Below are 72,089 nucleotides of genomic sequence, written 5' to 3'. Positions count from 1 at the left end.
AGTACTCGTTATGCAGAATGGACCAACTCAGATTCTTATTTATATTCCAAATACACTCATTCATTCTCCTTAACCGCTTATCCACACTTGTGTCGTGGAGGGCTGGCACTGGGCGAGAGGGTACACTCTCATTCACTCCTACGGGCAATTTAGAGTCACCTTTTAACCCTCTGGAGTCTCCAAAAGCTCCAAATCCAGACTTCTTCATCACATCCAGACTAGAAAACAAAGCAGCGTGGAGCCCTACTGTAAATTTACCTCTAAAGTTCTGGTTGTAAACTCCATGAGGCCAGTTTCAGTTTGATGACGATATACCAAGTAAAACTGGACACAAGCTCAAATATATTTAGTATAAAATGATAGAACTGGATGGAACCCTCTTATATGTTATATTTGACACCTTTGTTCACATTTGTAACATTTAAAATTCTTTATTGAGCATGTTTTGAAAGTTAAAAAAAATATTCAAAATTACATTTTATGTTGGACTAAAGGACTAAAAAAGACACAAAATGACCAAAAAATACACAAAATGACAAAGAAAAGACACAGAAGACACAAAATGACCAAAAAAGACACAAAATGACCAAAAAAAAAATACACAAAATGACAAAAAAAGACACAGATGACGGAATCACTCAAATTTTCGTGAAACTGACACGGATTTCGCTACAATGCAAGATCTTTTTGTTGGTAATTTTGTGTCTTTTTTTGGTAATTTTGTGTCTTTTTCTAGTAATTTTGTGTCTTTTTTCAGTCAGTTTCACGGAAATTTGAGTTATTCTGTGGCTATTCCACGGATTTTGAGTTAAGCGAATCCGTGGCTATTTCACGGATTCCTGTGAGACCATGTTGTTGACATCTTGGCTGCCATGGTCAGGGATCGAACCGCCAACCTTCCGACCACTGGAAGAACACTCTACCAACTGAGCCATAGACACCCTATATTAGTAAAACATTTGCCTCTAAAATGTAGTGGAGTAGAAGTATAAAGTTACATAAAATGGAAGAACTCAAGTAAAGTTCCTCAAAATTGTACTCAGATCAAACTGGCAAACAAGGCAGTGCTGATGGACTATAAATCTGTCCTGTTACTGCATTTGCTATTTCTTTCTTTGCTCGGATTGTTCGGGGGTCATGTTCTTTAAATTGATTTTCAAGGAACTTAGATTTTCACAAAGAGTTGAACCCCAAAGGAAAGGACATCCTGTGGGTGCTCTTCAAATCAAATAAATGGAACCAAAAGAGGACTCTTAAAAATAACAGCAGCAGCCAACCGAAGAGAATGCGGAGGAGAAGTATAAAGTTACATAAAATGAAGATGAAAAACTCAAGGAAAGTTCCTCTAAATCATGGGTCTCAAACTTGCGGACCTCGTGACGATATTTTGTGGCCCTCACCTTGATATGAAAGTTTAATGTGAGTTTTACACTTTACCGTGTTGTGTGTGGAAGGTCCCTTTAATTACTTTTTTTTGGCAATTTTGTGTCTTTTTTAATAATTTTGTGTCTTTTTTGGTATTTATGTGTCTTTTTTGGGTCATTTTGTGTCTTTTTTTTGGGTCATTTTGTGTCTTTTTTGGAATTTTGTGTCTTTTTTTAAGGTCATTATGTGTCTTTTTTGGTCATTTTGTGTCTTTTTTTAGTCATTTTGTGTCTTTTTTTAGTCATTTTGATACTGCCTCCAGTGGCCCCCAGGTAATTTGAGTTTGCTCTAAGTTATACTTAAGTACAGAACTTGATTTAATGTACTTAGCTACATTCCACCACTGACATTAACTATTTTAATTTCTCTTTGACGTATAAGATCAAGTCTCAAGTCAGTCAAGAGAAACCTGAGACAAGTCTTAGGGGCAAAATAAAAGACAGGAGGCTGAAGTGTGATGTCTCCAGACAGCCTGATGAGTGATGAGTGATCAGCAGCAGAATGATTCATTCATCCGTTCACTCACTGTTAAAGAAGAGACCACATGACACAGAGACGATTTTGTGTCTATTTTGGTCATTTTGTGTCTTTTTGGGTCATTTTGTGTCTTTTTTTAGTCATTTAGTGTGGTTTTTTTGGTAATTATGTGTCATTTTTGGTCATTTTGTGCCGTTTTTGGTCATTTTGTGTCTTTTTTTTGTGTCATTTTGTGTCTTTTTAGTCATTTTGTGTCTTTTTTGGTAATTATGTGTCTTTTTTTGGTCATTTTGTGTCTCTTTTGGGTCAGTTTGTATCTTTTATTTTCGTAATTTTGTGTCTTTCTTGTGTCTTTTTTGGTCATTTTATGTCCTTTTTGGTCATTTTGTGTCTTTTTCGGTAATTCTATGTCTTTTTTTGGTAATTTTGTGTCTTTTTTGGTAATTTTGTGTCTTTTTTTGGTCATTTTGTTATTGACTCCAGCGACCCCCAGGTAATTTTAGTTTGAGACCCCTGCTGTAAATTGTACTTAAGTACAGAACTTGATTTAATGTACTTAGCTACATTCCACCAGCCTGATGAGTGATGAGTGATCAGCAGCAGAATGATTCATTCATCCGTTCACTCACTGTTACTGGGGATTTCCACCGGACGCGTTACAGCAGCAGCACGTCAGCTTAGCGAGCCGGCCGTATACACACGAGATCACGCGATAATCCTGACCATACGGGAGACCGCAAGATCCTGTGATAAACTTTAAACTCTATTTATACAGTCTATGGATAAACTGTGTGTATAAAGTAAACAACAACAACATAAACCAACTTACTTTGCTTCTCTGAGGTGAAAGATATGTTGATCTGACCATCTATCTTTATAAAAACAATATGTTATGTCATAAATGATTGTATGATGTTCCACTTCAACAATCAGTCTCTTGTCTTCCGTGTCGCCGATCCTCTGAGACCCTTTGATTGATTGATTGCTGATCTGGTGCCCCGGTCATAACATAATGTTGATGTGAAGTAGTTTTAGGCTGCATGAACTGCGTATTGTGTTTTATTTTGAAAGGGGCGGAAGTGTTTTACGCTGATTCTGAGTCTGACTTCCTGTCTGGTGCGATCTGCTCTGTTGAGATTCACGCGATTTGGCAGCGTCTCGCGGAGAAATAGAAGTCCTACCTAATGCTCGCGTAGAGACGCTGACATGACGCTGCTGTAACGTTACGCTACGTAATTTTGTGTCTTTTTTTGGTAATTATGTGTCTTTTTTGGTCATTTTGTGTCTTTTTTCGGTAATTTTTTGTCTTTCTTTGGAATTATATGTCTTTTTTGGTCATTTTGTGTCTTTTTCGGTAATTCTATGTCTTTTTTGGGTCATTTTGTGTCTTTTTTTAGTCATTTTGTGTCTTTTTTTTTGGTCATTTTGTTATTGCCTCCAGCGACCCCCAGGTAATTTTGCTGCTCTAAATTATACTTAAGTACAGAACTTGATTTAATGTACTTAGCTACATTCCACCACTGACATTAGTCTTAAGGGCAAAATAAAAGACAGGAGGCTGAAGTGTGATGTCATCAGACAGCCTGATGAGTGATGAGTGATCAGCAGCAGAATGATGCATCCATCCGTTCACTCACTGTTAAAGAAGAGACCACATGACACAGAGACGATGTCACTTCCACACATCGTGCCACTCATCTGTGCCGATCATTGTCAGCAGTCTGCACTCACTGATGACTGCAGCACTGCAGGCTCCACTCCGCATGTCAACCCAACATTCACATGCTGATAATGAGTGTGTTATGTGGCGGTGTACTGCTCATGTACTGTAGGATGAGCATTACATTATAATTATATTTTTTCACAAAGAGTTGAACTCCAAAGGAAAGGACATCCTGTGGCTGCTCTTCAAATCAAATAAATGGAACCAAAAAAGGACGCTTAAAAATAAGAGCAACAACCAACCTAAGAGAATGTGGAGGAGAAGTAGAAAGTTACATCAAATGAAAATGAAAAACTCAAGTAAAGCTCCTCTTAATCATGGGTCTCAAACTCTTTTTCTCTATTTTTTTGGTAATTTTGTGGGTTTTTGTAATAATTTTGTGTCTTTTTTTCAGTAATTTTGTGTCTTTTCTTGGTAATTATGTGTCTTTTTGGGTCATTTTGTGTCTTTTTTTAGTACTTTTGTGTCTTTTTTTTGGTAATTATGTGTCTTCTTTGGTCATTTTGTGTCTTTTTTGGTCATTTTGTGTCTTTTTTGGGTCATTTTGTGTCTTTTTTGGTCATTTTGTGTCTTTTTTGGTAATTATGTGTCTTCTTTGGTCATTTTGTGTTTTTTTGGTCATTTTGTGTCTTTTTTGGTAATTATCTGTCTTCTTTGGTCATTTTGTGTTTTTTGGGTCATTTTGAGTCTTTTTTTTAGTAATTTTGTGTCTTTTTTGGTAATTATGTGTCTTCTTTGGTCATTTTGTGTCTTTTTTTGGTCATTTTGTGTCTTTTTCTTCTAATTACCACGACCCCTTGCCATTGGCAGATTTCTGTATCTCTTTTTTGCCTTTTTTCCCTTTCTGAGGCTATAATTGTCTCAAGATACACTGTGAACCCAGATAAATTGATTGTACTTAAACCATTTGTGTCAATTGATTGCCTCAAATGGTTTGTTTATTATTAATTAATTATTAATTATTAATAAACAAACACTTTAAATGTACTAGAATCTCCCATTTACAGCTTTATGCTTCACCTTAACTCATTAAGTCCCTAAGCAAGACTGTTTGACTGTGACAGGAAGTGACTTCTCCAAAATGTGGCTGTGACTGGAGACAGAAATATGAAGAAAGTAGCTAATTCCAAAAAGCTTATTTTTTGTTACTAGGCTAAGTTTAAAGCAATTTAACAATTCTGACCCGTTAATGTCCTGTATTGCATTTAACCTGTTTTTGATCATATTTCCTGAACAAATTAATATAAAACAGGTAACAAAAATATCGATGAGACGTAATTGTCACAATAACAAAAATGGTAATAGGCCACTCAATTATTTTTTCAGTTTAAATTATTTTAAATTAGTATATGCTCTGCTGTTCAATTTAAAGTACATTTGACCAAATATAAACAAAAATAATCCTGTCCTATCCTGTCACAATTTTGATAAATGTTGTGGAGATGCAAAGAAAAAGGAAAGTGTGTGTTTCTGTAAGCAGAAAAGGTGTCTAGTTTATTTATTTTAAAATAAGAAATATCATAAACATAAATTCCTTAAACGCCCAATGTAACGTATATGTCACATCACAGATCTTTGACATTTAGGGGTAGTATTTTTTTTTAAACTTCATAAATGTGTTCTAAGTGTAGTCAACTTAAATGTACAATAGTCTAAAATTAACATTTTAAAGGTACATACACTTAAATGGTTTAAGTAATCACAATAGAAAAGTATAGAGGAGTCTACTTAAAAGAACAATAGTCAAAATGTAATATTATAAGTCAAATACACTAAAAATTTTAGTTTTATTAAAAATATGAATATATTAAATTTCAAAATATTATATTTGGAATAAGAAAATTCCTATTAAATTATCATTTTGTCAATGACCACACAATTTCCATACATTTTATTTATTATATTTAGACACACACCAGCAAAAATACAGTACAGGCCAAAAGATTGGACACACACCTTCTCATTCAATGCGTTTTTCTTTATTTTCATGACTATTTACATTGTCGATTCTTACTGAAGCCATCAAAACTATGAATAAAGACATATGGAATTATGTACTTAACAAAAAAAAGTGTGAAACAACTGAAAACATGTCTTGTATTTTAGATTCCTCAAAGTAACCACCCTTTGCTTACTAGAATATAAGACATGTTTTCAGTCATTTCACACTTTTTTGTTAAGTACATAATTCCACATGTGTTCATTAATAGTTTTGATGAATTTACAATGTAAATAGTCATGAAAATAAAGGAAACGCATTGAATGAGAAGGTGTGTCCAAACTTTTGGCCTGTACTGTATGTATTAACAATGATGCTGTGTGAAATACCAGATGCAAATCCAAAATAGCAGTAAAATTGTTTTCATAAAATTATCAAAATGGGTCTTTGCGAACATTTAAAACAGTATATTGTTATTTTTTGCTGCAGATATTACCTTACAGTGCATTGCTATTATGCAGCAAACACAACATGTGAATTGAATTAGGAAGCAATTTCCTTCCAACTACAATCACAGAAGGTCTATAATTTTTTTTGCTCAGTGAACAATTTTCAAGTAGGAAGGCAAATGTGTTTTTAACCCTTTGATGCACAACATATGGACACCCCTTCTAATGCACAACATGGGTTTAAAACATTCATTTCCCATGTTATTTCAGTCTGGCTGTGTGTTTCTGTGCTCTATCTTTTGAAATCAATTTATTTTATGATTGAATATTCCAAGTTGAAAAGCTTGTTTTTGATTAAAACACATCATTATGTAGAAAAAAATGTTGATTTGTGCTGAACAAAGACAAGATATTTACTGAATACTTGGAAAAACAAATGATAAAATACATTTATTTCAAAGATGTATAAAAGAAACACTCAGCCATACATGAAATAACATTGAAAATGGATACGGGACATTTTTGACCAATGTTGTGCATTAGAAGCGTAGTGATACAAAAAGGGTTTTTATTCAAAAAGTAAGAAATGAAAACAAAAAAATAGGATGTATAATGATCAAAAACAGCAATTTGTCTTCAATCAGCTGTGTGGTCTTCAGAAATATTATGATTATTATGAGTGTTTTACTTTTGTGTGCATTGAAACTGGAGTATTCACTGCTCTGAAACTTGTCACTTGATTTATTACCTCAGGATTTAACCCTTAATAGGGCACTCATTGAAATACTTGCAAATTCCAAATTTCAACCCTAAAAAATATTGGAGGATATTACAGACTGTCAGAATGTGGACTGTGGAATGTGTAAAAAAATTCATACAGACCCGGGGGAGGGGGGTAATATTTTGAGAAAAAAAGTTTACGAGATTAAAGTGGCAAATCTACAAGAAAAAAAGTGCAGATTTATGAGATTTAAAGTGGTGAATCTGCGAGAAAAAAGTTGCTTTTTCCCCCACTTTTTTCTCGTAAATCTGCAACTTTTTTCGCGCAGATTTGCCACATTAAATCTCTTAAATCTGCAACTTTTTTTCTTGTAGATTTGCAACTTTAAATCTCTTAAATCTGCAACCTTTTTTTCTTGTAGATTTGCCACTTTAAATCTCTTAAATCTGCACCTTTTTTCTTGTAGATTTGCCACTTTAAATCTCTTAAATATGCAACTTTTTCTCTTGTAGATTTGCCACTTTAAATCTCTTAAATCTGCAACTTTTTTTCTTGTAGATTTGCCACTTTAAATCTCTTAAATCTGCAACTTTTTTTCTTGTAGATTTGCAACTTTAAATCTCTTAAATCTGCAACTTTTTTTCTTGTAGATTTGCCACTTTAAATCTCTTAAATCTGCAACTTATTTTCTTGTAGATTTGGCACTTTAAATCTCTTAAATATGCAACTTATTCTCTTGTAGATTTGGCACTTTAAATCTCTTAAATATGCAACTTTTTTTTGTAGATTTGCCACTTTAAATCTCATAAATCTGCGCTTTTTTTCGTGCAGATTTGCCACTTTAAATCTCTTAAATCTGCAACTTTACAGAATGATTGTTGCTTATGACATGATACGAATAAGTGGGATAGTATTCCCTCTTCACTTCGACACCTAATACATTGGGTTGACACATCCGGCAATATTTTCTGCAATCTGGAGGGAGAATAATGTTGTCTATGTACTACCTGGAATTGTATCAAATTATGTCTTGCATTGATTGAGCTACCATGGATATTCTTGATCCAATTCTCCCATACCTCAACTGAAATTTCCCTATCCAAATCTCTCCCCCAAGCCTCTTTAAATTTGTCTGACAATTCTGTATGATTCCTGATGTGTTTTAACCCTTTATCAGGCAAAGAACCATATTTGGTAACTTGAGCGGACATTTTATTTTATTTTTTTACTTGAGCCGAAATCTATAACAGGTCTCCTCGCTCTGCGTGAGCTCATAGAACCTCATGGATTCTACATCACAGATAGTGACACTGTGGCATCTGGCCAATCAGTAAATCACACAAGATTCAAGCTTTCCTTTATTGTCATTGTATTAAAAAAGTATACAACTAAATTTACGTGTGCTTCTCATAGATAAGGTGCTTTAAAAAAAGACATTCTGACATTACGCATATGTAATAAGTAGTCTAAAAATATAATAAATAGTTTAAAGGTAAAAGATAAAGTGGTGATGTATGCAGATGATGTGTTATTGTCTATTTAGGGTTGGTGGGAAAGAGACTATGGTAACACTTTACAATAACCATCATTTATAGATGGTAAATAGGTAGTTTATTAATGTTTAATCATCATTTATAAACCGTATATAGGCCATTTAGAATGGTGAATAGAAAATGTAATAATGTTGAACTATAATTTATAAATGCCAAATAGATTACTTTACCATAAACAAGCATAATTATTAGTTTATTAATAGCTTTACACTCATAACATTTTTAACACCATATTAAGTATGTAAATGATTTCAAAATGATTCTTATGCCTTTAAGAAATTGCTTGAAAACATTTAAAGATTAAATATGTATAGAATTTTGTAAATGGTTAATAATAATTGGTTTATAAACCATCTATAAACATCACTTAGATGGTTATTGTAAAGTGTTACCGAGACTATAATAAATATAATAATAATAATAATGACTCAATTGACCTTGATTTGCAATATAAAAATGAAACATTTTGCAAAAAGTCTTGTAATATCCTCCAATAACACTTCAGGGTTGACATTTTCAATTTCCAGGAGTGCCCTATAATGGGTTAATGGCAACAGATCATACAACAGGCTGTGAGACACTTGGTAATAGGTACATTCAGTGAAGGTTTTGGTCTCTGAAAAATCTCAACTTTTTATCAAAGACGTTTCTAACACAGCTGACCGTCTTTTGCACTGATGATGCTGTGAGGCCCAAAATAACTCCTCTCTGAGCAATTCCCCACAGACTCGCTGTCTAAACAACTTTATTTTCCACTATGATCAAAGCAGGTTGGAAACAGACACATCACTACTGAGATTAGGTAAACTAAACTGTTATTCTCCTCTTCCACTTGATGTTAAAGTCCCCATTTAAAATGTCTAACCTCTCTAAACAACACCAGTATGAGCCACCAAACAGGAGACATGATCTGCTTGGTCTTGTCAGAATAAAAGATGATAAAATGCCGCCATGGCGAGCTCTTCAAATATTTACAACACATTACTGTTTCTGTTCTGTTCCTATTTAAGCAGAATGGATTAAATTTATCATTTACAAAACAAAACATGATGAATAACCGGTCTCTTAATCTCCTACACACTCAATAAATAAATTAATTCCTTTAAAAAGCCTGCATTTTTATTTATTTATCAAAAGCATTTCATTTGCAGATTATGCCATGCCTCCTTTGTAAAATAATAATAGTATTATAACACTTAATACCTCAAGTGTGTCTGAAAACATTTCATTAAGTCGTAATTGCCCTGAAATACAAGATGTCCTTGGAAATTGTTGTGTCGGTGTATAATAGTTGCAAGGTATTATTAAAAAATATGTTAATGAGTTGAAATTTCTGAGGATGAAAACACAATTAAAATATTACTAAAATGGAGTTCTTTGCTTTTTGGTGTGTGTGTTAGGTATTATTAGGCCTACAGTTTTTTCAGTCGCTAAGAAGTGCTTACCCATACTTCAGATACTTTTTCTAAACTCTTCACACAATTAGCACAGCATGGTATTTTGTAGCCGTACCATTCACACATTTCATGTCGTTTCCACACAATATGCCAGGGGTGGGCAACCTTTACTAACTAAAGAGCCACTGTTGGCCAAAAAAAAGAGAAATTGCAGAATGGAGCCGCAAACCTTATATTGAGCCTAAAATGAAAATTAAACAGCCTAATAAGTCTAAATAAGCCTACCAACATTATTTATAGTCATATTGATTATTTATTAATATGATTTTGAAAACTAGTCTATCTCGGGGAACTCAAAATTAAACTCAAAGTTGGCAAAACTTAAAGGTTTAGGTGCCGGTACAGAGACTTTCATAAGCTCTGAAGCACATTTTAGTTGACTTAAATGTCAAAACTTTTTTAATATGCTGTAAAAAGGCTATACAATTTTACAATCGAGGAATACAAATAGCTTTTGGTCTACACCATTGATAAATGAACATTTTAATGTAAAAATATGTATATAATTTTTTATGTCTCAGCCACGGGGAGCCCCTGCAGACGGCCTAAAGAGCCACATGAGGCTCTGGAGCCACAGGTTGGCCACCCCTGCAATATGCAGTCAAACACATTTCCTTAACAGACAAGCTATACCTCGCAACAAAATTATGGATTGTTTTTGTATTATTTAAGAATGTTAACACACAACATCCCACAATAGCAAAAACAATATTCCAAACCTTAGATACAGTATAAAAACCTCTTCTTCTGCAATGATATCAGTTCAAAAACAATATCAGATGCGATGTTGATGAAAACATGTGCACTGTAAAAAATGTTTGTAGAAATAACAGTAAAATTCTGTCAAATACATCAGAAATAGGGCGTAAAATTAAAAATTGTATATCTCCGTATTAGACACTTTTAATTACCGTAAATCAAGGAATAGCACAAAACTTTTACTTTTTTCTGTCATAAACTGGAAGAAACACAGTTTCGCTGTAAAAATATAACATTTTCATGCAAAATTTATGGAGAAATACCATGGTGTGGGAATGAATGACACAATTACCCTAAAAATAACAGGATTATTCAGTCTAAATGACAGTTTTGATATGTATCTGATATTTACATTTAAATTGAGAATAGAAAATCCACTCACTGTGTTTTTTACGGTGAAGTTCTGGTAACCACAGCTGCCGGTCATTTTCCGTAAATTAAACAGATTATTTTTTACAGTGTGGCCTAACCCTGAAGATTACAGAGATTAGATACAGTCATTTTGTGTTTTTTTTTTTTTTTTAGTTCCCCCCCTTTTTATCTGGGTTTTTTGCTGTTGTTTTTTTTTTTCCCCAGAATGCTCACGTGTGTTTCATGGATATTTTGTTCACTGTAAGCAACACTGTAAACAGTATTTCTAATGTACCTCCTGTTATACAGTTTTTCTCAATGGCTAAAACACATTTTTCAAATCCTCCTGTCCTTTTCTCAGAATTCTTATTGCAGGAGAATTGTGTTAAGAGTTTTGCAAAAGGAATGACTGAGATCTGCAAATAGTGTTTTACTAGATGAAGATAGTTTATGGTTTTATCAAAAGGATGTTTGATTCGGGGAGTTTAGACAACTGAGCAATCGATTCACACAACAGGAATTATTGTTTTAGCAATTGAGAAAAACTGTAAACAGTAAAGGAAAATACAAACTGATTTGCTTTTTACTGGAATGCTTTTGAATGTGAACATTACATGTGGACACACAGTTCCCAACCAAGAAATTTAGTGTAAAAACGGTGGATTGCATGTTTTGCATGCAAATATCTGTAAAACTGAAACATACAAGTCTATGCACTTTTTGTAATGTCAACAATAGCCAGTATTTTGAAACCTGGTGTACTTTGATTGAGTGCATGTAGCTTGTGAAGTGAAAACAAGTGTTATTCTTTGACAGAATAATTTCATTTTGAGTCAGATTTTCAGTGTTTTGGTAAAGTTAGTGTGTGCAGAGAAAGATGTGTTCTATTTTGAAATGAAGAGTTAGTATATATTTAACAAAATGTGTTTTTGAGAAAAAAATTTACCATTTGGTCAATTGTGTTTTGTAGGTGTGAGTCTGTGTTAAGAGTTTAGAAAAAGTATCTGAAGTATGGGTCAGCGCTTGTTAGCGATTGAAAAAAACTGAAAAAAATATGTTAATGAGGTGAAATCTGAGGATGAAAACACAATTAAAATATTACTAAAATGGAGTTCTTTGGTTTTTGGTATGTGTTTGTGTGTGTGTGTGTGTGTGTGTGTGTGTGTGTGTGTTTGTTTGTTTGTGTGTGTGTGTGTGTGTGTGTGTCTGTTTGTACTTCCTACATAGTGAGGACCGGTACACAATTTTTAACCAACAGAGTGAGGACATTTTTGTGTAGTGAGGACATTTCGGCCAGTCAATCAATCAATTAATCAGACTTTATTTGTATAGCACTTTTCATACAAGGGAGATGCAACACAGAGTACTTTACAAAAAAAGGAGAAAGTAATTATAATAATAATGATAATAATAATTATAATAATAATAGCAAAACATAAAAACAAGCAAACATCCTCCATCCCATTATAAACAAAGCACAAACTGAGGAAGCTCAACGTGGAGCAATGAGGAAACACTGGAGGCAGGTTAGAAATTAATTAGATAAAATAAATAAAAAATAAAGTAAGGTAAGATGAAATAAAATAAAAGTAAATAATAGTAACAATAAAAAGTTTTTTAAAAAAGCTAGATGAAAAAGATAAAAACAATGAATAAATAATTAAGAAGTAGAGCATGATAAGTATGCATGATGCATGAGCAAAATCTCTAAAAATTCAGTTCAGGTAAAAGCCAAATTAAAAAGATGAGTCTTCAGTTTGCTCTTAAAACTATGAACAGGCTCTGATGACCTCAGGTCTTCAGATCTGTTCCACAAACGAGGACCACAGGGACAAAAACGTGGACCCACTCACCGTGGGTATTTGTTCTAACTTTTGGTTTTATTAAAAGGCCAGAAGACCTGAGGGTCCTCCAGGGTTCATAGGATAAAAGTCAATCAGATAAATAGGCTGGACTAAGACAATAAGAGATTTATAAACCAGTAAAAGAATGTTAAAATCGATTCTGAAGCGCACAGGCCGCCAATGCAGAGACTTTAAAATAGGTCTAATATGAGCTCTCTTTCTGGTGTTTGTCAACAGGCGAGCAGCTTAATTAATAATAAAGTAATAACTTATCACTTCTTTAAACACTGTAATAAATTATTCTGTAGTCATTTCATTTTACTTAATATACTTGATAAATGTATTAAATATAAATGCGTCCTTGATTTTGACGCAGTTGTTTAAGTAACTTTAATATAAAAATGTTTGAGATGGAATCTACTTATTTTGATCACATTAAATATAATCTTTATGTGTATGTAATTCTAAATCAAGAGAATTTTGAATGAATCCAACACAATAGAATTAGTCTGTTTTTAATTGACAGGCACTTCCTGTTATGTTGTTTTTAACTCAACTTGTAACGTATTTAGATTTAGTTAATAATATTGTGATATTTTGCCTCAATTTTATTAAGTAGCTATTGTTTGTCTTTTTTTTTTACAGTGAAGTCTTGTTTAAGGTTCAGACTTTGTTTTAGTGTTAAGGTTACAATTAGGTTTATTTTAGGGTTAGGGTTGGGCATTTAGTGGTGATGGTGAAGGTTAGGTTAAGGGTTAGGGCAAGGGGCAAGGGAACTCACTATTCCAATGAGGGTCCTCACAAAGATAGAAGGTAGACGTACAAGGGTGTGTGTGTGGGTGTGTGTGTGTGTGTTCTTGTACTTCCTACATAGTGAGGACCGGAACACGTTTTTAACCAACAGTGAACACCAGAGTGAGGACCTTTTTGCAAAGTGAGGACAATTTGGCCGGTCCTCACTTCTTTAAAGGCTTTTTTGAGAATTAAGGCTTTGTTTTAGGGTCCAGGTTACAAAAAAATGATAATTAACTGACACTGTATTTTGTGGTTACAAAACTAACTAAAATTATAGTGAAAATGTCCTTCGTTTTCGTCTTTGTCAATTTTTTTCATACATAATGAAGATGGATAAGACAAAGGAAATAAAGGCAAAATTTACTGTGACCTCTTTTAATCTCTAAAACTAGCACCAAAACTAGTAAAAACTCAACTAAAACTAAAGCATTTCAAATAAATAAATAAATACTAAACTAAAACTTGCAAACTCGCTCTAGAAACTAATTAAAGCTAACTGAATTTGAAAACAATAATTCACAACGAAATTAAAAACTAAAACTAATGAAAAATCCAAAACTCTTATAACCTTGCAAGGGAATTCACTGTTCCAATGAGGGTCCTCATAAAGATAGAAGGACAAGAATGTGTGTGTGTGTGTGTGTGTGTGTGTGTGTGTGTGTGTGTGTGTCAGTGTAGTGATTGTATTCACTGGTTATTTGTTTGAGACATCTGGTTTAAGGCATCCACAAAGTAAGTTAAACTTGAGTGTGTATCAAGTGGTCCAAAGGAAGATAGAAAAATCTGAAAGTGTGTATATAGTTACCCCACAAATCATTATAAACCTGACAAGTCCCCACAAAGCGGTCCCTGCTCAGGTGAGGGACTCTACTTTGTCTGATTGACGTTTTGAAATTATATCTGTGTTTCTGGCTACTCCAGTATGTTACCTGATTTTTTTCACAGCTGTAGAACCTTCAGAAAGGGCGGTTCTCATGTTGCATGTTCTAGTCTTGTGTCCCAACCAGGTGCTATAGACAAGGCTGTGTGTGTGTTTGTGTTCATTTTTTATAATATTTGTATTACAGATATTTTGAGTATTGATAAAAAGAGAGCCTTTTTCACTGCAGTAAACATGTTTAATGGTCAGTCTGACACTGACACATTTTCTTTTTTGTAAATATACATTTTGAATTCTGAATTTGATATTTCATTGATCATATTCACATCATTCCATGCAATAAAAGCTGCTTTGAGCAAGTCTTCCTGAAGTCAGCTAATATAGTATAAAGAGTAATAAAATGCGGGACGAGGTCGGTGAATGAATGGATCAAACAAAATTTCACCCAGGAGTGTAAGTGCCGCGTCTTTCACTGCAGGAAATGGATGTCCCCTCTTTGGTAGGTAGAGATCGTTTAAATATATATATGTCCTCTTGGTAATTTCTTTAAAACACATCACAAAGCACATAATGAAAAAAATGAACAGAAACAGAAGTCCTCACTTGGATAGGAAATGGTAATAGTCCACTCTTGGCAATATAGGAATGTGTGTGTGTGTGTGTGTGTGTGTGTGTGTGTGTGTGTGTGTGTGTGGTGCGGGGAAGAGGCGGGTGATTGTTGGATATTGCCCTGTACTATACAATTGAGTGTAAATGTGTTGTGAACAAAGCGTGCTGCGGTTCAGCGGTCAGAGGAAGAGGCAATAATGGGGTCTTGGAGCTGTGTTGTTTAACATGAACAGCTCTCAGCTCTCAGTAAATACAGGCAGCCTCCTCACACACATGGCTATATCAGGAGCAGGAACATACCAAGGACACATTTTCCAACCAGCCAGGCATGTCAGAAAAACCTACAGAAGGACACTGAAATAAAAAGGTTAACAATAAAACAGAATGCAATAACTTGCCAATTCAATCTTCAATTGAAGACTGTGCGAACTCAATATATTTCATTTTCACACTGATACATTTAGTTTTTTTTGGGAATACTATAGCCCATAGGAAGTATAGAAGTAGATTTTTCAATTATGGCCAATTGAGGTTGTGTGTGAAAGTGGGATGTACAATGAGGTGTAATACTCTTGTGCATGTTAATATACAAAGTATATATTGTGTAATACATGGATGTGCAACATAAGTAGTGAATAAAGCTAAATTTCAGCTTAGCATGCTAATCACAAATAACATAATTTGCACATTACATGCAGACCACTACAACCTCTGCAACTCCATAAAACACTTACTTTTCATAAGGTACCACACCATCCAGCACATACACATTGAACATTGATATTCGAATATTATTGGAAAATCGAACCTTGTAGCGCACTTTAAAACTCCTAAAGATAGGTAGGCTAAATAGACTTACAGATGAGATGAGTCAGGGTGGAAATCCAGAGTGAATTGTGTTACTGACCAGGTGTAGGCCTATCACACAATGGGGCGGAGCTTCCCTAAAAGGCGTCCGATCGGAAACAGTGCAATGCTGCAACACGTCCTATGTAAATAATCATATTTTCAAAAATGAATTCAAAAATCTTCAAAATCGAGGATGCACACCTTCATGTCATGAGCAAGCCACATACGAAATCTGAGGTCAGTCTGACTAACGGTCAGAGAGATATGAACTAGACACACACACACACACACACACACATACAGACGCTTCTTGCTTTTATAGACAGATACACTTTGAAATTAACCTAGGAGAAATCATGATCTTTCTTTCAACATAAAGTGTACTAATTTGAATTGACATTGAAATTTAGTGCAAAAGTGGAGATGTCCTTATACTTTAAAAACAATCTGATATTCAAATGTCCGCCAGGCAGCGGGATTAGGCATTTCACTTCTTTGAAAAACCAATCAAAAACCATAAAATAAACCTTTTGGCAGATTGACTCAGGTCATTCTCTCATTTGTACTAATTTCCATATAGCTGTGGCCCTCACCGAACCAATCACTTGGGTGGTAGGAAGACTGACATCCAGCACAACTCACAAAATTCAGATCGAACTGTCAAACTAGGCAGTACTGATCGACTATAAATCTGTCCTGTTCTTGCATTTGCTATTTCTTTCCTTGCTCCGATTGGTTGTGGGTCATGTTCAGTTGCTCCGATTGGTTGTGGGTCATGATCAGTTGCTCCGATTGGTTGTGGGTCATGATCAGTTGCCCTGAGTGGTTGTGGGTCTTGATTTGTTGCTCCGACTGGCTGGGAGTCATGATTTGTTGCTCAGATCCGTTGAGGGTCGTGTATCGTTTTTCCAATTGGTTGATGGTCATGTTGTGCTGCTCCGATTGGTTGGGGGTCACGTTTCATTGCTCCATGTGGTTGGGGGTCTTGATTTGTTGCTCCGACTGGCTGGGGGTCATGATTTGTTGCACAGATCGGTTGGGGATTGTGTATCAGTTTTCCGATTGGTTGATGGTCATGTTGTGCTGCTCCGATTGGTTGGGGGTCACGTTTCATTGCTCCAGGTGGTTGGTGGTCATGATTTGTTGCTTCGATTGGTTGGGGGATCATGTTTTGTTGCTCTGACTGGCAAGGGGTCATGATTTGTTGTTCCAAATTGGTCGGGGGTCTATTCAGAAGCATTTTGTCTTCTCTATATTTGTATTTTGGAAGAAAATAAATACATTCTCAAGACTCAGCTGAATTGGAGAAGCAACAAAAATCCAGATGGAATGGTAAATTAAAGATATTTATTTTCAAGGAACTTAGATTTTCACAAAGAGTTGAGCTACAAAGGAAAGGTTGTTTAAGAGTCCTCTTTTGGTTATCTTAGGATAAACAAGAATGGAAGTAAAACCTCACTACTTGATCTATAGTGTATTTGAGAACAGGGACTTCAGTACCAAACAATAACTGGCCTAGCGTCAGAAGGTTAAGGACTGTCTCAGTACTAATTCACAAAAGCCAGAACATGTACTGAGCACAACAACAAGAAACAGTGTTGAGCCATCCATGTAAGATCCCAGGCCCCCTCGACTTTCTGGGTGCGTCAAGTGATGCCATTGGGCCCAGAAAGACTTTCAATGACAAAGAAATGTCTGTAAATCAACGGAAACTTTACTTGGAAAGTAAATTTACTCATACACAATTTACACACTTGCAGTGTAGTCCTAAATTTCTCTTTTAGCAAAAATACATTATATGATCTGCCCACTCTTTGATCTATTTCTTTGATGGAGTAGTTGTGAGAACATAGTCAGATGAAAATAAATGTCTCAAAAATTATCTTGGGGGTACTTGTCATGTTGTAATTTCCTAAGAGAGAAGGCATTTTTCTTGTTGTGCTTCAAAGCTGAGTAACTCATCGTTCCCACTCCTCGTACCTGTCATTCTGCTCTGCATGTTTAGTGTAGTACCTCTTCTGATCGAGTCCTTGTGAACTGCAACTTTACAAAAATATATACATAAATACAGTCCTCCAGGTAAATCTTTCTTTTGGGTTTCGAAGACACAATGTGTTGATGTCAGGAGTGTTATGCTGAGTCAGAGGGATGTTTGTCAAAGAAAGTACATACTTTAATGTTTATATGTTGACAGGCTCGACAGTTGGATGGAGTATGCAAAAATGTGAAATACAAAGCTAGATTTTCTTGCACTTGCCGGGATATGACATAACTGCACTACATTGAAAGACTGGAGAAATGAGAATATGAACAACGCTTTCAAAACCTAATGTTTAGTCCGTTTTAATTGAACTCTAGTGCAATTTGGTTGTTTTTTTGCTTGTTTATGAATGATAAAATTGTACTCTGGTGTGGGCCAAAACAACCAGTTCAAGATTCTTTATCTTCTATTTTCTTCTAAATTATTTACACTATTAACATCAAAATTGTCTTGAAGAAGATTTTTTACTAGCGATTGAGACCATAGTGTTGTCCTAAAAAAATTCTGAGGTAATAAATCAAGTGTCAAGTTTTCTCATTTTGCATTGAAATTAATGGACAAAAATGTTTCTGCAGCCAAACTTAGCGCCCCCAGGTGGAATTTTCGGTAGAATGCAGCTTAAGGCACTTCCTGGTTTGCCTCCCTGCTCAGACCCGGAGGTTGCCGCCTGAATCCGACCCAATTACAGGAAATAAACTAAAACTCAGGATTGTGGGCTACTTGCACAGGCATTTTAAAAGATATACACAGAGCAACAAAGGCACCATGATTGAGAGAGGACTGACTTGGTCTGCTGCTAAAATCCTATGTTTGATTGGTGTTCCGACCAAACGACGAACCAGATGTCAGAGCAGGATTACGGCCAGTACAATCAAAGGTGCTCGGGGTTGCGTTCAACTCCATGTTGCTTTGTTTATTTCCATGTTTACATTGTCCATTGCCAACTTTTCAACCAATAAGAAATAATAGAGTGAGTAGATTTGCAGCCCTCCACTTTAGAACACGCCTCCTTTTTATTTGATCCACTTACATTTCTGCACTGTAAAGCAAACCAGACTTAATACAAAATGAACCAGTGTGAAGTGTCAATTTCACTCTGATTCTTACTCACCTAACAGCCTTAGGTTGTAAATATATTCTTTTTTGTTTGTTATTCCAGGATGAAACCAGTTGGCTGTCAACCTCCTGGATGTACAAAATTAAAATTATTTTCTCATATTATCATTTTTTCATGTTTTTTTAATTGCAACTCCACTGAAGCTATCGACATGCTGTTGTGTTAGTTCAGTATCAGGAAAGAAACACAAAACTTTACCCATGCTTTTTTTTTTTTTGCAAAGAACGTATAAAAAAAGAAGAGAAGAAAAAGAAGTGTTTTTATCCGTGTGAAGTCTGATGATAAATCAGGACGTGCTACTTTCCCCTCTTCTATTTCCCTCCCCTCTGCTTTGCAAAGCATCAAAGTGATGCTGATGATGAAAGGTTGAAAGCAGTGAATCATCATCATCGAGTATGTGAAGCACACAAATGCTTTAGAATTCTTTGTAAATCTCAATCTATGTGCAGTCCACCTCAACTGCAAAGACAAAATATTCAAACAGCTGAAGGACGCCCAGGATAAACTGAGAATGTGACTTGTGTCGAGTCGTGACTGTCCTCTGGAAGTTTACCATCAATCTTAATTACTTCACATAGAGGATGGATCATGTTTGACCGCTCTGAAATGAAATGGAGAAGGAAATTTCACAAATTCCATAAACCTACTAAAAGTGTTGTTGGCAGTCTTCATTCAGTTATCTTTGCCTAATTGCATGCACATTTTCGATGGCTTTTGACTTCAATTTGTTTGCTTTTGTGTCTAATGTAAAGTCCAAAATGGTCAAAAGATCCTGTGCGGTAACGCTTTATATTAAGGTCCTTGTAATAACCATTAATTAACAAGTAATAAGGCCCTTGTAAGTCCTTACAAGATGCTTATTAACATTACTGTGTGTTTATAAGCCTTTATAAGTGTTAATAATGGCATTATAATACAGCTAATAGCAGGCTATAAGAGATTTATAATAAGAACATTAATAAAAGCTATCTTATAATTCTTCATAATAGCATTACAAACACCCATAACCCACCCACTATGTCTTTGCCATGCCTTTATAATTCTTTTGTTTGCTTCTTGATATTAAAATATACTTTATTGCTCATCTATTATAAGTTAACGATGCACTTGGTAACAATTAACTATGCTTTTTGCAGCTAAAGGGATCTAAAGCAAGAACAATGCCTTATTACTTGTTAATTAATGGTTATTACAAGGAACTTAATATAAAGCCTTACCTCCTGTGCAACATCAGCCAACCTTTATATGCATTTTATATAATATGCATTTTTCCCTCCATTGAGAGGCTGTAGTCGGCTCAATTGAAGGCTATAAAACTATATATATTGATATCATAGGAAACTAAGGAATCCAATGGTAATTGCCAAGATATCGTTTTTTCAGGGTTAAATAATAAGTCCCGGTTTACACACACTCACACACACACACACACACACACACACACACACACGTCTCACTGCAAATGCAAAATAAAAAGAGATTAGCTGGTTAGCTGTCAGGAGGTTTTCCTGGCTTTGAATTTGAAAAGATTAATTATTTTAGTCCTATATAGAATGCAAATTTAAATCTGAACAGTATTCTACTGTATTGATGTCATACAGTGTCATACTGTATATTGCAATACAATCTTTACAGGAATCACATTAAATTATTTACAGGAATTTGCACTAAAACGTTTTACAGTGGACTGTAAACAATCAGTACACAGTATCGTGTTGTAAATTTACAACATTACTAGCCTGGGCCGATTCTTAGCCCTGCTTTTGGTATCTAATCACAGAACTGGGTGGGACGGCAAGACGTTGACGCGTAGGCATACTATTGGACAGACGGAAGCTTGTGGTTTGCTAACGGATCCAATATGGCTGCAGCAGGCGCGAAGCTCTCTTTGGATCTAGCTGTAGACAGTCTTCTAGATAGTTTAGAGCCAAAGTTTATTTGAAAAGAAGAACAATGTTTGGCTTTACACTCCTTTATCACCAACAAAAATGATGTTTTAGCCTTGCTTCCAACAGGATTTGGCAAAAGCCTAATCTACCAACTAGCCCCGATAGTGGCTAAGCTAACCGGGTTTAGCAAGACCCCGGTCGTTGTAGTTGTCGACTCTTGGGCGACTATCACTCCTAGTAATGCTAACCTCTCTTATATTCTTGTTGTTTTTTGGAAAATAACATATGTGCCTATGTTGAATGTCCTTCCTCCTTGATATATATCTTGCACGTGGCTAAGCTAATGGGGTTTAGCGAGACCCCGGTCGTTGATACGATTAGCTAAGAGCTACGTGCAGACGCTTATGATAGGCATTCGTAGCGCCCAATAAACAGCTCTGGATGATCGTAAACCACGCCTCCTCTACGGAAAAATGAATAGGTGGTCTCCAGACTATATCTCATTTGTGATATAGTCTGACGTTAGCCAGGCTACAAAATTACAGTAATAAATTGCAAATGTATTTCAAGTCAGTAATACACTGTAATAATACACTGAATAAGAAACTAAAAATACAATACTTTGCAGGCAAAGCTGCTGCCGGTTAATTATTAGATTTCGCTGAAAAGTTTTACAGTGTTGGTTAGTGGTGCACTTAACCCTTTGATGCACAACATGGGTCAAAAATGACCTGCATTAATTGCATCTGCATCATGTTATTTAATGCTTGCTGTGTGTTTCAGCGCTCTATCTTTTGATATCAACTTATTTTTTGATTGAATATTCCAAGTATTCTTTAAATATCTTGTTTTTGATAACAACAGATCATTATTTCCATCTTGCCTCTCATACTTTATGAAGAAAAAAAGTTTTTGTATTATTACATAACTAACTTCTTGGCTAAGTAGCTTGCTAAGCTAACCACTTAGCCAAGAAGTTAGCTAAGTAGTTAGCTTAGCAAGCTACTTAGCTAAATACTTAGTCAAGAAGTTAGCTAAGTATTTAGCTTAACAAGCTACTTAGCTAAAAAATGGATATAGGTAATTTTTGACCCATGTTGTGCAAGGGTAGTGACACAAAAAGGTATTTTATTCAAAAATTAATATAGGAAAACATAAAATTAGGATGTATGATGATCAAAAACAAACGTATTGAGGAAAACCGGGAATACTGAATGATGAAAATAATTTATTGCAAAGATATAGAGCATAAAAACTCTGTCGGGTCACTTCAGACCCATGTTGTGCATCAAAGGGTTAAGCCTCTTGTGGCTGCAATGAGTATTACAACAGAAACAAAATGCTGTTGTAACAACAAAAAAAAACTTTTTTTTCACAGATGAACAAAGTTACTTTGAAAGACAATCTGGCAAAACTTTTCTTTCCACCTGTTCTTATATCATAAACACAGGAGAGAAAACAATATAGATCAGACTTTTTTTTCTCACTCCCAGGGCGTCTGCAACAGGTGGCTCTAAAGCACCAAGAAATATAGTGAGGTACCAGTAAAAACAGTAAAGAAGAACACCGCTACAGTAAAAGGGAACAATTCATGATTGAATCGTCTTAGAAAATGGCTTTGCAAATGTTTTATGAAGAAGGAAATACATCAAGACATCAAGGATAAACACATTCTCATATTTTTCTCCTAAAACTTTTTCTTTCTGGCATGTAAGATTCACCAAATTATCTTAACTAACTTGCTGTTTCCAAATTTTTTGCTTGTTTCAGTCTGATCAGTGTCATCTGTTCATCTGTTTGTAAAATATATTCATCAGAATTCTCTCAGCCACCTGTTCTGCTCTGTTTCTACCAAAGAATAGAAATAAGAATAGCACACTGCAGAACATCAGGTGTCAGTTGACATATTAGAGGACCACTTTATTGAGTATTGAGGGAGTTTTAAGCAATTAAAATTTTTAATTGTACAGCTGCCAGCAATGTTTCAGTCGTAGAAAAAAAATGTCAGTGTTCTGACATTAACCTGTGGAGTTTGGGGCTATTTTGTGGGTTTTGGACTCCTTTTCATTCTGCCTGTATAAACTACGGTGGCCGACAAGGCTCAAACGGACGGCAACGGCCCAATACGTCTCAGTTTGAGAAAACAGCTTCAAGTACAGAAACGATGCAAAATCACAAACTCAAACACAAGTCTAAACGAGGTACAAAACGAGGAACGTGGTCCAAATTAAAAAACGTGCTGCAAAAAACAAAGACAAATGCATCATCATCATCAAACGCGCTGCAAATGGAGAAACGATCTGCAAACCGAGAAACGATCTGCAAATGTCATCATGAATCATGCTCCAAACCTGCAGGGGGCGCCCTCAGCCTAACAGCTCAATAGAGAGACACACGGGATGGAGAGAGAAAGAACAGCTGACTGAATCACAACAGTGTATGAAGATACAGCAGGAACGGTAATGTGACTTTTACTTGGTTTTATATATATGTATATATGTGTTTATATATGTTTGCACGTAGATTAGCCTGCTTGAAATAAAACACCCGTTTTAATAATACATTAAAAAGCCCTCTTATCACAGTCTCCCATACCTAAACCCTGTCTTTTTTTTTTTTTCCTTTTGCAGATGTACTGTCCATTCTGTGGATCTGTGCTTACAGCTTCCCCTGCCTTTTGCTGTGCATGTGGCAAAAACATAACTTTTTTAAAGCATGTCAAAGAAGACACGCCTGCCACTCATGCACAAGTTGATGTTGCACAACCTAGCACCAGTGCAGGTAAACAGATTCATGATTTTGTAACATAAAATGCTTGAAATGTTCAGATTGTGTCACTCACTGTCAAATCACTTCTCTCTATCACTATCCTGGTTCAGTAACTGGCATTTAAGGTGTACTAAAATGTCCTGCAGAGAGTGATTTTAGATGAACATAAATAAATGTAAACTCAATAAGAGTACTGAATTTTTCTTTTTTCCAGAGGGAAACTCAAGCATAGAGACATTTTTGAAGTTTAGGGCAGTTAAAGAAAGGGAGAGAAAGTCTTTCTTTTCAAAGAAACGTCAGGCCTCTCAGAGTGAAAAGAAACAGAAACCAGTGAAGGTATGAACAGTTTTTAACATTACATAGGATGTTGCATAGTTTGTTGAGATTTAGCTGTCAGTGCAGACCTCATATCGATCTGTCATGTTGTATCAATTTACATTTTATTTACTATGTTATTTGTTATTTTGCAGATTTATGTTGGAGTTATGAGGCTGACAGGTGACTCCCTAAAACCTGTAAGAGGGAAGTCACTCCCTCTTGACATTCAGCCTCACTGGACATCAGAGCAGCTATTGGCTTCTGCTGTTAAAAAACAAATAGATTTTAACCAGGACATGCAGGATGTTGTCCATGTTTTGTTGTACCCTGATGGCAGACAAGTGATAAACATCCCAGGAACAGATGACCCTTTCACTGTCCAGAAGTACAAGGAGGCATTAGGGAAGGCCTACCAGAAGATAACACTATACATTTGCACTGCAGAGGATTTTGAAACCAGTTGTAAGTGTTCCATTTTGTATTTCATTCATGGTTTGATTTTCAGAGTCTTTCCACTTATATCTTATCTGTGCAAGATACATTCTGCCAGTTTCTTTAAAACATTATTGTAATTTTTGTTTAAATGCATTTTTTCAAAGGTGGACAGTCTTCTAGTGAAGATGACAGTGTCGTCCATGTGAACGTGCCATCTGTGGAAAGTGATCTCTCTGACACTATGGTAAGTGCACACATGTTAAAGCGACAGCTCAACATTTTGGCAAACTGGCCTATTGCTAGGTACATTATCTTTACCTATCAGTTTTGAGATCCTGGGGGCTCGACGTGAGCCATTTGGAGAACAGAATGGAGTGGATACTATGAGTCCGTCTCATCAAATAAGCAATCCAAATACTCCAAAATGCTCTTGTGGACAAGTAGTGACATTTATATTCACCATACTGTGAAATAATAATGCATAATGTAACATTATGACACGTGAAGCAAATAAGTTGCACTATTGCACTTTGCGCTTTAGGTGAGTGTACAGGTAACAACTTGTCCAGGAGAGCATTTTGGGGTTGTTGGTTTATGTATTTGATCATTTGAAGGACAGACAGACTCATACTGTGCACCTCCATTCTGTTCGCTCAAAACAACAGGCACTGATAATTGAAGGTGATGTACCTACTCTGAAGGTAATGTACCTAATTTGCCATAATGTTGAACTAACCCTTTAAGTTAGAAAATTGCATTTAATATAACTTGTTATATGTGTGTTTATATTGTGTTTTGTATGCAGGTCTGGGACATTCCAGATAGTGTGAGCACACCAAGAATGGAGAAAGTTTTGCAGGGGTAAAAATTGCCTTTGTCAAGTGATGTTTATGCTTCATAAACAAAACAAGTAATCAGTAGTGGAGCAGGGAAATTCATGCATTATTTGTTATTCCTAGACCCTCCAAATGCCAACAACCAGAATCTCATCAAGTAAGTTAAAAAAAAAAAAGATTATACCCAATAGTATTGATTGATTGATTTATGATGTGCATTAGTTCTAAGCAGGTAACAATTCTGAGTAATTAACTGATTAACTTAAAAAAAATAATATTTTTAATTAGGATGGACAGCAACCAACTGCCCAGGAACAGAATCTGAATACCTGTTATAGGTAAGCTGGTGGACAGTTAGTGTGTGTAAATATGTGTCCAATGAAGAAAATAATAAATAGTTAAAAAATGGAAGATGTTATGCTAACATTTAGCCTATTTCCTGCAATCCCTTTATATTTTTCATACTTTCTTTCTTGGAATATCCAACTGTTCATTAATATTCATTTTTATTGCTAGATTGCAACATTACAAAAAGCTTACTAAAGACCAGTCTTTCTACATTTTAAAACAGCTACCAACTCACCCCCAAAGTCAAAATAGCCCGAGAACTCCAACAAACACATTTTTTAAATTTCTGGGTAGTGTAAGAATGTACCTTATATCAAGGTATCATTGGCATGTCATTCTTTGTAAAACAAGCAAACAAACAAAAACAGTCAACTGTGCATTTTATAGGTGAGTCTATGAATTATTTTCTTGCAGCAAGTACACCAGCGTGTATGCACCTATAGTTGTTGACAGTGAGTCTGATGCAGATGACCACACAGACTACCCTGCAGTGGAAAGGTATGATGTTTTACTAGTTAGTACCTCATTGTTATTTTTGGCTCCATTATTGGAAATCATGTACACTGATACTCTCTCACAGTCCACAGGGTTTGAGCTTGAGTGCTGAAAACATTGTTTCAGAACTGGCCTCCAAGATTACCAATACATCATACAGCAGGTTCAACATCAACCGGGCAAATATATGGGATGGAGCACTCAGAGGCTTTAAGCGACAATCTTATGACCCATCACATGAAATTTTGGTTAAATTCACTGATGATGAGGGGCGAGCAGAAGATGCAGTGGACACTGGTGGTCCTAAACGGGAGTTCCTCACCCTGCTGATGGACAGCCTTAGATCAAGGAGAGTCTTTGATGGTCCAGACGATAGGAAATTTCTCACATTTGACTGTGCAGGTAAACATTTTATTGTTTCAGACTTAAATTAAGTACATTGTATTTCTGAAAATAATTTTTGAATTCATTCTGGAAATTCAACATCTGGTTAGCTCTGCACCTGGATTCAGTGACTGTTATGCATTTTCATGTGGATTTGAAACTGATTTTAATAGTGGCACTAATGGATGGTAAAATATCAACAGCTGCCAGAGATGATGAATATTTTCATGTTGGGAGGATGATCGCTACATCAATAGTCCACGGTGGTCCAGGCCCTCGATTTTTGTCAGAATTGCTCTACGACAACCTCACGGGAAAATCAACCGTTGATGTTGAAGCAAGGATTGAGGACATCACAGATGATACCATGAGAGCTTCCTTGCTTGAGGTGTGTTGTCAAATCAACAAAGCTCACAAAGTGTCACACAACAACTTTCTCAACTATATATAGTCTATCTCAACCCCCGAAACAAAAATTTGACTAATTGGGCCCATTTTTTTAAACCAAATATCTGTTCTCAGGTATCTGTTCCATCTTTTCTTAAAATATGAATAGTAAATACTTGTAGTAAAATCCAGTTTGCACCATCTCAGAACATTAGCTAAATTAAGCACCTCCTTCCTATTTTATGGCATGGCGAATAGTTTGATTTCTTTCCATATTTATCTTTCAGTATGGGAAATTTGTGGCATTTCACTTAAATGTGTGGTAATTGTCTCCCAGATATCCAGTGCAGCAACACTGGATGAACTGCATGCAGTGATCGACAAACATTCAAGTCTGTTGCAGACTGCTGGTTGTCTTCAGTACCCAGATGTTGTGGTGGACAAGAAGATAATCATTAAGGACTTCATGCAGTGGTACTTCATTTACCGCAACCATTTTTCAATACAAAGGTGATGTGCTTTATTTTCACATATTCATTCATTTTTAAGACTTTACATGAAGTTAATTGTATCAAGTATCAAGTAATTAGTGTGCTTAAAGTGATAGTTCAACATTTTGGCAAATTGACCTCTTGCCATAACAGGCACTGATAATAGAAGGTAATGATCCTACTCATATGACGATAGGGATTATAGCATTCGGCCAATTTACCAAACTGTTGAAATACCCCTTTAATGTTACCAGTCTTCTCTGATACTGCTATTGTTCTAGGCATTTTAGAGTGTTTTTTTCCTCTCTGAATATTTTGTAGGTTCAAGGATGGGCTTTCAACACTTAATGTGAGTCATGCTTTGGAGCAGCATGCATCCACATTCAAGGCATTTATGTGCTCAAGTGTGGAACAGCTGACATCCACAACACTGGATAACCTTTTCGAGGTTCAACTCAGTGAACAAGGCAGTACAAGACGCCAAGAGGAAACCAGAGTACTAGCATTCTGGAGAGACTATCTCCTCGATACAGAAGGTTTATTACAATAGCATGTCATACAATTGTTTCCATTTCTCTCATCTTTTATAAATGACAGGTTTAATAAAACACATTTTAACTTTATAACGTTTTGTTTTTTTTCCAGATAGAAAAACAGGACTTTCCCTTGCAGACATCCTGATGTTCGCCACAGGACTCAGTTCTCTGCCCCCATCTGGGATTAACCCGAGACCAAAGCTGGTGTTTCAAAGGAATTCTCGCTACCCATGCAGCAGAACCTGTGCAAACACAATGGAAATTCCACTGTCAATGACTTATGAAGAGTTTGCAAAGGACATGGACTTCGGAATAGAAAACTCTCCTGGTTTTGGACTGTACTAATTTTTTTTTTTGTACAACAAACTGTTAGGTTGACCATTAGTTCAACAGTTATTACCTGTATTTTCAGTTCTGTTACAAGTCAGCCATGTTCTTCAATGTCATATAAAGTTCCACACAGGTCTCCCAGGTCGTTGGCTGCATTACACCACTTTGCCTATGGAGATCCTCAAGGTGTGACTGGAGATGATGATCCCCACATGGACTGTGTGTTGCCTCACTCTCAAATGGCCGCAGTTCGTCCAGTGAAACTGGAAACCCACAGTCAGTTCCACCAAACCTGTGAGTGAAAATATATTCCTAGTTTTAGTGTCACATGTTGCTTGGACTAAGGAGCCTTAACCTTTCATGTATTATGTAAGTGCAAGAGTTTTTCACATCTTTTGATAATGCTGTTATGTTTTATACTGTTATTTCAGGGAAGATAAAAAGTTAAAGTCCGTGTAAAGGCAATTACATGTTTTCTTTCAAAACACAATAAATATGTTGGAAAATAGTTGCTGAAAACATGAGAAAAGACTTTGAATGATGTATTACTGCAATGTGGAGTTAGAGGTTCAAACAGTTTGTCACTGTAATTAACATAATATATGCATAACCCCGCCCACTCGCGCAATGGTATAGAAGCCTCCAGCACCTTAATGGTAGTCCAACTGCTCATAATCATTAAACATATAGGGTTGAACAATACCAATATAATACTGCTAGCTGTAGCATCCATATTGTGCTTGTTTTTTTTTCTAAAACGAGATCACATGACGTCACGTGTCGAGTGGGCGTGGCTTCGGCGCATTCAGTGGTCACGCCCCGACAGTCCTGAAGCTGAGAATACTGCTCAATTTTACCTGATTTTGACACCTAATTTCATAAACTTGTCGTTATTTTTGATCATTCAAATTTGGCTGGGTGGTTAATATCACTTTCTTCTTCAGTCTGCCTCAACTCAAAACACAAATTTATTTTGACTTTACACGGACTTTAAACACTGAAAACTAACCTGTGAGGTAGGTTGTACATGACCTCTGGTTTACCAGATGGACAACGAGACAGTTTAACAGGTCTGATTGTATGAGTGTTCCACTTTTCTCTGCATTCATCAAGGTCATTTTGTAGCACATCCATGAACACAAATCGCAGGAGGCATGTGTGCTCATGACTACCATTGAAGAGATTTCTCTCTCTCATATCATTCAAAAGGTCCATCCAAAATTGTGACCTGAAGACACAAACTGGAATTAGGGTGATGCATTTCATGTAATATTTTTGAATTGTGATTCAATCTAAAATGTTATAATTTAATGATAAATATAATTTGTTGTTCATCAAAAAGCAATAAACATGTTTTAAAGTCCGTTTTATGTGTTATGTGTTTCTAGCTTGTAAAACACTAAGAAAAAAATACATATAGACACCTCTGTTTGCGAAAATATGACCACCAGCTTTCAATTCTTTGGTTTGCCGTTGAAGAGCCATACAAATGACTGGCAGCCCCAGCATAGTCGTCAGTATGAGATGATCTTAAGGTACAATGAATTGCCACCATTCTGCCATTTTCAGTACCACAATCAGTGCGAAGTCGCATTGGACTGATTCCACATTCTGACAGACAGTTCAGATAATTCTGGGCAATGACCACTGGGTCATTGTTGCTTGCTCCACATTTCAACCACAGTACTCTTCGAGAGTATCCATCTATGCAGCCACTTATTCCGAAACCGTACGGCTTTAACTTATCATATCCGTCCACATGCCAGACATGGTTTGGTCCATCAGAACTGTAAACTCTTTTTACAAATTTTCTGCTTGCACGAAGTTGAATTCCTTGTGGATCAGCTTCTCTCATCAGGGTCATAACATCATCCCTCTTAACAGTCAGAGAGTACTTCAGGCGCAGTGTCTGCCACATTGAACGGTAGCCATAGAGTTGACCTGGACCCTTTAACTCTTCCTGTATGGCAGCACGAACGGTGGCAAGAGGAGAGTAGTCTTTTTGCCTGGATAACGACATACTTTTCAGCTTCCTCTTCAGGCAGCAAAGGCTCATATGAACATTGTGTTTTGAAGCCAAAAAATCCAAAATTTCTGCATTGCTGTAGCCGTGATTAAAATATCCTTGTATTAGATCCTCGTTTGTGGGGATATCTGATGCTGATCCTGCCAAACATAAAGTGGGATAAAGGCAGAGATTTAATTTTATTAGAAATATAACACTTTGCCTCTGATGGACGGTGGAGGTCCTTTAACATCAGAACCTGCATAAACGCTAATTTTCTACCCATATGGCAGTGAAACTCACTATCTGCACATCAATGACACACAGCTCAAGATTTGGTTAGCTTGCACTGTAACTTTATTACACAACACAGGCCATTAAAAGTCAAATATAATACATTTTACATAAAGACGTGGTGTGAACCGTGGTGTGAACTACATCAATGTTATTAACAAACTGGATATGAGTCCACTTACTGTTGTCTGCATATTCTGCCAAAAATTGCACATTAGAGCCACATGAGCCACAGAACATGTAAATTGTTCCCAGATCTTGTCCACAGCAAGGGCAAAACATAGCCTGGAAAAAAGAAGATAGATCAGTATAATCTAGAAAACTAAAAATGAGAAACGTGATAGCCTAACTAACGTTATTGAGGTGAGTATTAATACTCTTCACTACCTCTTGACACACAATGGAGATAATCTATGACTGCTTACAAGTTAACTGCTGTCATTAACAAGCATACTGTAACACGTAATGTGCAGCGTTGTATGGTATGGGAGACTGTGATAAGAGGGCTTTTTAATGTATTATTAAAACGGGTGTTTTATTTCAAGCAGGCTAATCTACGTGCAAACATATATAAACACATATATACATATATATAAAACCAAGTAAAAGTCACATTACCGTTCCCGCTGTATCTTCATACACTGTTGTGATTCAGTCAGCTGTTCTTTCTCTCTCCATCCCGTGTGTCTCTCTATTGAGCTGTTAGGCTGAGGGCGCCCCCTGCAGGTTTGGAGCATGATTCATGATGACATTTGCAGATCGTTTCTCGGTTTGCAGATCGTTTCTCCATTTGCAGCGCGTTTGATGATGATGATGCATTTGTCTTTGTTTTTTGCAGCACGTTTTTTAATTTGGACCACGTTCCTCGTTTTGTACCTCGTTTAGACTTGTGTTTGAGTTTGTGATTTTGCATCGTTTCTGTACTTGAAGCTGTTTTCTCAAACTGAGACGTATTGGGCCGTTGCCGTCCGTTTGAGCCTTGTCGGCCACCGTAATAAACCACCTTAACAATCTTTACCATGACGTGTTGATTTCATTGTTTTCAGCACAACCTCACCTATATGACCTGATTATTATTTTAATTTTGACTTAGTGGATCAATATTTTGAACACAAAAAAAACAACACAAAAAATGTGTTTACAAAAAAATACACTAAAAACACATAAAAAAAACAAACAAAAAAATACACATAAAAAACACAAAACACTCAAAAAACACACAAAAAAAACAAAAAACACACATTTCGAAAACAAAAATCACAAAAACACATAAAAAACACAAAAAATACAAAAAACGCTCATAAAAACACACCCAAAACACACATAAACAGTAAACACAAAATATTGCATTAAAATGCTGAATGCACACTGCAAAATTAGAAAAATCTCTGCAAAAAAAGTAAAATCATGTTACTACACTTGGTCAAGGTGTTTTTTTTACCTTTGCTGAAAAAGAGTTGATGCATTAAATTGGACGTGGAAACTTGTGGAAAAGCCAAAACTTTAGAGAAAAGCTGACAGCAGGGCTCCATGCTGCTTCGTTTTTACGTCGTGACTTCATGAAGAAGTCGTGCTCCGGCGCTTTCCTGAACTCAAGAGGGTTTAGTCAGTCACACCTATAATGCTTTTAGTACCTCCAGTGTTTCCTCACTGCTCAAAAACATTGTTTACCTCCTTCAACAAAAAAGTTGTGAAAACTTTTAAGTCTGTGCTCCAAATGTAAAATATTCTCCGAACTTGTTTGAGTTTATAACTATAAGTACTTTTTTTTCATAAACCTCCGTCGCTGTGTATTTCTGTAATATGTCTATTTCCTCCTGTTGTTATTTGTAATGGTGCACTTTGCTAATAAAGGTGACTTTAGGGGGAAAAAAATCCTATTTTTGCCCGTATTGCATCCTTCAGTGTGGTAAACGCTCGAGGGGAGCCATCTGAATCAGGTATATATTATATATATATTAGGGCGTGGTATTTAAATGACGCTTGTTTCCAGCCGCCACATTTATCAACAGCCGATCATTTTCAGGCTGTGATTGGAGAGATACGATTGTTTGATAAATCACACGTGAACCCTGTCGTAAGACGAAATATACGCTCAGATCTGCGCTCGTTTTTTACGCTTGTTTTTTTACGCTCGTTTGATAAATGAGGGCCATTGAGCCCAGTTGTATAGATGTGTGAGGATATTCCCCATAGTAGTACCATTGACAATAAGAGGGTTTCCCAGCAGTTTCCAGGTTGGGAGTTGAGGTTGGGAGTTATTTGCTACATGGAAAAATAAAATTTGGCCACAGTCGGCCCCAGAGAGGACATGGCAACGTATAGCACTGTAATAACTCACCATTTCAATTTAAACGTATTGAGTCTTAAATGATGTGAGGTCGTGTGAAAAAATGCAGAAGATGTAGCAGTTACTACCAGCACCCTGTGTCCTCTAGATTCTGGCCCTGGACAAAGGAGCTACAGTGGCAATAATGGATTCATTTTGTGCTGCAAGAGTGAGGATTGAAAATTGTGCTCTGCTGTCTATTGGTCCAATCACCCGAATGGCTCCATCATTCAAGCTGCAGCCTGTGTGAGTGTCGTTGTTTGCTGGAGAGTTCACTGAATTGAGCCCATCAAAGAGGAGGGGAAACACTATCAAGACTGAAGCAGGCCGCTGTCACTCACTGTTAGCACCACAGGACCACACAGCACACAACACCATTTAACTCTGTAACACCGTGGACACAGATGCATTTAAAAATGCTGCTTTAGAACAAAGGCATTAAAGGTTTTAGCAATTCAGAAGCACCACTGGTTCTGTCTGTGGCTAAAGCCTTGCTCATCAAAGTTCAGCTTTACAAGGAGCATATTTAAGAAATTAAAGCTACAGAGCATTAAGCCGTCAATAGTTTTTAATAGCCTGGTGAAACAAATCTAGCTGCTCCTCATTAGAGGGGATAGGGTTAGTTCTTGTACTAACAACCTTCACCATTTTCCAACTAAATTGAACAAAACTTTTGATAGCCCAGTGACTTCCAAGCTGATCTAACCAGCCAGTTGAGAAAACCTCCATACACTTTTTAATGTTAATGTTAAGCCACAATGGCGTAAGGCACCAATCATAGCGTTGCAGAGCAGGTCTTATTCCGGCCGTGTTCGGGTCTTTTTCAGGCCTTGTTCGGGTCTTATTCGGACCTTGTTCGGGTCTTGTTCGGGTCTTGTTCGGGCCCTGTTTGGGTCTTTTTCGGGTCTTTCCGGCCTTGTTCGGGCCTTGTTCGGGTCTTTTTCGGGCCTTGTTCGGGTCTTATTCCGGCCGTGTTCGGGTCTTTTTCAGGCCTTGTTCGGGTCTTATTCGGACCTTGTTCGGGTCTTGTTCGGGCCCTGTTTGGGTCTTTTTCGGGTCTTTCCGGCCTTGTTCGGGTCTTGTTTCGGGCCTTGTTCGGAACTTAAGTGAGTTTCATAATAACTCGTCAACCACAGGTCTGTTTGATCAGATGTTCTTCTGTTGGATTGGATTATATTTGTTTTTTAGTGACAGAGAGATGGATGTATCTCAGAGGGGAAAAAAACAACCATCAGCAGATGGATGCTTTTTGTAAGCTGGGAAGTGGTTATTCTGACTCAGGAGGGGCTCGACGTTGTGGCTGAGGAGAGGAGCGTCTGGAATCACCTGCTTAACTTGCTGCCCCTGCGACCTGGCCCTGGATAAGCGGACGAGAATGGATGGACGGATAGATGGAGTATGCTTTCAAACCTTTGATGAACAGAGAGGGTCATCTAGTGAGCTCAGAAAATAAAGAAAATAGTTTTTGAAGCTTCACTTGGACATCACTTGATTATGGGAAATGAAGATATAACAACATTTATCCAAATTAAGCATTAATTGCATGTACATCTTACATGAAGTCACTTTCCTGTATGTAAGTTGTATTTTTTATTTTTCTGTTCAGGACACAATTCATATTATTCTTCTCATTTGACTCTAAGTAAGACTTCTAAGTGTATATCCCGAAATGTCAGACGTTTTTTTTCAAGACCTTTTAACTCCAGGCACGCTTCACCATACTACACAGAAAGAATTTCAAATAGATCTAGAAAGTTCATTTGTTCAGATGGTAAAAAAACATCCATATAAAACTTTGTGGGGAAACACATTTATTTAACATCAGTGTTTAAAGGTCATGCTTGTAATAACCAAAGAAGATTCATATCATATAAAAGTCTTAAAGATTTGACACCTACCAGGCACAAATGGTCATTTAGATTTTATTATTGAAGCCACTAAATTATTAAATGTAATTTTAAATAAAATACCAATAAGAAATAAGATCAGTAAAAATTATAAAAGGTGAGCTGCTTTCAAAAATGTCTGCAGTAAAAGGGGAAAATAAATTACTTGATAATTAATTATATTTATTTTCTACTCTAATGTTGTTTTCATGTTGACAAATTAAATCAGAAATGCTTGAGATAACTTACAACATGTTCATTTTTCACTTTCCTTCGATCACTACATGACTAAATAACTCTAGAGGTAGTTCATTTTTGCTATTTCATGTAAATTTTTATAAATGTCACACAACTGGTGGTTTTATAATTGAACTTTATTATTTCCAAAACAACGCTGTGAGCTTGTGCGTTCCTCAGATGCAGCTCTGATTGAGTCTGATTGCGATTATAAAACGGATAAATTTATCACATCAGATAAACAAAGATTTGCACATTTATAGCATAACTAATTAAATGCAATCAAACCCATTTTAACTTCTGATTAGACTGCTTTGAGTCACAAACAGTTGTAACATTTTGAAGCTGTCCCAGATACTATTGTTCATAGCTCTGCCAGGGGTCAGAGGTCGAGGTGGGCACAGAGCGGCAACCTGCAGCTCGGAGGGATTCAGAGTGTTGCTGATGGACACTGCAGCACTGTGGATATCTGCTGACATAAACAGTTGGCACAGTTGTACTGTAAGTGTGTATATCATGTAGCACATAGGCCACTGTGAAGGAAATTTGGTGCTTCCTGTCATTGTGGGACAAGAAGTAGGCGGCAACCTACTTGATATTCAAGATGCAAGGCCTTGTGGGAACTCAAACTGTGAACTTAACTTTGATAAGACCGTGAGAGGGGTATATGTGTAAATGAGTGACTAGGTGTGAAGTCAAGCGGTGTATGGGGCTTTGTTGTCTTGTAAAAGAGTCATTCCGGATTGTGCGGTGTATGGAATTTGAATGTCCTAATAAAACCTGCTGAACAGAGTATTGAGTGCTTCATTTTTGGCAAGCTTACCCATTAACTTAGTGCAATCCACAAAATTGCCACGACATCACTAACAGGCGGTCCGCTGTCTGGGTCCCATACGGACCCTTCCACTTTCTGGCTTCAAACAGAGACTGTATATAAATAATGGACATAGTCAACATGATGTCAACCATTGATTTGTGGCCCATTGGAAGCATCGAGTTTAGAGTTACACTCGTCGCCATCTTGTGTCGCCATCTTGTTTTTCCGATAAGGGGAGTAGACCCCATTTGGACTGTGGAGGAGCGAGAGGGATCTGATCACTGACTACAGCCTCTCTACACCTCAACCTGACTGAGAGAAGTCGCTGCTAATTCATGTTAGCATTAACTGGAGCATTAACTGGGATGTTCATTTTGGCTAGCAAAAAACAAAAACAAAATGTCTGTTACTTACCTCAGAAAACTGAACAGCGACTCCTTGGAGTGTCTGTTAGTCCAATCAAATGCTGAACACTGAACAGAACTTTCAAATAAACTGTCAACCAAAGGTAGCCACGCCCCAAATCAAACAATTCTTTATCTTCTATTTTCTTCTAAATGGGGCCATTATTTGAACTATTACCATCAAATGTCTTGAAGAAGATTTTTTGGGAGAATGCAGCTTAAGTCACTTCCTGGTTTGCCTCCCTGCCCAGAGCCGGAGGTTGCCGCTTTTCAAAGTCTTCTGATGTATAGGTAGCATAAGTTACCCTCAGTTATCACTTTGTGCTTTTATTCCCTTATTGCCCAGGATTTCGTCTCTCAGGGTGCATAGAACATACAACATCTTCTTTGTGAAGGTTGTTGCGCTGTAGGCTGCAGATTCTTTTCCTAACTCCTCTGCATTAAGGTAAAGGCTAGATATTTCTGTTTTTATTTATTTATAGATAATTATCTTGAAAAGGCAGTGCTCTTTGTTGTAGAGAAAAAAATAAAGGTGATTTATTCAGTCTAAAGGTTCATTGTTGCTGCTAGAGGCAGAACTTTTTTTTTAATTTTTAAATTCTTTTTCTTGGGTTTTTGCTAGAAGGCTGGGTAAACAATCTGTTAGAATGTTCTCTAAATAGAGAAAATAATAGTAAAAAACATACTGAAAAATCTCTAACCCTAATGATAGAATAAAAAAAAAAATTATGAAAGACTATGGACTGAATTACATATAAAAATGTCCTCAAGTCCACTGGAAGTCAACCACGCAGAATTATAAATAGACTTTCAGAAGCCCAATTAAAGCCTCAATTGGAAACAATAGACAAACATGGCAACAGGAAGTGAAGTTAAACTCAAAGTTTGAAGGATTTTCCCAGAGTTCCTGGGAGGTGAGTGTTAGAGGACAGACTGAAACACTGCAATTTCAAAGACACTGTCGGTGTTCACTATGTTTTCATTTGTCATTTCTAGTGATGCAACAGTGTTGCGGGATACTAGCAAAGAAACATTTTTTCAGTGGACATGGAAGCCATTGTCTCTGCTGCAGCCTCACTTTGTGATTTATTAGCTGATAAGATGTTGAACATTTAGATACACATCTTTTCCAAGATCAGATAAAATCGGGTGTGTAGGTCTGATTGATTGCATTACTAACAGTCTAAAGCACATGTCTTTGCTCCCATGAGGACAAAGGGTTATTATTTATTTATCAGACAATGATTCACAGCCTGTTGTAGCCCAGGGTGGTTTCACAGTAGACGGATTGTCTTGCAGGTGTTTTCCTGGTCAGGACTCCTCTTACAAGACATATAAAAACAAAGAAGATGGTGTATAAAAGCTGTCATAAAGGTGTTACAAAAAAGCAGTTTTGTCCTTTGAGTGGGCGTTTATCATAGGGTGACCAAGCGTCCTCTTTTGCCCGGACATGTCCACTTTTTACGTCCTGTCCGGGGCGTCCGGCCGGGTTTTATAAATTCACGAAAATGTCCGGTGTTCACTGTTTTTCATAGGACCAGTACACGTGCACGTAAATTGACCGGCGCTTTGCACACAATTTTGCGAGACGTAATTACCAAGAGGCTGCCTTGTGGGCGGGTCAGCGCCGCGCACACACAGAGAGAGAGAGAGACAGAGAGCAGAGCAGACAGAGGGCAGATCGAACAGCGGAGCAACATTGCACGGGAAATGCCGAAGCGTAAGTGCAGCTTCACAGATGAACTGCAAAAAAAATTTCCGACGTACCGTCCCGGTCGGGACAGGTGGGAGGCGGAGTGCACCGTGTGCAATGCTGGCACATATGTCTCAGTGTCTAATAAAGGTGCTGGAGATCTCAAAGCTCAAAGACAACTAAAGATGAAAAGTATAGATCCTTTTTGTCTGTTAAGTTAGTATCTTTGTGAGACTCTTCTATTTAACTTATTGCAGTTATTAAGAGATATATTGTTGAAGCTAGATTTTCTAACAGAAGAGTTCATATTTAGAACATTATTTCATATTATTTATTCATTTATTTGAAAAGAGTCTACGAGAGCTATTATTTTGTTACAAGTTTTTACAGATTTCATTTTATTTTATTACAGAAGTTAATTTTGCACCATTGAAGCATAATAAAGCTCCGAGAAGCCTGTCTGAATTTGTGTCTCGAGGCCGTGCCGATTGTCCTCTTTTTTGGAAATCAAAATATGGTCACCCTAGTTTATCAATGATTATCATCCCATAAGTATGGGCAATGGGTCTGTAACGCCCGCAAATGTAACAGTACAGTACAGTTTTTTACAATCGCTTTCACACGGTTTGTCAAAACAGAAAACCTCATGTACAAAACTAATGGATTGAAGATTACATTGATCACAGCTGATTCCCGTCTCAGCCAGCTCATGCTGGGCTTTTTTCAATCACATCACCTATATTTATATTTCATTTGCAATACAGTAAAGTGTTTACTGCAAATCCTGTCATTTACTGTCTTCTTCTTTCATAAACATTCTGAAAAGCTGCTCTGACATGGCTCGGTCACTTTTTGTACTGAGTGTTGTACAAAAAAAAGGAACAAAATTCACGGCCAACAAATGAAAAATGAACAACATCATCACAAACATTAATTTACATGTATGATCAATACAATAATCTGTTGATTGTAAAAGGCAAAAAAGTTTTTCTACTGGGCCCCCCTTTTCTATCTAAAAAATACTTTCAAGCCATGATTTCATGTCATGATTTAGCTTTTAGCATACTGTAAACATTTTTTTGTAGAAATAACACTGTCAAATACATCAGAAATAGTGCTTAAAATGAAAAATTTTATATCACCGCATTAGACACTTTTAATTACCGTAAATCAAAGAATAGCACAAAACTTTTACTTTTTTTCTGTCATAAACTGGAAGAAACACAGTTTTGCTGTAAAAATATAACATTGTCATGCAAAATTTATGGAGAAATACCATGATGTTTGAATGAATGACACAATTACCCTAAAAGTAACAGGATTAATTCAGTCTAAATTATAGTTTTTGCTGATATTTACATTTCAATTGAGAGTAGAAAATCCACTCACTGTAATTTTTACGGTAATTAAACAGATTATTTTTTACAGTGCAGCATTGGAGAAAAATTTAAATTATTTCAATTTAGCCTTGCCACGTCCCCCCATTTGTAACCCTGGGCCCTAGGGGTCACGCCCCCCAGTTTGGGAACCACTGCCTTAAACAGTGATTTGTATGAGGCACACAGTAAAAAAAATCAAATTTCCATATGTAATACACTATACTGAAACTCATCTACGTTCCAGCCCCTGCAGCATTTTCATTGTTTAACAAATGTTTGATAGGTGACAGAAAGAGTGCAAAATCAAAACTACAACAACATGAGTGAGATTTTTAATGGTAATTTGATGGTAATGTAATTCCCCACAAGCTTACTATGCGAACTGGTGAGGTGGCAAGCTCCACTACCTCTTGAACTCGCAGCTTTTCACAATAAATGCAGAAGCAAACTGCAGTCCTGTGTGCAGAATAAATAGTAGCAGAATTGCAGTTAACAGGAAATACTTAGTCCCTCTGCTCCTCATCTATCATGCAAAATGTGCTGACCGCTCACTTCTTAGATACAGGGTCTTCTGCACAGAGAACCCTCCAGTCCTCCATCCCCTCCATTCATCCCTCCCTCCATCCTCGGGGAAATAAACTGACGATAAAAAATTAGGTTGAGCTGGGGAAGTGGCCAGGCCCATCCAAACACTCATAAATAAATGACTGGCCCAGTAAACAGTCACCATTTTGACTCCACCGGCGCTGGCTGAGCAGGACATACTGTTTGTGGTCTCCACATCACAATCTGCCTCTGATATTATGTTTCTCAGTGCCAAGTGCTGCTGCGAGCTGCTATTACCCCCGCGTCGTGCCACTTTGCTTTGTTTGAAGTATAATGTGCTCCCCTGACGATAACTCGATTGTGACTCCGCGGAAATCTGCTCTAATGACTCACTGGGACCACGTGTGCAGGTAAATGGCCATGAAATGGTGCCATTAGGCTGAAAGTAAAAGTGAGATGAGGATAGTGTCATCATGAGAGAAAGACATTTGGCAGGAACACACATCATCTCGCTTTCACAGATCTTATCTGTCGTCTTCATATTGCATGGGTTAAACACACCATATGGTCAGTTTGTACAGATGAAGCTACAAGATAGTGAAGCAGGGAGTTTTGTTCATTACATGGGGCCATTTTTATACCGACCGTTTCTCGTCAGTATATTTTTGAGCTATGTTATAGCTGTGGGTTTATACTGTAAAACTTTTCTGTGTAAATTCAAGCAATGAACTGGCAGCAGCTTCGACTGCAAAGTTTTTTGTTTTTAGAAACGAAGTGTATTACTAGAAATAAATTGTAGTACATTACCATATTCTTATGAATGTACAACACAAGCTAGAATTTCCAAATTCCTGTAAATAATGGCATTCTCTGAAAGTGCTGTAATCACTTATTTTTTCTCCCAGATTTCATGCAATGTACAGTATGACACTGCACAAAAATGTTCGTCATGGTGTTCCACAAGGTGCTTAGCTAGGACCATTTTCTTTCATATTATATACGCTTCTAATATTAGAAATGTGAAATATTAGAAAACATTTAAGCATGAATGATCCACAATACTACTTACTAAGTGTCTACAGTACATTGTAAAACTTTTCAGTATTAATTTACAGCAATAAACTCGCAGTAGCCTCAACTGGAAATTATTGTGTTTTTAGAAATGAAGTGAATTACTAGAAATAAATTGTAGTAAATTACCATATTCTTATGAATGTACAACACAATATTGTTTGGTGTGATTTTCCAATCACAGTATGACACTGCACAAAAATGTTTGTCATGGTGTTCCACAAGGTGCTTAGCTTGGACCATTTTTTTTTTCACATTATATATGCTTCTAATATTAGAAATGTGAAATATTAGAAAACATTTAAGCATGAATGATCCACAATACTACTTACTAAGTATCCACAGTGCACTATAAAACCTTTCAGTGAAATGTAAAGTATTATATAGATGGATCTAAGAAAATTAAACCAACAAAACAAAGTGGTTTACAGTGTATATTTTTGATGAATGGCTTTAGGGATGGCTTTGGATGGATTACCACACATCCATGTTCCCCTCAGGCCGAACTGTAATAACTTTGCTGATCCTCTGACTTTTAATCTAGCGATTAATGAATACTAAAAGTTATTGATAGTTAGAGTTCTGTCAGTTAAATGCAAAGGTATAGCACCAGTTATGTTTTAAAACCGTCTCTGCAGGAAGACGATGTCCTTCACTTCACTGCCTTTCCCTGCGTCCTTAACCCAGCTCAGTGTAAAACGTTAATCATGCTTTTTACTGCCTTCACATTAAAACCGAGTTGGAGAATACACAGATGAGGAGACGCCTTTCCTGGTGCAAAGACAAAGGGCACAAAGCCTGCTGTCATTCTCCCAGCACAACCATAAAGTCTTTCATTATGGAAATGAACTTATTATGGGATTCTGCTCATGTTGTGTTGAGAGAAGGGCAGAAAATAGAGTTATTATGACTTACTGGTTGTCATACTGGTGACCCGAGTTCAGGCAAAGGATTATTGTGAATCTGGATGTTGTTGAGGGGCTGCATCCTCCGCCCCCCTGTCCTTCCAACTGCTGCTTATAGCGAACGGAGCTCCCTGCAGCTCTTCCACATGTCTCAGGTGATATTATGCTGCAGTCGGGGCAGATGTCACAGATAAGAATTGTGTCTGATAGCGATGATACTGCCCATGATTGCCACCTTACCATGAGCCCATTAGTGCTCTGGCATGCCTGTCGTTATTTGGCTGTTGCTGGTTGTTTACAGCAGTAAGCACTGATTGCCAGAACAGGTGCTGCAATGCTTTCTGCTGGCGAGTTGCCATCAGAAGCCTAAATGTGCTGAGAAGTGTGTGAGTTTGACTGAGCAGATGTCCCCCATTTCTGAGCACAGTCACTGGATCTTTTCTGCTGGAACTGACCCAGAAAATATACAAAAATGTACTTCTGTTTGTGCTCTTTTCTGTCTAACAGTTTCTAACAGCCGTGCTCGACTCAAAGCCCTGTCTCTGTGACTCACTGAATTACAATGAACATAGAGGCAGCATGTAAGATACTTGATGTATTTACCAACATTTTTGTCCTATACTATTATGGACGGACAGACGGACAGATGGTCCATAGATTGATGGATGGATGGATGGATGGATGGATGGATGGATGGATGGATGGATGGATGGATGGATAGATAGATAGATAGATAGATAGATAGATAGATAGATAGATAGATAGATAGATAGATAGATAGATAGATAGATGACCCATATATATAGATAGATAGATGGATAGATAGATAGATAGATAGATAGATAGATAGATAGATAGATGGCCCATAGATTGATTGATGGATGGACGGATAGATAGATAGATAGATAGATAGATAGATAGATAGATAGACTGACAGTTTCTACATACAGCATTGTCAAATAAATCACAAACTTGTTGCTTCAGACCTTGTTTTTGCTTTTTCCCACCCATTCAAATGTTATCACATGATTGAATTAGCATTATTAGTGGTTGTTGACCATGAAGGGGCCAGTAGGTATCTGCACCACCTGCTGGTGGGCCAGTAGGCCTTTGTCAGCCCACCAAATGTGCGGCCTTTATCTAAACGTAACCGCTTTGTCTCCAACGAGCAGCCATTGAATGGGCTGATAACAACCGTCTCAACCTGCCAGCAGGTCAAACAGGGCCCTACTTTACCAATCATTTGGTTAATACTTACACTAATAAACATATATTTCCGTACAGGCACTGGGTATTGAGTATGGCAGCGATGATTTTGTTGGTTTTACTTGGTTTCTTTGTACAATGTATTCTTAATTGACATGATATAATATGCCGCGTCATCTCATCAAATCAATGAATGAGATCACCATTCACATTCATCTCAAAAAGTAGTTGTTCTGCGAGCAAATGAGAATGACTTTGAACCAGTCAGCAAAATAGAGGTGTGATGGAGAAATAGCAAAAAAAAAGGGTTTCAACTCAGTTGGTTACCATTCCTCAGTTTGACTTCAGCAAGGTAACACTGTCTAACAGTAGAGCAGTAAGTAACAGTAGAAAAGTGTGTTTGCACCCATGGAGGACTGTGAATTTCTTCACCCATTCCTGCAATTGAAATTTTTACAACCTGGGAGGAAGTTTTATGTCTGAGAGTTTTATTTAAAGGTTCTGCACACAACATTCAGAACATTAATATAGAAGTAAACAACTACACTATACTATAAATATATGATTTAGATTGTGTCTGAAATTGCTCTTTTTGCTATTATGTTTTATATACGTTCTAAATTTACTATCAGTGTGAAATATATGAGCTGTGTCGCAAATGTAGAAATTCACACAGCTGAAGTCCAGTGCATGTACACTGCTTTCTGCCAACAATCCCACAATGCATTTGTATCTTTTTTTAAATTGCTGCTGTTTGACTCCTCACTTGTACTTCCAAATGACTGTTCCTATAGGGTAAACTGACTGTTTAATAATGGTATGCCTGCCAGTGTAAAGAAGGCTTTATAGAAATAATTGAAACATTGTGAGACTTTATTCTGGACGTCTAGTCAGTTTTCTGCGGGGGCTGTGTGTTGGGAGGATTTGCTGTTAAAACAGCAGCTCTTGTTAGCCATGTACTGTTTTTGCATCATTAGCTGATGTTCTGAAGATCCTCCACTCTTCTACAGTGTTGACAATTACCAGAAATACACAAAGCAAGCACACATTGTGCTTGTGAAGAGCATGTCTGCACATGGAGTATATCTGATACTTCTCCCCTGTAATGAATATATTCATGATGCACTAGACGAGAGTGTCTTGGTTTTAACCAAAGTCATGTATCCATCATTTCCTTCTCTTCTTGCATCTCCAGCTTGGCCTCTTGAGCTTGCATAAAAATGTGCTACAGTGAGATTATTTATGGGCCTGAATATTAAGTGTGAGGTCTCTCTCTTCCTGTGAGCCAGTGGCTCAGCATTTTACTGACAGATTTACACTGCGACAAACGTAAAGATGGCTGCATGTGAGGTGAGAAGTGTATTTCAGCCCTGCAGAGGAGGATGCAGACACAAACTGCAGTACAGAGCTAATATACAAATCTGCAAGAAAACATTGTTTATCATAACAGTTACATGTAGATGTGTTTGTGTTTATATCCGTCTTATTTAACCCTCGGAACCCCAAGCTGTTTCAGGGTGTTTTTTGCTTTCATCTCATTCTTGTCACATTGATACCGTCTAATTATTAGGAAAATGTAAAGACATTGTGGACAATAATCTCGCTATAAGGTTCTTTCAGGAGGCGTTCTGGTGCTTTTGATCATATCAAAGGATTTTACTCGGCAGATGGAGTTATGTGGCTGTCTCCAATTTAAATTTTTCTGGGCATATATCTTCCATTTACAGAAACATATGTTTTTTTTCTGTTTAGACACCCAATCTGGACAATTTCACACTGCTGTATGGGCATTTATCAGCATTTATAATGCCATAAGCAGTAGTAGTTGATAAGGTGTGTGTACTACTTCGAAGATGGGTAGTTTACTGTGGAGGAAGTGGGTGTACTCTACTATATATTCCAATGGCTTTTTGGCTGATAGGTGGGTATACCGTAAACTAGCAGAAAAAGAAGTGGGTATACCCGGTATACCTACGTGCAGTGGTGTAATGGAGGACTACACCTGCCAATCAGTACGGACGACTAGGGACATAAGAAGTGTTTCCATTACAGTCGAATACCCGGAATGAGGCGGGTCTCACTCGCCGAAACACCCCTAATTTGAATGTGAGCCGTCCGGAGCGATCGTTTGACCGGAATTTTTTTTTTTTCCTACAGGGCCGTTTTTCTCCCCTGAAAAAAGCCTGGTTACTGATTGGATAGAAGGTTAAGCAGGATGTGACGTAGTACTCAACGCCACAACAACACGCGCCATTTGTAAAAGCCGGAGAAGTAGCAAGTAGTCAGAAGCGACACTTTACACAAGCCCCTTTGATAGTGTGCTCCCGCAAATCCCGCTAAATTCCTGGAAAGATCTGTGCCAGCTCTTCACCTTAGGGCGTTCATAATTATCGTGAAGGCGTGATTTTCTGCCCTTTCATAGTGCAGTCCGGCAGGTGGAACGAGGTGCACAATTCTAATAGGCTAACAGTTAGCTCCGTAGCAGTACAGTGTGTATGTGCTGCTGCAGCAGGAGGTGTTCACTTAGCAATCTCTGTTTGTTTACAACAAGCAGAGGACACAGTTAGCAATGCCGGTTAATTCACGATCTGCGGTGGACACTTTGTGCACAGTTAGCATGCCCGTCTGTTTCTGATCAGCAGCGAAGCTGTGCATAATTAGCTATGCTGGTTTGTTTGGGCAAATATAATGATAACAACAAAAATAGCTCATAAGAGTTTAATTTAAGTGCTGAAATGTTATTATCAAGAAATTTTCCATGGTCTTCTTGATAATAACCAAAATCATTATCAAGATACCATGGAAAATGTTTAGATATCAGCTCTTAAATTAAACTCTTATGAGCTCACAAGAAATGGAAGAAAAAAAGTGGTCTAATATTTTTTCCATGACTGTGTATAGCAGCCCATTCAATCGGCATTCATATTATATATGGATGATAAAGAATAATAACAACCTGCTGTACCTACTAGAAGGCACAATAGGCCAATAGAATGATAACCGCTGAGAGTTTATGGCACCAACGCACCATTCAATAGTGTAATAATGATCGAATCGACTGGTTCTTGACTCACCTCCACCCCCATCAGGATTTATTGGCTGTTGGGTTCAGTTCAAACATATTTCATAACAGGTCTTATATTTATTTAACATGCCACTGTCTTAACAACTATGTATGCAATGCAGCACCTATGACAGCACTACTACCTGCCCTGTATGTACATAACTCCTCAATGAATCTCACATCTATTGCATATTCATGATTAAATATATTCATCTGATTATTCACGGCGGGTGGGGAGAGAGGTTGTATATGAGTGTCAGCATATTATTTTACCCCTCACAGAGAAACATGTCCCCAGTTAACATGATGCCACTGCAAGGTCACTGCAAGTGCAACGCTTCCCATTAATTACAAGCCCGTGCATTAACATACACTAAATAGATTGTAAGTGTGAGAAGCCCAGTGTTTACAGAAACAGCTCCACACTCTGCTCTGTGTGTAGGTCATATTTTAAAGATGCTATTAATCTTCTTTTTAATTATGGATATAATGCCATTGTATAAAGCCGGATTAGATGCACAGATTGATCTTTTTTCCCCTCCTGTATATATCTGCTGACAGTGTGTGGGCTTGTATAATTATGAGGAAGTGGAGGAGGTGAATTTGTAAGCAGGCGCATATCCTAAAGGAGCTTCATACAAGCCTGATGTCTTCATCTGAGCTGATGAACGAGGCTGCAGGAGTTTGGGTCTGAGCTAAAGACACACGTCAAACTCACTTCAGTTCATCATTCTTTTTTTATGAGCAACATTAATTTTCTGAGAGAATGTGTTATTAGATATTGTAGGTGGCTGTGAGCAACACCTCGGAAGTAAACTCAATAATTTAATTGAATAATGAAGGCAGAACTCACTAACCAGTGTTGTGAGAGTGCACATTAAACATGTGATACAGCGAGGAAGTCATTTTCTTGCTGCACTGTGAGTGACAATTTTGAATGTGGTAGCGCTAAAGAGCTAAGCTACACTTAGTCCTGGACTGTCGTATTACAAACACTGCAAAAAAGCCAACTTGTATTTTTTTGGGCTAAAACAGTGATTTAAGTTGGTTAAACTTGGAAAGCCATTAGCATATCAATGCTAACTCAAAATTGTGGTTGCAACATTAGCTGACATTTCATAGTGGCGTTACAATCGTGCCAATTCAGCACATTGCAGAAGTTAGCAGAAGTAAGGATTAAAAGTTATTACAATGTAAAATTATAAGTTCATACATCTTACAGTTGAGTTGACAAAAATCTGAATTCAGAGTTGAGCAAACTCAAAAACAAAAATTAAAATATTTAGTTTAATTGTCCAATTTAAAATTTTATTTTATTTTTATAGAGAATGACATTATTTACAGGAATTTACTGTAAAATCATATTGAAATGTTTTACAGTGTTCTTTAAATATTCAAAAAACAGTAGTGTGTTGTAAATTTACAACAATACAGTCATAAACTTCAAATGTATTTCTAAAATACAGTGTTAAAAAATACAGTGCTGCCAGTTAATTACTGCAAATTGACACTGGGAAGTTCTACGGTGTATCATTGGCTCTAATAGTAGTGGTGGAAGAAGCACTCTTACTAAAAAAAAAAAAGTAGCAATCCCTACCTCAAACCTGTCAGAGAAGAACAAAGAGAGAGAAATAAATGTGTTAAATGAAATGATCAAAACCTTTGTAATTGATGGACAATTGTTTTGTCATGTAGGACCAACACTCATAATAGCTGATTTTCAGTATCAGTATCAGTATCAGTACAATACTGATCAGAATCAGTATTCAGGATCCTTTAAAATGTTGTCTTCAATTAACGTGGAGGATGTGCAGCCGTGCTGTGTTTCTATTGCAGCTCAGTCTTAGTTTCTGGGTTTCCCTGAGGGCGGGTCACACACACTTGTGTGGCGCAGAGGAACAGAGTAAAGGTGCTATGCAAGGTTATAATAAATTTGGGATTTTTGCATTAGTTTTAGTTTTAATTTCGTTGTGAATGTTTGTTTTCAAATGCAGTTAGTTTTAGTTAGTTTTTAGAGTGAGTTTGCTAGTTTTAATTAGTTTTTATTTTTGGGAAAATGCTTAGTTTTAGTTTAGTTTTTATTAGTTTTAGCATTAGTTTTAGTTTTGAATAATAAATGTTGCCTTTATTTCCTTTGTCTGATCCATCTCAGCCCCAATAAGTTTATTAAGTCGTAAAAACAGATAGATGAAATAGATTTCATATCAACCAAAAAGGTTTACGTATAAAAAAAAGTTGACAAAGATAAAAACTAAGGACATTTTCACTATTTTAGTTAGTTTTGTAACCACACAATACAGTTTCAGTTACTGATCTTTTAAAAAAACAACAACTTGTTTTTATTTTTATTTCAGTTAACGGAAATGTTTTTTCAATTCTAATTTTTCCAATTCTAGTTTTTCTTATTTCATTAGTTTTCATAAATTGTAATAACCTTGGTGCAATGACAACACATCTGTCTGCTATCTTGTTGCAAAGGTAAGCCTTTGTTTTTGTCAATTATATCTGCTGAACCTACATTATAGTTTATATAGTGTATACTGTTTATAGTGTATACTGTTTTTGAATATTAAGTAGAGATAAATAAAGTAAAGGTGTTTGTGTGAAGTTGGACCAGGATATTTTGAAAGTTAAGACTGCATGTATTTTACTTTCATGCACAAGATTAATAATTTTGTTATTGAGTCCAATCGTCATGTAGAAATGCAGGAGAGCTCCTTTTCTGAATATTGTTTGTTATTTAAATAAACATTTCTGATGGACCCAAATCAGAAACATGCGCACAGAAAATAAACTGCTGTTTCCACAGAGACTGAATAGCAAGCACTTTAAAAGCCTTTGAACTGTCATGTGTGCATGGTTTTATTGTTCATTTCAAGGTTTCTGTCAAGTATCATTGGTTTTTGTGGAGAACTCCAACATTATTATTATTTCAACTGTCAGTCAACACAGAGACAGACTGTGAGACAGCTCTGGATATTTGTTTTTGCAGATAGCATCAGGAGTTTATTCAACCACTCCCGTTTGTGTTTTAAACTGTCTGACAGGAATTTGTAAGAAGTTCCTTGCCTTATGGAATGAATTTGTCATTCATTTATGATATCTAATACATAGACGACTGGGGCTGTCACTTTAACAATTCAAGGCAGAACATATTCATACCAACACATAACTCATTTGGATGGATTCCAATGCAACCCATTGAGCATAATGCATTTAAATCTTATCAGTGTTGGCGTATGGCAAAGGTCCAAAAGAAGAGTGTGGGAAGTGAAGAATACTTTTCAACTACTATTGTTACAGACAATCAAGGTACCCAGTCAATAAGTCAGTAAATCCTACTGTTTCTGGTGATCCCATTATTTTTCTTGTAACACCACCAACAAGTTGAAGTTTTTGGTTTAGTTTAAGGATGCACCGATAGATCGTTTAACATCTGTATCAGCCTATATTCGCCATGCTGTCTGGCTTTGGTTTATCTGTTTTGTCGCATCAATGTTGGGCTGGATAAATATTGTGTTGGTTATTGTCCTTTAAATTACCTGCACATTGCTCTCTTTCTCTATGGGGGTGGCTGAGCTGACGGCTATGCTAACAGTGCTAATGTGATAGTATGATTTCATGTGTGGTTAAAGACACAGAATAAAAGAATAAATATGTTTGGTAAAATTATATTAAAAAGGGTTAAAAACTCATAATAATTTAAGGTATTAAAAATATGTGTTCATGGGTTAAAAAATTGGTTAAATGCGTTAAAATACACGTTCAATGGTAAAAAAAACTTCAGGTACAAAAAACACAGTAATTGTGTAATGTGGTTGTAGGTATATTTTGTTCATAATTCATGAGTGTCCGGACGTAAAGCAGACAGTTGGCGGAAGTGTTATTTTGTATCTTTTGTTGTGTGTCGCTGGTGTAGCATTGTCGAGTAGCAGTAGCTAAGCTAACTAGCCACCTGTGGCTCCTGGTACAGATTCTCACGTTTGAGAAAGCACTGTGTGCGTGCATGTTAAAAGTCTGAGAGAAATACTGTGTGTGTACATTCTCAGTAAGGTTATTCTCATGTAGTGTTGTGTATTAATGAGTACATGAGAATGTAAAATGTATAAATTATGTTTTTTTCACTTGTAATGAAGCTGGCAAAGGGTTCTTCATTTACATTTCCCTCTTCAGAGGGGTCATTGCACTAACATGTTGACCTCATTCTCATGTCATTTCTTAACTATATCTTTACATCATAAATAGTCTTTGGTAACACTTTATATTAGGGAACACATATTCAACATTAATTAGTTGCTGATTAGCATGCAAATAAGTAAAATATCGGATTGGTAGTGTTGTAATTACGCACTGGGGCGTCAACTATGTTGGGGTATCTGGTTACAGATACCAATTGCCTTCATCAAGGATCACCAAAAATGTTGGGGATTAAGGATGGCTCTTTTATGAATAAATGACAACCTTGCACAGGGCGTCAAATATATTACTAAAAGGGCGTTATCATAAATGCTATCCCTTTCATAAGGATACCAAATATGCAGAATGAACCTGAGCAACACTTGTGTGGATCTCACGGTTCAAAAGTGTGGTTAGATGGCTATAAGAATTATTAATAATTATCATAAACAATTATTCATTATAAGAAATGATATGACTTGATTTACTCTAAGTCAGCTCGTAAAATGGGGCACCACTCTGTAAACAGAGAAAATATAGCCAATTCACCTAAATCAGTCTCATAAAGTTATTAAATTATCAATTTGGAACACTGATTATTAATTATGAATATAATTATAATCAAATTACCATATTAATATTTAATAGTGGTTGAAGGAATAGTGAATTCTTGACACAGCAGAGGTCAGCATATCGTTCATAATATACAACATTAAATAGACAGCATTCGTAATCAAAAGGTATTTATTCTAAACAAGTAAAGCAAATAAAAGCACACATCTATAAAATAGAGAATACATTACAAAAGAGAAGGAAACGTGTGTGTGTGTGTGTGTGTGTGTGTGTGTGTGTGTGTGTGTGTGAGGGGGTTTACCACTCCTCAGACAATGAGCTGTGTTCAGCTCCAGTTAATTTAATCAGTGTGTGAGCAGGTCAAAGGTTAGTATAGTTAGTTGCAGTAAGACTGACTGTCTGTATAAAGCAAGATTAACATACAACTTTGATCGTAACACGAATGTCACATAAATATACTTAAAACACACATATAAAACAAATCATTAATCACAGGTCAAATCCTAGTTGCTAAAGTCCTTGCTGATTTCTTATCTAAGCCCAGTTACATTACTCACGAGTCCGGTGAAAAAGGGGGGAAAGGCCTTTTCAGCAGAAGAGTGGAAGAAGAAGAAGAATTTGCCGTCTTGCAAATTAAGTTGCTGGTTGTTGGTTGTCCTTTTTGTTGAATTAGAGCTTTCTCTGACAGATGCAATGAACTTTGTGTTCATTAAATGCGACTTTGGTGTGCAGAGAAGGTCAGAGTTGCAGTTGTTCAGGATCCTTGTGGACAAGGAGATTCTGGTTGTTGGAGCCTCACCTCATCTGCAGAGGATCTCAGCAGGGAGTGAGGGAGGAGGGGGGCTGGTGGATCCAGGCCTCTGGATCCCCTCCTGGAGATGCTTCCAAGTAGGAACGGTGGAGAGAGAGCCGATGGAGAGAGAGCTGTCTGCTTTATAGCAGGCCAGTGGACCTCCTGTGGGGTCAAAGGTGCCTTGACCAATGACATGACACCTGGAAGGTGTCATAAATGCAGTGCATTCTGGGAACTGAAGTTCTTGAGATCAGACAAAATGGAGGTGACTCACCATTTTGTGAGTGGGCTCAAGAAAATGTCTCATTTAGTCCACAAATGTTAAAGTCCACAAATGAACCCAAAATTCACCTGTGGTAGAATCCCAACAGTAGATTGCAATGTCAATCATTACTCTACAAAGTGGTTCATTGGCGCAAAGTGGATCACTTTGTAGAGTAGTGATGACGTTGACATTATAATCTACCAATCCTCATCCAATCATCCAAAAGGAGCCACTAGTCACGTCAAAGGTCTGGAGAAGGTGGCTATTTGCCGTTTCCATGGTTTCATTCACCGCTATGTAGAGACTTATAAAGTCCATACAAAGTAAAGCATATTAATATCATAACTCATCGTAACTAAGCAACTGGGTTTTTACGGCTGAATTACTTAACTGAATCACACAACTAAACTACACCTAAACTGTCCGTATAACTGCTTAAAACTGTGTACATACACATTGATTTTGCACTAGGAATTTCAGAATTAAGCTAGAAAGTAGCTCTTCCGGAAATAATACACATTTGCAGAGTTTGGCTACTCACTTTAACAGATGGCCTAATTCACAAGTATGGACATGAGTGAGTAAAAGGAACAAGGATGATGGTCTAAGCACAAAATAATACCGGGAAAAACAGAAATGTGTTTAGAGATGCTCTCCACTTGATGAGCAATCGCGAGAAAACCCATTTAAACCAAATACTTGAACAATAATCAGTATGATCTCATCAAGTACTGTTTTCCAGCTTAATTAAATATAATAGCTGAGATGATGAAGATACAGTAGGAGGGTAAGAAAAAGTGAACAGCTTTGATTGAAATGATATAAAAATGCATTTGCATCCTGATTTCACAAAGGTACCAGACAGTGCACAGACGTTATCTCCACATGATATCCACACATCCTGTATGGCTCTGCCAGCTTCTCCAGCTTCATCTAAACTCCTGACTCACACCTCTTTTCTCTCAATAAGGCAACAAAAGAGTGGAAGTGATGATAATTAGTGACCTCCAGCTCTCGCCCCAGAGATGAATGCATACATTAATTGTTTTAAATGTGCTGATAATGATCTTTGTAAACTGCAATGCAGCAGAATGGAACTGTGTGACCAGGGAGAAGGCGTTGGGGGGGGTTTCTGCACAAACTCTTCCAGGGTCAGGTCTTACATTATAGATGCAGGTACTCATGTCTTTGATGTGCTTCTCGACAAAAGATTAGAAAAGTCCAACACTGAAGTTAAAGGCATGAAGCAGCATTGTAGAACCTGATAATGTAATAAATTCCTGATAATGTAGTAACCCCGATAATGTAATACAAATCTGCACCTGAGTCCATTGAATATGTAATAAAACCTGATAATGTAATAACTTCCCGATAATGTAATAAAGTGCATTTCCCAATAATGTAATACACTTTTTTACCAATAATGTAATAAAGTATAACACCAAGCACCTTTAGATTTCAAGAAGCTGTTGAATGCATTCGTGTGTCATGGATACCTTGTTTGTGAAAAACGGATGAACGGGTCAAAAGTTAATAAACATTCAACTTTGACCTGTTGGTGGCGCTAGAGCTCTTGAGCTAGAGTTGCCTACACAGTATCACCACTTGAACCCAAGTAATGGGTGGTCTGTTGTTAAATTATTCTCAAGGTCTTTAACAACACCTACATTTAAACTCTGCAGTCAGGTCTAAAATCCACATCTGAGTTTTTCATAATAATCAACTGACCTTTGTGGATAATAATTTCCTAATGAAAGTCTTCACAGTGAGCCCTGTAAATCATGCTGAGTCACTGTGACTTTGGTAAAAGAGGCGAAGCTGCCTCTTATTGGGTCTTAACTGTGTAAATTGACTTAATTGATGGAGTCAAACAGCAAAGAGCTAAATATCAGAACAAACTTCTACATTTTGATGACTTGGTTAAACATGTCGTGAACTGGCTGACATTCAGAGTATTACAGAAATTTAAAGAAAAGATGAAGGCAAACCAGAGTTTTGTCCAATGGGGTTTTTATTAATGCCACCAGTGGTAGACCATAGTGGTCATGTGGCCAAAGTCCGTACTTCATTTACATTTACATTTAGTCACTGAGCAGACGCTTTTATCCAAATCGACTTACGGAAAAGGGAAACAATCAAGGTATAGTGCAATAAACTCAGTAATCTGAGCTTGAGAAGGAGGAGAAAAATAATTATCTCAAACTGAAAATCTACGCTCTTGAATAAAGATAGGATAATTCTTCCATACCAACTTCCTGGTAAGGTGTTTAAAAAGTAAAAAAAAAAAAAAGAAAAATGCTGGAAGCAACATAGTTCCGTAAAAAACATGGGGCACAAAATGTGATGCATGGAAGTTCAGTGATGTTTAAATCACATTGTTACTTCTGTTTTCACATGGAACACAAATGTAAGTCAAACGTCTACTGACATATCCACCGAAAATGATAGAACCCATCTTTATTTTGACTTTTTAGTTCTGCCTGCCTCTTCGCTGGCCACCAGGGGGTGATCCAGATGTTTTAGCCTGACTAGTCCAGAGCAGGTGGCAACCTCCTGGTCTGAGCAGGGAGGCAAAAAAGCTGCATTCTACCAAAAACTCCAGCAGGGGGTGCTGGGTGTGGCTGCAAAAACATTTTGGTCCATTCATTTCAATGCAAAATGAGAAAACTTCTCACTTGATTTATTACCTCAGAATTTTTTTAAGGACATAGCAACACTTTATTCTCAATCGCTAGTAAAAAATCTTCTTCAAGACAATTTGATGTCAATAGTTCTAATAATGGCCCCATTTAGAAGAAAATAGAAGATAAAGAATCATATGATTTGGGGCGTGGCTACCTTTGATTGACAGGTCACTAACAAGGCGAGCCGTCATCAGGAGAGAAGCAGAGAAATGTGTATCCACGGCAACGTGTCAATAAAGTTATATATAACGTTATATAAATATAAAAAAGGACATTTAGCAGTTTGGTCTCATAACTTTGACCCTTTCACTGTATTTTCACTTAGTGACAGTTTATTTGAACGTTTTGTTCATTAGAATGTCTTGTTCAGCGTTTGGTTGGACGAACAGACACTCCAAGGAGTCGCTGTTCGGTTTAATGAGGTAAGTAACAGAAATTTTGTTTTTGTTTTTTGCTAGCCAAAACTAACATCCCAGTTAATGCTTCAGCTAATGCTAACATGAATTACCAGCATTATTTATACAGTCTATGGTCCAGAGCTGCCATATCTTCCATTTTATATAGAGTCTCTGGTTATGTGAATTATACTGCATTACTTTTTCTAGGTATCAGTACAAACAGTGAATGACAACAGGCTGATCTAAAGCATGACATCACAGGTGAAAAAAAACAAGAACAACAAAGTATCGCGTTCACTCTGCATGAAAAATCAGTTTAAGAACATGAAGTTCATCCTGACACTTCAGATAATCCAACAGAGCGAGCAGTCATCTTCAGCTTGACACATGACAGTGAGGAAGGTCTCGCCTGAAAATATCGAAGCAGGGGACTTGATCTGCTTCAGTCTTTACCGAGAGAACAACAATGCGTCACAAAATGTCATCTTCGTCCTCATCTTGACACATCAATCGTCAGCCAGAGGTGCTAAATACTCCAAGTACAAGTCAGCCATCGTCTCGGGTCCTTGACGAGGCTCCGGATAAGCGTCCCCCAGCATGCATCAAGAGGCCAATGAATAGCAATCTGGCCTTGCCCCCTTCTATGCTTTGTGAGTCTGTTGTGCATAATGTATTGCAGCAGCAGGACAGGGGTAATTACCACAATCAGAGGAGAGGATCATCAATCTCAGGTGAACCACAGGGAGTAAATGAAGCAGAGAGGAGGAGAAGGAGAGAAAGATGAGACTCTGCATGTGAAAGAGAGACAGAGGGAGGTGGAGAGGGAGGGGGATGAGCTCCATGTTTGTTGGTTCCTCCAAAACTCCAAGGCCTTGTGTCAGAAAATTGCCATATGCATAATTAATCACAGTGAGAAAGTCTATTTATCTACTTTTCTTTCTTTTTCGCTTTCTTGCTTTCTTTCTTGTTCAAGCACAATTAATTCATTGTCAATCGGTGCTGACAAATACCCCTTTTGAACCAACGCAACCTTGGTGCTTTTGCTGGGCTGGTGTTGCTTCGCATTTGGATCAACTTGTGAACCTTCATAGAACCAGTTTGCTTTTCTAGAGACTCGAGAGCCAAGTCATTTTGTCACTGTATACGTCTCCCTCTCAGAAAGCATAATAACAACAATGGCAGACTACATATTTCCCTACAATTGTTGCTCCTGGCTGTGCGAGGCTACATTGAGGCGGCTGTGGCTCAGTTAGTAGATTGTTCACCCAGTGATCGGAGGGTTGGTGGCGACCATGGCTGCCAACATGTCGAAGTATCCTTGAACAAGATACTGAGCCCCAAATTGCTCTAGATGCTACGTTCATCGGTGTGTGAATGAATTCCCAATGGTGGCACCGTTTAGGGTAGCCTCTGCCACCAGTATGAATGTGTGTGTGAATGGGTGAATGAGTGCAGTCTGTAGTGTAAATCGCTTTGAGTGGTCGCAATGCGACCAGAAAAGCGCTATAGAAGTGCAGGTCCATTTACATTGGGATACAAACACAACTGGAACAACACATTTGTGCTGCTAGTCTTGAACGCTATGGACGTCAATTACGTTCTTATTAACACTGAACGTAAGATGTTGATGTTGGCTTTTGTTGTAAGCTAATACTAGCCCACTAATGTTAGCTGTATCGACCATATTGCAGTTAAACCAGCCGGTAACCTCCAGGTCTGAGCAGGGAGGCAAACCAGGAAGTGCCTTAAGCTGCATTCTACCGAAAATTCCAGCAGGATGCGCTGATTAAGGCTGCAGTGTTTTGGTCCATTCATTCAATACAATATGAGAAAATTTGATTTATTACCTCAGAATTTTTTAAGGACAACACTATAGTCTCAATTGCTAGTAAAACATTTTCTTCAAGACAATTTGATGTTAATAGTGTAAATAATGGCCCCATTTAGAAGAAAATAGAAGATAAAGAATCATACGATTTTGGGCGTGGCTACCTTTGATTGACAGGTCACTAACAAGGCGAGCCGTCATCAGGAGAGAAGCAGAACAATGCGTATCCACGGCAACGTGTCAATAAAGTTATATATCACGTTATATACATATAAAAAATTAAGTTTAGCGGTTTGGTATCATAACTTTGACCCTTTCACTGTATTTTCACTTAATGCCAGTTTTTGTTCAGTAAAAATGTCTTGTTCAGCATTTGGTTGGACTAACAGACACTCCAAGGAGTCGCTGTTCAGTTTTCTGAGGTACGTAATGTACATATTGTTTTTTGTTTTTTGCTAGCCAAAGTGAACATTAATTTTAATGTTCCATGTTAATGTTCCACGTTAATGCTCCATGGCGACGAGTGTAACGCTAAACTCGATGCTTCCAACGGGCAGTCCACAAACCAATTGGTGACATCACGGTCACTCCGTCCATTACTTATATAGTCTATGAGTTAAACAAATAAAATGAAATGCATAATACATATTTTCGTGGGTCTTTTTGGTCATGATAATCACGCCCCCAGCCCCTGACTTAAGCAGTTCGTGGTTCAAGACCAGCAAAGAGGTGCTGCTCTGGAACCAGTTCTCTGGCCGAGAGTTGGTTCTTTGGTTGTCAAAACATGAGAAACTGATTTGAGATTAGGGAACCGGTCTGAACCAGCCCTAGAACTGCCTTGGTGGAAAAGGGGTATCTGTCAGTTTTTGCCAGTTTTCATTTCTTCTTTTTCCTTTTTTTTTGTTGTATTCTGTATTGTTTTTATGAAGTGTTTCCTTCTCACCAGTTACAATTCAAAATGATTAAAATCCAGTGTTCTGATAACAGATAACTAGTTGTTAATCAGTAATAATTTGTAACGCTCCACCTTTTCCGTTCATTACATGTGATTTGTGCTGTTTAGAGGCACAAAAATAATGATTTTGTCATTTTGACTTGTTATCTACTCTCCAAGTGTGCACACAGCTGAAGCTGATGTCATATGGAAATCCATCTGCCTGCAGAGTCATTAGCAACTTCAGGTGTTGGCCTGGTTTTAATTAAAAGTTCAAATTAGTTTCTGAAATAAGTTACGAAAAATAACATGATTCCTCATGTTTGGTGCCCCTTCTGCTTGTTGTGCACTCTGAGACCACCTACTGCAGCTCCCCCATGTCTAAAAACAGCCCGCCTGACACAGCCTGAGATCAAACATATTCATAGGAAGTAATGGAGCCAGGGTTCATCTCTTGTGAGGGAGGCACTGGAGTAAATGATGTGTGTGTGTGCAGTCTTCTTCGGCCTGCGGACACATAACTCTTGTGCAAAATTGCCAACAAAGCAACCTAGAAGTTAGTGAGCTCCTGAAGCCCTCCTGCCCCCACCACCTCCATGTTCACCTCCAAACACACACAAACGTTGGGGAAAGTTACTTTTACGACGAACTACTTACTTTACTAAGTAACTCCTCCCAAATAGTAACTAGTTACACTTTATTCAAAGCAATAGTAATAAAGTACATTCAATGTTACCTATTTAAATGCTTTTTAAATATGCCGTTTGGTGTGTTGTCACTTCTTTTGTAAAATAAAAAAAAAGTTGGTGGAGACTAAAACCAGAGCTTAAAGAGAGACAATATTTAACCTATTTTCATCAGGCGGAAAAAAAAATTGACTTTTTATATCAGTGATTCCCAACCGGGAGGGCCCGACCCCCCAGGGGGGGCGCCAAAGATCCATGGGGGGTTGCGAAGCCCTCTTAATTTTAAGGGGTGTAATAAATCTAATGGGTTAAATATATACATTTATACCTATAAATTAGAAAAAAGCCAATCTATCTCGACATGGGACGTGTGATGAACATTAATGACACTTTGAAGTAACATTAATGCTCATGATACTTGTCGTGTTTCTGACAGACTTGTGTGACTCTTATGTAGACACCTTCAAAATAAAGTGTTGTTCAAAAATTCAAGTCATTTATTTCTCTTAAGTTACATAATTTACACACAGTGTTATTACTATGCCAAGAGCCATCCTTTGTTACATCATTTTTGAGTGAAATGATCAATAAATGTCATATGTTACACTTTTGGTGAAGTTTTTTGTGTTTCCTGCAAAACTTGAAAAAATGACGTAGATACGCATTGTTCTGCTTCTCTCCTGATGTCGGCTCGCCTTGTTAGTGACCTGTCAATCAAAGGTAGCCACGCCCCAAATCATACTATTCTTTATCTTCTATTTTCTTCTAAATGGGGCCATTATTAGAACTATTAACATCAAATTGTCTTGAAGAAGATTTTTTACTAGCGATTGAGACCATAGTGTTGACCTAAAAAAGTCCAAGGTAATAAATCAAGTGAGAAGTTTTCTCATTTTGCATTGAAAGGAATGGACACAAATGCTTTTGCAGTCACACTTAGCACCCCCTGCTGGAATTTTAAGTAGAATGCAGCTTAAGGCACTTCCTGGTTTGCCTCCCTGCTCAGACCCAGAGGTTGCCGCCTGCTTCCTCCCAACACAGACTTTGTTGCTCTTTATACTAGGCCACCTGACCTTCTGCCATTACTAGTCTTTACAAGACTAGTAATGGCCTTAGCATAGTAACGACAAACTTGATAAGAGAAAGTAATGGGTTCCATTTCTCGTTAGAACAAAAAGTAATCTGATTACTCTAGTGCATTCATTTTTGTTTTACTCCCAATACTGATTTCCAGCATCACCAACAGCAAAAAATCAGATCACCCTGAAAAGATGAAAAAATAAAAATGAGAATGAAAAAATAGTAAAAAAAATGTTCATCCCCTCTGAGGAGCAAGCATAGATTGGACTCTTAGAGGCTAAAAGGGGCTCTTTTTCTGGACTCTGCCTCCCAAATACTTTAAAGTGAGCATCCGTGGGGAGTGTGGGGAGTTGTCCACTGGAATAGAGATTAGACGCCAGGCTGAAAAGAGAGAGAAAAGGCAGAAACCATCACCCAAAGCCTAATGCACCAGCAGCACCCCAGGGAGCTGTGGGCATGTTTATATGGGCCACTTACTCTATTACAGCGAGGAAGGAGAGAAACTGAAGCAAAAACAAAGGAATGGGGAGAATACAAGGGAAAAGTGGGGATGCAGAACGAGCATACTTTCAAGAAAGGAAAAGAGAGGAGAGAAAAGGAAGTAAAGAGAAAGAAAGATGAGACAAAATAGGGCAGCAGACATGTGCTAAATGTCATATAAAATATATATTGAAATAAATACAAGGCTGAGGACTTAAACACCATTCTGTCTTGTGTTTTCAAATACAGCTCATATTTATCATTTTCACGCACACACATCTCCATCAGCTGCATTTTGGTTACATAAACCCATTGGGGAGCTATTTTTTCCCGGTAATGTATAATTGTGCACCGGTGCTCCTATTTCAAGTGTACTTCTATTTGTCATAATGAAGAATTCATAATGGCTGCACACCTGCTCGGGCTGAATTATGAGACAGAGGCTGCTGTCAACATTTTTCATAAAGTCCTTAATCCACAGTCTACAGCCAGCATTTTTATTATCTGACCTCGATCGATATTCGGAAAGATCAAAGCTCAGCCTGTGTTGCACAAAAACTCGACATTTTGGAAACTATTGCATGGTAGTTTCATGAGAGGGGTAGTTTTTTTAAAGTAGGATTAACATGTATACTAGATCAAGCTCAAAGCTCTCAATCAAGTGGCAACCTCCGGGTCTGAGCAGGAAGGCAAACCAGGAAGTGCCTTAAGCTGCATTCTAACGAACATTCCAACAGGGGCGCTGACGCCGGCTGCAAAAGCATTTTGGTCCATTCATTTCAATACAAAATGAGAAAACTTCTCACTTGATTTATTATCTCAGAATTTTTTTTTAGGACAACACTATAGTCTCAATCACGAGTAAAAATTCTTCTTCAAGACAATTTGATGTTAATAGTTCAAATAATGGCCCCATTTAGAAGAAAATACAAGATAAAGAATCATATGATATAGGGCGTGGCAACCTTTGATTGACAGGTGGCTAACAAGGCAGGCCGTCATCAGGAGAGAAGCAGAACAATGCGCATCCGCGGCAACATGTCAATAAAGCTAAATATATATATGTATATATGTTTTTTAAAAAAGGACGTTTATCGGTTTGGTCTCATAACTTTGACCCTTTCACTGTATTTTCACTTAATAACAGTTTATTTGAACGTTTTGTTCATTAAAAATGTCTTGTTCAGCATTTGGTTGGACTAACAGACACTCCAAGGAGTCGCTGTTCAGTTTTCAGATAAGTAACATACGTTTTGTTCTTGTTTTTTGCTAGCCAAAATGAACATACCAGTTAATGCTAACATGAATTAGCAGCGACTTCTCTCAGTCAGGTTGAGGTGTAGAGAGGCTGTAGTCAGTGATCAGATCCCTCTCGCTCCTCAAGAGTCCAAATATGGTCTGCTCCCCGTTTCCGGGGAAAAAAGATGGCGAACGTCATGGTGACTACTCCATTATTTATACAGTGTTTGCTCTCAATCAGTGCATTTAAAGCTCATTAGCAGAGTAAGTTGGCACTGACATAATAGTCATATATTTTCAGCCTTGCCTAAAAAGAAAATAAAGCAATTTACTTCGGTGATGTAAAGCGTGATGTAGATGGGAGTTAGTAACAAACAGGCTATTCATGGATGTTAAGCTATAATAAAATAATATTAACTTTCAGTTCCTCACAGGACATGAACCATGGTCCCCTGGGTCAAAGTCCAGTTTGTTAGACCAACCTACCCTAAGTGGACTTTGTTGTTCTTTATACTCCATATCCTCACGTGGTTTACTCACCATAAGCTCACTTCTACCTTGGCTTCCTTCATAATTAATACGGCCACTAGCAAGCACTGCTAACTAAACATGTGCATACAGGGCAGCATTTAAGCTGCTATACAAATGACACATGGGCTCATTTTTAGGTCAAGGGCTCATTTTTCGGGCGCAGGACACTCTTGACAATTGCTGTTTTAACATTGAGATATGGGACTACTTGGTTATGTTTAGGCACCAAAACTACTTGGTTAAGTTAAAGAACAAACTTTTATTGTCTCGCGGGACATGTACCTTGGTCTCCTGGGTCAAAGTTCTGTGTTTGTTTGACCCACCTGCTTTAAGTGGACTTTGTTGTTCTTTATACTCCATATCCTTACTTCCGCCTTTGCTTTTACACCTCGTGAGCTCATTTCCGCCTTTTCTTTTACTCACCATAAGTTCACTTCTGCCTTGCCATCCTTTATAATTACTATCACCACTAGAAGGCACTGCTACCTACACATGTTTATAGGGCAGCATTTAAGCTGCTGTACCACTGACACATGGGCTCAGTTTTTAGGGGAGGACGCGCTTCACAATCACTACTATAAAATTGTGATATGGAACCACTTTGTTAAGTTTAGGCACCAAAGCTGCTTCTTTAAGTTAAAGCACACACTTGTATTTTCTCGTGGGACATGAACCTTGGTCTCCTGGGTCAAAGTTCTATTTTTGTTTGACCCGCCTGCCTTAAGTGGACTTTGTTGTTCTTTTTACTTCATATCCTCTCTTACGTTTTTTCCTTTTGTTAGGCTTAAAATAAGTAGTTACATAACTTCTTACATACAGAACTAAATGTCAGTGAAGTAGAACATGTGGGCAGTATGCATTTATATAAATGGACACAATTTTGTGGGATAGCTACAGATTTTAGAGCAATACTTTTGATAGCAATATGAACCAGTAATAACAACGAGCCTGCTAAAGGACTATTTTCATCTCATCTCTGTGTGTTTATTTTAAATGAAATGCTCCACACATTTTATGATTACAGCCCTATGGAGAAATTGAGCATTTCTTAACAAAATGATGAGCAGATTTATTCCTGCAGAGTTGTTTCTGCCACCTCCCAAATCATTTTTCACTGCTGCTGCTCCACTGTTGGTCTCAGATGATGTTCAATAACAATTTCATCTGCTCCGCTTTTGTGCTTGATAAGATGCTCTGTTCAGTTACACCAAATGCATTTTGATTGTGCTGCCAATATGTCGTGAAAATATTGAATAGCAGACAAAGAGTGCAGGGCTAGATATGGTGGAGAAATGAGACGCTGCAAATGTGCTTCTGTGTAATGCAGCCAACAAGCTGGCTAAAGATGGCAGCTGTCACCTTTATTTATTGGGTTTATTCTAAACACTGCATTATTTCTCAGAGACTGGAAGCTAGCTGGAGCCGTAAAGCCAAATGCTCTGTTATTAATCAATAAATCAGACATTAAAAACTCTGTGCCTAAATGTTGACTTTAGTTTATTGATCTGTATATAAAAGTCCCTCAAGTGTGAAGACAGAAAGCACTATGACACTAAATGTGTGTATGTGGCCTTTAACTTCAGTTGAAATATATCACTGATATATTTGTCCTCAATTCAAGGGGGTGTTTTATTTTCTGCCTGACAGTGTTATCATGCTGATGTCATCATTTTAGTTCTCATTTTAGCATCACTGTAAACCTTAGAAGTGAATGTACGGTGAAATATGAACAACATTCTACTGTATTGATGCCGTACATTGTCATGTATCTGCATAATGCAATGCAGTCTGCGAGTAAAAAAAAATGTGATGACAGCACTTAAGAATGCAATTATTTTTAGTTATATTTCCTAAAGGTAGCATGTATAGTGTGACTTAAAGTGGCCCAAGCACAGAACCTTGTGGAACACCATGACTAACATTACTGTGCAGTGTCACACTGTATATTGCAATGTAATCTGGGATAAATAGAAATGTAAATATCATGATGGTGCAAAATGAAAAATCAGAGGATCACCAGAGTGTCCCATAAATTTGTTTTAGTGTAAATTTACACTAAATTAATTTACTGTGTGCTATCAAAGTGCATGAAGAAGGAAAAAGTCAAAACTCCGGCAGCACTTCTTGGATAAAGAAAATTATTGTCCACCCAATTGTTGTTGAAACCTTTTGTTCATTTTCATTTTAACTGTGTATTACATCGTTTTATGTTAAATTTTAATCGGACAATCAATATCAAAATGAGAGCTTGAACTCAATGATTTCTCAAGATTAAAAACAGTTAAATGAAATAAATGAGTGTATTTTGGCTTCATCATAGTCATTTACATGGTCTGACAATACAGTTCTTTATACCACAAATGTCACTGGAGTGTTGACCTATTCCACCATGAATACTTATACAGAATTTAATGGATTTCCATCCATTATTTTTTTTTATATTCATAGTCTGGGGGCGTCCCAATGGCATATACAATAATGTTTCCAATAAGAGTCTCGTTCACTGATACTCAGTTTGCTTTGGCCGGGGGTCACTATTACGAAATGACAGAATGGCTAATGAACAAACAATAATATTTACCAGATAAAATGAATAAACATTAAAAGACCCACAATCCAGTTGCAGAAGCCCAGTACAGGTCAGGAGTATGCAGGAGCATTTCTAGGATTTGAGTACCTTCAGGGCTTAAAACGTATTTTTAATAAACAAAATCTGTTTTGATGCTTTTTCATCCACTGCAGCACCTTATTTTCATTAAAAGTACAAACAAAGTCCTATTTTGAGTCCATGTATTGTCATTTTGAATTAAAAAAAATAGCCATCTGACACAATTTCTGCAGTTGAGTTAAAAACCCCTTGGGGATCAGATTATTCATACTGGGGGTCCCTTAACAGTCTTGGAATTGTACTAATTGGATATCACTGGAAAGTCTCTGGAAAGAGACTCTTGTGGGTTCAATGAGCCCAGTCTTATTCATGTGTGATGAAGTTAGTCCCCGAAATAGTGATTTCATTGCAGTACAACCACAAACTAGAGAATTTAAAAGATGTATGGCTTTTCTAGGTATATTGACAATAGCGGGACTTTTCAGAAATATAGAGAACAGAAGTGATCATCATACAATCGGCAAAAAACTGAAATCTCCAAAATGTCTAAAGTTATTGAAACCAAATCACAGCATGGGTTTTTCTATGGTGTTTCAACCTCTTGGTGTATTGATGTAATATTCAGCAGCAAATATGTGTTACAAATGGTATCAACCAAAAAATTGCTGCAACAACTTATGGGGCATAGTTGAGCATAGGAATGGACTTCAGAGAGCCATAAATAATTGTTTTAAACCCGTACACATCAAATAGGTTAAATTAAAGGATTCATTAAGTACGGCTGGGCGATATGGACCAAAAGTCATATCAGAAGTACCTTTTTTTTAAATCAAAGCTCCATGAAGTGCACATTTCAATAAAAAAAATATCTGAAATGAAAATAGCCTATGAAATAAAACAGGCCAATCTTTTTCTGAAATAAATATATTTATATGAGAAAAGAATTACGAATATTTCAAAAGAACTACATATGACAAACCCTAGTAAGTGCAGCATTTAGATATAAAGAAAGAGATAAAAATTGAACTAAATCGATATATGTGATACAGTCTAATTCAATATCACATTTAAAAATATATCAATATATCTTTTATATCGATATGTCGCCCAGCCCTATCATTAAGTCAAATCTATTAGAGATTTATGGTTTCAAATTGATACACAGCTTTCAGATGGTGCACACTACTTCTATGTGGCATCTACTGTTGACCTGCTATCTCCCCCTAAAAATTCACTGCTGCCAAACCCCCAATTCTTTATAAAAGAATGAAAAGGGAATAAAGAATTGAGAATTCATCTTGTAGGTTATAAAACAAGTAAGTTCTCTCAACTGTCTGCTGTTAATCAAACCATCACATAAAAAACATGATTAAAAAGCAGAGTGAGTGTTGTTTCTTTCATATCTTATCCTTCTTTGTAGTGAAAATAATGAACAAATACTGCTATGAGGAAGAGAAGGGGAAGCAATGAATAATAATCAAAAGAATCATGAGACGACATAGATCTCTGAGTGACCTCAGACATATTTTAGATATATACGTACGTGGGCGCAAAGTAATTAGTGCTGATCAGAACTACATGACTTAGTAGAGTTTGAGGATTGCAATCGCTGCAGGGCAACTTCACACAGCTCCCAGCAGAACAGACATTATGATAAAGGTGCCTTGCAACCAGAATACCGTCAGAGTTATTGGCCTCTCACTGTGTCGGAGGCTCTCAGCAGCCCTGATGACCCAGCACTTTAAAAAGTTGTGTCCGAAATAGATGATGAAAGGCATCAGGACACCTATATATGTGTAGGAGGTTAACCCTTAATAGGGCACTCGTTGAAATACTTGCAAGTTCCAAAGTTCAACCCTAGAGAACATTGGAGGATATTACATACAGCCAGAATGTGTAAAGAAAACATACGGACCTGGGGGAGGGGGATAATATTTTGAGAAAAAAGTTTACGAGATTAAAGTGGCAAATCTACGAGAAAAAAATTTGCAGATTTATTAGATTTAAAGTGGCAAATCTGCGAGAAAAAAGTCGCGAATTTACGAGAAAAAAGTGAAAAAACAACTTTTTTCTCGCAGATTCAGCACTTAAGAAAAAAAAGGAAAGAAAAAAAGTGCAGATTTATGAGATTTAAAGTGGTGAATCTGCGAGAAAAGTTTTTTTTTTCACTTTTTTCTCGTAAATCTGTGAATTTTTCGTGCAGATTTGCCACTTTAAACCCAAATCTAGTAAATTTGCAACTTTTTTCTCTTAATATTACAAATCCATGTGGTTCTACGACCTCACAGAGAGACATCTGCGAGGAAAAAGTTGGTTTTACGAGAAAAAGGTGGGAAAAATAATTTTTTTCTCGCAGATTCACCACTTAAGAATAAAAAAGAAAGAAAAAAATTTGCAGATTTATGAGATTTAGAGTGGCAAATCTGCGTGAAAAAAGTTGCAGATTTATGAGAAAAAAGTGAAAAAAAAAATGTTTTCTTGCAGATTCACCACTTAAGAAGAAAAAAATGTGCAGATTTATGAGATTTAAAGTGGTGAATCTGAGAGAAAAAAGTCGCAGATTTACGAGAAAAAAAGTGAAAAAAAAAACTTTTTTCTTAAGGATTCACCATTTTAAATCTCACAAATCTGCACATTTTTATCTCTTTTTTTTTAAGTGGTGAATCTGCAAGAAAAAAGTTTTTTCTCCTTAATCTCCGACTTTCTTAGCGCAGATTTGCCACTTTAAATCTCTTAAATCTGCAATTTTTTTCTTGTAGATTTGCCACTTTGATCTACTAAATTTGCAACTTTTTTCTCTAAATATTACAAATCCATGTGGTTCTACGACCTCACAGAGAGACATGGGGACCCCATTTTGAAATCCACTGAAGTTGCCAAATATAGTTTTTTGCCCGATAAAGGGTTAACCCACAAGACGGCATATAGCAGTATGTGGCTCTGGAAGTTCACTGACATCTATATCTTCCCTTGTAGGAAGCTTTGATATTCAAAACTCAATAGGGATTTTGGGCCACTGAGCATCACTGAGATAAGGCCTTCTTAAACCTTTTCAGCCTCGGGCCTAAATGAGATACTTATTAGACATTAAGCTTTTCAGTTTGGCCTTGGGCTTAAAGATTCAAGGAATAAATTATACCCCTGTTGCCTTGGGACTTATGGAACTTTCTTATGGTTTTCCAAAAATAGACCGCTGACCCATTTTTGGACCCAACCAGCAGTTTAGAACTAGCTGATTCAAAGTGACTGCTGTACATGGTGCCCTGTCTGTTCCATTGCGCCAGTCTGCAGCACCCACTGTACCACCTTGTCGCCCACAGGGACCCTCTGTACTCTCCAGCTCCTGTTGTCGTCCTCTTGCCCAGTAGCTATGAACAGAGACGTGGCTCTATTTCAGTCTGGGCACATGCACAAGTGAGCGAGCGAGGTTAAAACCAGTGAATATGAGCGCTGTGACAAGGGGTAGCTCAGCAAACAAAAGCTGACTGGTGCAGCTGATGGAGATGTGCCTTGAAGGGAAGCACATGTCGCCGCTTGAGGCGCAGTGCTGAGTGCTTTTGAAAAGTAACCAGAGCAGGCACAATTTGAGTTGAGCTACTGTCTGAAATGTATTCATCTCTGAGGGACTGAGCCTGGCCAGCTGGACTGACTGGCCGCTTTTCATTCTGCACTCTTGTATTGAGAATTGGAGGTTCTGGGCAGTGGATTTTTAGGGGGAGATAGCAGGTCAAAAAAAGATGCCACATAGAAGTGGTGTGTATCATTTGAAAGCAGCTCGGGTCAAGTTGTCCTGGTCTCGAATCTCTAAAAAAAAAGACTTATTTAACCGCTAAGTAATACGATTAACCCTTGTTGAAATACTTAGAGAACATTGGAGGATATTACATACATCCAGAATGTGTAAAAAAACAAACATACGGCCCTGGGGGAGGGGGGTAATATTTAGAGAAAAAAGTTTAGGAGTTTAAAGTGGCAAATCTACGAGAAAAAAATGTGCAGATTTATTAGATTTAAAGTGGTGAATCTGCAAGAAAAAAGTTCAGTTTTTTCACTTTTTTCTCGTAAATCTGCTACTTTTTTCGTGCAGATTTGCCACTTTAAATCTCTTAAATCTGCAACTTTTTTTCTTGTAGATTTGCCACTTTAATCTAGTAAATTTGCAACTTTTTTCTCTAAATATTACAAATCCATGTGGTTCTACGACCTCACAGAGAGACATGGGGACCCCATTTTGATATCCACTGAAGTTACAAAATATAGTTCTTCGCCCGATAAAGGGTTAAGGCACTAACTGTACCGCTGAGCATTCTAAAAATAGTACACACTTCATTATACATACATGTGCTGTATGTGGTTGTAAAGAAGTGTGCAGTTCTGTGAATTTAGGCTACAAAACCACTGACCTAGGTTTAGGGCAAAAAAGTCCTTGTATTGGACTTATTTTAACAGAAACCATGGTATTTTCCAAAACCTAACCAAGTAGTTATGGCGTCCAAACCTAACCAAACTGTGGATTTTATACAAAGTTAACCATGTATTAAAAACTGGAAAGACACCTACTGTCTGAAATGTATTTATCTCTGAGGGACTGACTGGCCGCTTTTCATTCTGCACTCTTTTATTGAGAATTGGAGGTTCTGGGCAGTGGATTTTTAGGGGGAGATAGCAGGTCAAAAAAAGATGCACTGCAAAAAAGAAGATAAAAACAATAAATCTGAGGGAATTGATCTTGCTGCATGGACAGATAATTTCACTTGACAAGATTTCTTAAATTAAGATTATTAAATCTAGAAATAAGCATAAAATGCTTAAATTAACAAATTAACTCTTAAAACAAGATCAATTTAAGCTGCAAGCAGCGATGAACTGGCCCGAGCAGAGTGACCTGACAATGATTTGTTTCTTACCAAGATAAAAAAAAAAACTTTAGATTCAGAAGTGTTAGATAATTTATCTTGTTGTGTTGTGTTGAATCTCGTGATATAGGCCACGCCCATTTCCGCCTACCTTTCCCCCCCGCAAATTCGTGAAATGTCGCAAACCTACTTTTCCGAACTCCTCCTAGGCAATTTCATTGTTTCGCACCAAACTCTGCACACGCCATCTATGGATATTCTAAAGAATACTCAAGTTATTAAATAACTTCCTATAGATTTCGTTCAAAACAGGAAGTGTTGCATATCTCCACATTGGTGTGTCTGAATGACATGAAACTCAGGTTACTACTTCCCTATGAACACCTGAGGATCTGTGCAAAATGTTGGGCGATGACCACTAGGTGGCACTCTTTAAATTGAGGTATTTTATATCTCCACATCGGTTGGTCGAAATAACACAAAACTTGGTATAATTATTGTCAATGCCCTCCTGAGGTTAACCCTTGAAGGTTTTATTGATCCGCCCCTAGGTGGCGCTCTGGTGGCAGCCTAATTTCATATTTGGCACCGTGCCAACACCATGAAATTAATAGGGGTGGTATAGACTGGCCCTTGTAACGCACACACCCTGACAGCAGCATGCCCCGACACGGGTGGACTACGAGGGCCCGTTCAGTGCTGCTTGTTATGCTATGTAACTGATGCCTCAAAATGAATATGCCAATTATATATTGACGATGAATGCTGAAAGTAGCTGCTGAAAATGTCCTTGACTTATTGAATTGCGTAATTCTTGGCACAAGTTCTCAGATGGGTGCTAAGTCCAGGAGGTTGAGAGTGACATCAGTGACAGGAGAGCTCTCCGATCTCTGCATCCTCTGGGCTAAAAGGTTCAGGAAATGATCCATCTCTTTTTACTGCATGTGAAGGAAAGCAATATGCAAATCTCTTAGTACTAATGTGCGCTATGGCCGGGCATTACCGAAGCTTAATTTGCACATTTCTCCAACTCCCTCATGTCTGTGCCCTGGCCATCCAAACACCGGGCAAGTGGCAATTCTCACTTATTTGTGGGCCCCCGAACCACCCAGCGGACCATGAAATGAGTTCATTTCACCACAGTGAGATGCAAATGACTGGTGCTACAATAATATCACACCCTGTCATAATCAGTTATGCATTTTGAAAAGGGAGGAAACGTGTCGTTCTGTCACTTTCTCTGTATTGTCTCCCGTTTGAAAGGACAATGACTCTCAACACAAATGCCTGAAAAGGTTCGGCAGCATAAACACATATTGTACTCAGTTCTTCCTCACTGACTTTACAAGGATTTTCATTTTACTATCATGGGCTCTTGTGTAATGGCTACACTGTGCTTGTTCCACTCATTTCCTCTTTTCTAAGCCGTTCCATATGATGAGCTCCTATTTCCATCTGCATAAAAACCTCAATGGCCCTGCTATCAGACAGCCCATCATTTAACACTCTGGGGTCTGATATACCACATAATATTTACTATACCCATGTTTGGTATTTGGTATTTTCTCAGCACAACTTCAGCATGATCTGACAATTCTTTTTTTCATTTTAACCCTCATTCTGCCTGTATAAACGACTTAAAAATTGTTGGTATAATTTTTTTTCAACACAACCTCACATGATTATTATTTTGTCATTTTGACTTACTGGGTCAACATTTTGAACACATGAAACACACACAAAAAAAATGAAAAAACATACATAAAAAAACATATAAAAACACTAAAAATACACTAAAAATGACAAACAGAAAAGCACAAAATACACAAAAATTGCAAAAAACACATAAAAATCACACAAAAAATATTAAGCACAAAAAGATATTTCATTTTGACTTTTTTCTCATGACTTCAACTTTTTTGCATTATTTTGACTATTTTCTTGTTATTTTCACTTTTTATCGTGATTTAATTTTTTTTTCTCATTTTGAATCATTTCTCATGACTTCGACTTTTTTCTTCTCATTTAGACTATTTTCTCGTGACTTCAACTTTTTTCTTATTATCTTGATTATTTTCTCGTTATTTTGACTATTTTTCATTATTTTGACTATTTTCTCGTTATGTTGACTTTGACTTTTTTTTCGTGACTTCGACTTTTTTGCATTATTTTGACTATTTTCTCGTTATGTTGACTTTTTATTGTTATTTCAACTGTTATTTTCACATTTTGAATCATTTCTCTTGACTTCAACTTTTTCTTTTCATTTTGACATTTTCTTGTGACTTCAACTTTTTTCTGCATTATTTTGACGATTTTGTCGTTATTTTGACATTTTTTGGGGATTTTGGCTTTTTTCCATGATTTCAACTTTTTTTCTCATTTTGAATCATTTCTCTTGATTTTGACTTTTTTTGCATTAAATGCTGAATACACACTGCAAATTTCAATAAAATATCTGCAAAAACTTCAGTAATATCATGTTACACTTGGTCGAGTCGGTTTTTACCTTTGCTGAAAAAGAGTTGATGTGCTAAATTGGACATGGAAACTTCTGGAAAAGCCAAAACTTCAGAGGGAAGCTGACAGCAGAGCTCCATTCTGCTTCATTTTTACGTCGTGACTCTGGACTCCAGAGGGTTAAAAGGCGGCCAGTGATTACTGGGCCAATTAATCTAGAGACAATGCTTACATGTTACTATATGCCAATGAATCATGTATTCACTGCCAGACTGGTGAAAGATCTGCTAAATGCTCTGCTCATGATGCTACAGCATGTTGAAATGTAGCAGCTACTGCTGCGGAACTTAAAATGCAATAAAAAGTCATAACATCCTGCCCATAATGTAATAAAACCCTGGCTGTGTGACAGTCTCCTTTTACAGAGTGCATAATAACATCTGACTTGTATATTA

At 37.2% G+C, this 72,089-nt stretch overlaps 1 protein-coding gene across 2 annotated transcripts; it reads left to right on the top strand.

The window, feature by feature from the left end:
* The first annotated feature begins 23,497 nt into the window (after positions 1-23,497).
* LOC131962662 (G2/M phase-specific E3 ubiquitin-protein ligase-like) lies at positions 23,498-28,584 on the top strand. Of its 2 annotated transcripts, XM_059327644.1 has the most exons (13): positions 23,498-23,659; positions 23,862-23,983; positions 24,118-24,427; positions 24,565-24,644; positions 25,206-25,261; positions 25,360-25,393; positions 25,525-25,574; positions 25,999-26,082; positions 26,165-26,481; positions 26,667-26,851; positions 27,188-27,360; positions 27,663-27,877; positions 27,987-28,584. In XM_059327644.1, the coding sequence occupies exons 1-13, from the start codon at positions 23,509-23,511 to the stop codon at positions 28,220-28,222; spliced, it is 2,013 nt and encodes a 670-aa protein (XP_059183627.1). In that variant the 5' UTR covers positions 23,498-23,508; the 3' UTR covers positions 28,223-28,584. The 2 variants fall into 2 exon arrangements, with proteins under 2 accessions (XP_059183627.1, XP_059183628.1); XM_059327645.1 differs by lacking the exon at positions 23,862-23,983.
* Positions 28,585-72,089: the final 43,505 nt, after the last annotated feature.

This window comes from Centropristis striata, chromosome 24 (genome assembly GCF_030273125.1).
Source record: "Centropristis striata isolate RG_2023a ecotype Rhode Island chromosome 24, C.striata_1.0, whole genome shotgun sequence".
NCBI classification, from domain to species: Eukaryota; Metazoa; Chordata; class Actinopteri; order Perciformes; family Serranidae; genus Centropristis; species Centropristis striata.
The sequence above is the reverse complement of the archived record's forward strand: the minus strand, read 5'-3'. Positions and strand labels throughout refer to the sequence as shown.

Coding starts and splice junctions, on each gene's coding strand:
- LOC131962662 (XM_059327644.1), top strand. CDS start 23,509: ATGTACTGTCCATTCTGTGGATCTGTGCTTACAGCTTCCCCTGCCTTT. Junction 24,428..24,564: donor AGAGGATTTTGAAACCAGTT/GTAAGTGTTCCA, acceptor ATTTTTTCAAAG/GTGGACAGTCTTCTAGTGAA. Junction 26,482..26,666: donor TCTCACATTTGACTGTGCAG/GTAAACATTTTA, acceptor AAATATCAACAG/CTGCCAGAGATGATGAATAT.